Consider the following 72,089-nt stretch of genomic DNA (forward strand, 5'->3'; position numbering starts at 1 on the left):
ACTGAAAGCTTGAAACCTGTCCTCAACATTCTCAAACTCATTTAAAAATGCCCAAGACTCGCGCTCCAGCAATTTATTCAGTCGGCAAATGTTTTGAAAATTGACAGATCTTGCAATTTTATATTTTGGGTTTTGATTTTCCAGCTTGCATCCATGAACCAGGACCTCCTGCGCAAAGTGGTCAGAGATCGCAGTGTTTAAAACAGAGACCGTGGTGCCATGAATGTTGGTGATCACATTGTCGATGGCTGTGCTCGTCGTAGCGGTCACCCGTGTTGGTGAATTCACAGACCAATTTAGGTTGAAGGAGTTCAGAATATCGCGCAGCCGCTGGGTGAGGGGGTCGGTGAGGTCCATTAGATTAATGTTGAGGTCGCCGATTATGAGAAACTTCATTGAGGTTGGAAAAATAAAATTCATGAGCTGTTCTAGTTTTTCAAAAAAGGAGTTAATACAGCCATTGGGGGATCTGTACATCCCAATGACTGTTATTTTACCGAAATAATTGGAATTGATTTTGATGCCATCGGCTTCAAAATCCATGTCAGCACTGCAGTTAATTTTGAAAGGTTCAAATTTGGAAAATTCTTTCAAAAAGATTGCCACACCACCCCCTTTGAAGCTTGTTCGACAGAAATATTTTGCCAAAAAATAATTTGGAATTTTGAAAAGGTGGATTGTTTCAGGGGAAAATCCGTGCTCAGAGACTATAAACACATCTGGTGTTTGCTCTACGCACATTAAAGCCAATTCATCAATTTTGTTTGTTGCAATCTGAGCGTTTTGGTGAACCAATTTAATCTTTTGGGTTGAATTTGAATTTTTTGAGGTTTTTGAAAATTTTGATTTCGGTCATTTTTTTGCTGCAAGACTGGATCCGAAGTCATGCCTAGGTCTGCTTCGTACAGTGTGACATTGTCAAGTTTTTTGAAGCCGGAGAGCGTCCCTTTTGCACATCACTGCCTAACGTGGGCGATCCCCTAGCTGCTTCCGCGTAGGTGATGTGCTGATGGACTGATAGTCCATAAGATACAGACACTTTTAGATTTGTAGTACTTTACAAAAAGGGTGGTAGTCACTTGCCTTTGATACAAGAAAGATGATAGTCAACAATGCAATATATTTATGTTGTTTACACATGTGACTGTTGTGCCTGCAACATAACCTCACTTTGCCCTTTTGTGTTGGTTAAATGAATACAATTTATGTTAGTGTTTTTCTTTTACATATTGTATTATATCTTTAAGTGTCATAATGAGTGATAGTGATGAACTTCAAATTAATGACAGTGAATTCAACATTGAAAAGAAAACTAAAAAGAGGAAATGTTATGGAAAGATGGAAGATGTGATAAGAAAATGAGGTTACTCAGTCATGAGATTGGTAATGATTGTAGATGTAAGCGCCTTAAATATTTTGAGAGAATTGGTGAAAACCAAAGAAAGATCGTAATAACAGATTTTAATAACTTAGAATCTCACAATGAGCAATCGCTTTATTTGGCAGGCCTTTTCTCCTTACATGAAATAAAACGGCGCCGATCTAGGAAGCCAGAAATTGATGCTAAATTCAATGACAAAAGCTATACTTACAAGGTAAGAATCAGAGAAGGGGATAGAGTAAATGATATACCAATTTGCTTCAAAGCAATGTGTTCAATGCACGGAATCAGTGGAAAGAGATTGCAAAACATTCAAAAGGCGCTTAAGGACACTGGCAAAGCTCCCACTGATAACAGAGGTAAATATGACCACAAAGAACTTCTGAAGATACAAAACAGAGTGTAATAGACCATATTAAGTCTTTTAAAAGTCGGTCTAGCCACTACAGCCTTTCTAAAACAAAAAAGCTTAGGCCTAATGATAAAAGTGTTTCATATGGAATGCATTGCCATGGATTTCAAAGACGACGGGGAAATCATTGTTCGAGGACTAAGAAGTACTAATATGGAGGCAACCGAGTTTGCATTTAAAGAAAATGATAGATTCGTAATAGATTTTATGGACAGTCAGGCTGTTTTGCCATTTCCCAGTGCCTGTTACAAGAATAGAAAAATTACTTATGCCTGTCCTGGTCAGGTGAATGTGAAAGAGTTTTGAAATTTCATACAAAATCAAAATAAAATACAAAGGGATAGTTGATATTAATTTTTAATTTTATATTACCCACTTAATGAATCATTCTACATATTTTACAACAAGTTATATCAATAGTCTTTTTTTGTGGGTTTTGAGGTGGATATATGAAAATGTCTATAACTTAGGTTCTAATCAAGATGCCAAGTTTTTTTTGAAAATACTGGGCGATTTATTAACCCCTTGGCTATCTCTTTATAGCCCCATCCAAATTTTACTAGTGTTACTTACCTAAATAATACAGTGTACCACAAAAGGCCCAGGCCTGTATCACAATAGCCCCCTTTGCTGGGGCTAATGTGATACAGTTTTATTTTATTTATTTTTTTATTTATTTGGTGAACTACTAAATATTAATATCAAATAATAAAGCGTTCAAAAATACATACTATAGTATTTTTTTCGTGTCTGTAGCGTTCAATGGTTTGAAAACTAGGTGCAAAAGTTTACTTTTTTGTATCATATTAGCCCCGACTGACCCTACGTTTTATTGAAATAGTTTTCCTGATCTGATATTAAATTAATTTTGTTGTCTTTTTTATAGGAAAAAATTAAATTCATAGAAAGTACAGAGCAATTTGCATAATTAATTCTTTATGAACAATAGGGCATAATGGAATCATACAAGTTGCATTTGGTTCATACTTGCAGGAAAAGTGAATTAAAATTGAACTTTGTTAATAACTTTAATTGAGATTTGGAAAAGTAGTAATTTATAAATATTTAATTGGATCTGTTGTATTGTGAATTATTAATTGGAAATTAATTGAACATTAATAATTGTTTGAGAGAGTTGTAATCTGAATTGCAGAGACTTGAAAGTTAAGGTTCAACTAGTGGAAAGAGCAGTTTAAATTTTTATTGTTTGAATTGTGAGTGTACTTAGAAGTGAACATTTTTATTCTAGTTATTTCCAAGTGGTATTATATTTATTATTTTATTATAGAAGAGAGCTCTGATTTTTAGTTTGATATATTTGACTAAAATTTTTATTTCTTGCCAAAGGATCTATTAAATTTACTAAACGGTTTGTTAATTTTTTGTGGAAAAGAGAGTGATGAACATTCTGAAACGTTGAACTTATTAATTTGCCAGTTAAAAATAAATGCATTGTTTTTATTTAGAACTGTGATTTTTATTTTAGACAAACCAGGTAATATTTAATAGTTAACCAATTTAGTAATAAATTGTACTGAATATTCACTAGGAGCTTACTAATAAAAAATATGTTATATCGTCTTGGATGTCTTATTGATAATTTAAATATTAATACTCTGGAATATTAATATCTATAATCCAAGTCGTTATAAATATTTTTTGTAAATTTGTTTGATACTAGAAGAATATTTGCTTTACTTACTACCTTGACTTAAACATCATGAATATTCAAAACTAAACTTACCAAAAGAATTAAATATTAGTATAATAGCGTAATGTGTAAAGTAGGCATTTATTACTTACTGACGGAATAAACTGTCAACCAGCATAAAATGTCACATATATGATTTATTAAAATTCCTTTTTAATTTTTAGAATCAAGATAACAGACGATCATCTGAATATAATTCTGAAAATGAAAAAGACATGGTGGAATGGATACGGAGTCCAGAGGGAACAACAATTAACGAAAATTTAAGTGAAATGGCAAGAGCATTTCTAGATGAAATGAAGAAACAAAAATTAATCAGGAAATACGATAAGCAAATAAAGAAAAAAGGTAATAACTAACAATAATTTGTTAAAATTACTACTATAGTAATTATAATAGGATTTATCTTTATTAAACGGCACAATCACTCATCTTGATAACACAGAGAACAAGAAAAGCACGACCACACTGCTCGGCTGCCAGCGACCAACTGTACACAAGGCGGAGTGTTGGGTCCAGTTGCATTCCTTATTTGTATAAATGATATGTTAAATATGGATCTTAATTCTTCGGTTTTTGCATACGCAGACGACACTGCTCTTGTATGTGGGGCTTACAATAGACATTCATTATTTCAAAGATTTGAAAGACGAACACTCCAACACAACATTTTGAGGGGACCACTTCCCGGTCCGACAAGAAGAGCTCGAGACTTAGGACAAGCCCCAAATAAATTACAGGTATGGGAAAGTTATTTTACTCCTGAAATGTTGAATGAAATTTTAGTACAAACTAATAAAAAAAATACAGCCAATATTGCTGGAGGTGCAAACAAAAGTTAGTACAAAGACACTGACATGTTGGAATTGAGGGCTCTGTTAGGCCTAATTATACTGCATTCAGTTACAAGATCTTCTCATGAAAATGTAAAATCTATATTCAACAAAGACATCACAAGCAGGCCAGTATATATAACAACGATAACGGGAAATAGGTTTGAAGTGTTGCTGGCATGTTTACGTTTTGATAATGAAGAAACTAGGGAAATAAGGAAAAGAACTGACCCTGCTGCCCCCATAGGTGAAATATTTCAGCAATTTATAAATAATTGTAAAGATTTGTATGTACCTGGAACTAATGTCACTGTTGATGAGATGCTGGTCCCTTTCCGACGCCAATGCAAGTTCCGAGTTTACATGCCTGAAAAGCCTAAAAAATACGGAATCAAAATAATGTACTTGACAGATTCTTTATCTTCGTATTTAGTAAATGCCTACATTTACAGAGGAAAAGATACCGATGGAATCGGACTGAGTGCTGAAGAAAGACAACTTGGAAAACCAACACAATCGGTTATTCGATTGTGCAAGGGGATTGAAAATAGTAACAGAAACGTTACAGGAGACAACTATTTTACCTCTATTGAGTGTGTTGATGCCCTTGGCGACCGATCATTGACATATGTAGGTACTATGAAGAAAAACAAAAGAGAAATCCCTCCTGAATTTTTACAATCCCAAGTGACAAACTGGAAAAAAGGAAAACCTGCTCCACCAGTAAAGGAGAGGAAGACAAACTATAAATGCATCAAATGTGACCAACCAATCTCCCTGGAATGTAGCAGGAAAGTATGCATTTCTTGCGCCACAAAGATATGACTTTAGGACCATATAAGTGTTGTTGAGTTGAAACAAATTTTCCTTTTTACTGATGTAAAGTTATTACTAATATTGATATTCAATAGTATTTGTTTTGGAAATAAATAAAGAAGTGGTTTTTTTTTGTTGAAAACGTTATTTCAATTTCCATTTCCATATACATACATACAAATTATTTTAAAAACTGTACAAGTTAAAAAATGTTAAAGCAATTTTAATGATCAATTCTAATTCACAGATACATGTATTATATGCTACATTGAAGTAAATCTTGAGATTTAAGTCAAAACTAAAACTTAAGTGTATAAAAGTATTTCCGGTCTGAGAGCCCGGATGATACTGTTAGTGAATGAAAAATCATGATACTGTTAAAGTGTCCTTTTAAATATGAAAATAATTCAAAACGACGTTAAAATTAATCCAGACAGAGATTTAAACAAAGTCTGTTTAGAAATTGAAAACAACAAACCTAGATTACTCGACATGAAATCAGATCTAGAAGTGATTACAGGTAACACTTAATTTTAAGATTGAAAAAGAGGAGGATATAAAACTAAGCAAATCACTTCCAAAAACAAGACGAATCTTTAAAAACCGTAACAGGCTAATTGGAAGTTTCTTGATAGATTCTCAGACTTGGTCAGCCATGAAGGAAGACAAAGGAAGATTAATATCAACAGCATATCCTAGCGTTATATCAAAAAAGATTTTACATAATTAGTAAGGGCTGTTTAGTACAAATGCGTAATGTTAACTATTCTAAAAGAGAAAACGACACCATTTTATCTATATATGCTTATTGTGGTCACAATAATAACAACATTAAAGTTAATGTGCCTGAAAGTTGTAAATTCAGACGATGTTAAATTTAAGATTTTTACATCTGTAGCTTCTTGTATTCACAATCAGAAGAAAACTAGAGAGCATAGTGGAATTAATAGAGACAAAATAACAAATAATGAAAAACCCAAAATATTATCGTTTAGATTGTATACAGAATGCAGATGTTGTTATAGATGGATTTTTATTAAACAACATACAGACGCCAAGCTTTGTTATCTATTTAGAAAAGGAAAGTCAGAGCTCTAGCCACCAACGATCTAGACAATGATCCACTGATTGATCTCATGAAAATGGCAATGTTGCAAGCTGGGGATCAAGATCAGTATGTTCAGTTTGTTGGTAATCCTTTACATGTCATAATTTAAAGTAAACAATTAGCCTACTAAATTTACGAGGGCAATGAGACTAAGGGAGGGCAAAAAAATGTGTAATGAATGCTTTTAGATGCTACTCGTACAGTAGTGCGTTATGAGCCCACAAAAGGTGAAAAGAAAAGAGAATTGTACTATGCACTGGTTTTCAGAAATTTAGACAATGTTCTCCTATGCTAGTTCCTCTCAATGCTAGTTAATTTATAAGTAGTTCCCACACAGCAGCAAGTATTGGTTTTTGACTATTGCACTACAAACAGTTCCTTATTAACAATAATCAGTGGCCAATATTTAGTCGTGTAGTAACAGATTTTAGTTGGGCTATAGTAAATACATTTCTAATACAGTGGAATTGCATGAGTATGGTACCATATTTATTGGTTTGTCATGAGATAGTCAATAGTAAAACTGTTAAAACCGGTACATTGCACCCATATGTGTGTCACATTTTGTTAAAATAGTTGTTAAGAACATTCATCTTGCTTTATTCACAGTCATCCCTTCTGAGAAAAAACATTCCTCGTATTAAGGAATTAGTAATGCAATTTATGTGCTCAATTATAAATTGTTCTTGTTACAAAATTATAAAATCAAATAAAACACGTACTTATTGTATTACTAAGCAAAAATATGACACTCGAAGTTAAGAAATCGTTATTTGGTTTGTGTAAAGTATGTGACCTCTTTACCATATGTCGGAGACAATGACTTTGAAGAAACTGATATACATGAGTCTACTTCGGATGTAATATATCAACAGAGTCCATTTTACAAAGACATGAAAGCAATTGAAACTGAAGTTCATACATTGCTGAACATCAAAGAGCCACCAAAAGAAGATGATCCTAATACTAAAGTTTTTGAAAACTTAGACAGCTCAGATTCCAATAAAAATAAGAATAGTGATGATTCTACTACTCATGACAGTGCATCTAGGATAGAAAACATATATTACAATTCTAAAATGGGAAATTTAATTATTAATAAATAATCACCATACTTGCGTTATGGTCTGGTTTGTTACTTCAAACACCAACAGAGAATATTTGTTCAGAAAGAATGCGTAACGGATTTTGTAGAGAATTGGTTTTTTCAATTAAAGCACATTATTCTTGCAGGGAACGAACAAACTGCTGAGACTAAATAGATTTATTCGCATGGTTAGGGAACATGTTATGTCAATTAGAAATAATTATGAACGAACCCAAAGAAGGACGTGCACATAGTAAACGGAAACATAAGTGGCAAGAGAGACTCAGAATTGAAAAAGAAACAAAAATTGAAAATCGAATCTGATCTTTTACCAGAGACTAATTCAAACCTCTTAGATTGTCCTAAGAACATGGATATTATTGAGGAAACATAGCAAAGACGAGAAAGAAGGCCAAAAACATTCTTTAACTCACGATATATTCAGCGTAAGGACCAGCATGGGGTTGTCATGTCTCAGTCACAAATATACATAATTAAGAACAAAGTTCTGCCAAATGGTTTAATTGATGATCTTAATTTCTATGTGTCTTTGAGTAATGGAGTCAACTACACTGTTTGTATCTTGAAATACAATAAGTAAACATTTTGTACACTTAAGAGATAAGCTAATATTGAACTCAAACAAATGGATTACTTCAGATCTGATTGTAGGTGTTAGTTTTATGCTCCAGATGGCTTGCCCGCATACAAATAGCACAATGTTTTATGATAATGTTAGTACTAATGTTCTTGAGAAAGGCAAAAATTCGTTTGTCAGCTTACGTTTGTTGTCGTTTACAGTCATTGTTAGTGTGATGGTTATGTTCTACTGACATATTTTTGTGTGTTTTATGTTCCTTTGTTTAGTTATTATTATTAGTTATGCTTATTATTAGTTTTACAAGCTAACTATATTGTTTTGAAGAAGGAAATCCCGTTTTGACAGGAACAATTTGTTGTGTTTTATAAACATGAGTTGGGAATGGTTTGTAGGTTAGCTAGCTTTTAGGGAAATATTTTAGCATATTTTAGGGAATTTATTTTAAAACCGTTATCGTTTTTGTAAAATGTTTTAAAATCAATTGAAAATGAGTAATCTTGAAGGACACCTAGTGGAAAGAGACAGTGAAATTGACAGACTTTTGAACCATGAATCAGATGAAGATTTCGACGACGATGGATATGACAATGACTTTGCTCAAGCTGAGTTTGAAGTATTAGACTTTGGACAAAATAGTGATGATGATATTGAAAATAGGCTAGGTGAAAACATTGTAGTACAAAATGAGTTCAATGATGTTGAAAGAGGAGGAGGTGATGCAGACCTAAATGTAGGCCTAGACCTACCTGGTTTTTCTTCTGGTTCTGAAATGGTTTGGGAACACTTGTTCAACTATAATCCTGTAAGGGAGGAGTTTGTTGTGGATTCTGGTCCAAAAATAAACCCAGTAAGTATTTTGGATACTTTTCTTTTCTTTTTCGATGACAAATTAGTTGACAATATTGTATTGGAGACCAACAAATATGCTGATGCTGAAATGGCCAAACAAGGCATGATTTTTAGGCAACATTCTAGGTTATGGAAATGGACCCCTTGCACAAAAAAATGAAATTTATGTTTTCCTTGCTCTCTACATGAATATGAGCCTTGTAGTGAAACCTTCAATTAGGTCATACTAAGAACCCGATATTGGACTCTAATTTATTTTCATCTGTCATGTCTTGTGACCGCTTTGAGCTTTTGTCTAAGTTTTTGCATTTTAGTGATTCAGGTAATAAGGGAATCAGTAAAATTTCCCCAATAATCTCACATCTGAACAAAAAATTTCAAGAGGCCTACATACCATCACAAAACATATCAATAGATCAATCCCTACTTTTATGGAAAGGACGCTTATCGTTCAAGCAGTACATCCCGCTAAAAGCGGCCAAGTTTGGGGTCAAAACCTATGAGTTGTGTGAATCTAAAACAGGCTATACATGGAATCTTATGCTATATACTGGCTCAGGTATGGTTTTGGAGTCTCCTATTGTCCCCAATAATTGTAAAAAAACCATAGCTATTGTTCTATGCCTAGCTGAAAAATTACTGGACAAAGGCTACACATTATGGATGGATAACTTTTACAATGACCCAGAACTAGCAAAATTAAAAAAAAAAGAAAAACAGACTGTGTTGGAACATTGCGACTGAACAGAAAAAACAGTTCCAACTGAAATAAAAAAGCAGAAACTTTCTAAGGGAGAGTTGTGTGTAATGCCCTCAGATCATGTTACCATTACAAAGTGGTGTGACAGCGGGTTGTAAGTATGATCTCAACCTACCACAAATTAAGAGATGGTACCATGTAAAACAAAACAAAATGAAGAAATACTAAAACCACTTTGTGTAGTTGAGTATAATAACAACATGGGTGGGGTAGACATGAGACATCAACCGCTACAAAGCTATCTGATGGAACGAAAAAGGGGTACAAAGTGGTATATAAATGTTTTCAAGCGATTATTGAATGTCACTGTTTTGAATTGCTATGTAATCTGGAAAGTGGCAAATCCCAATTCAGAGCACTTACATTTTAGATTGACTTTAGTAAAAGAAACTGCTAGAGAGGTTTCAAGTTGGTGTACCAAGAAAAACTTCTGGAACACCTTCAACTGAACCACCACTAAGGCGCCTTACTGAACGCCACTTCATCGACAGAATACCTGCTATTGGAAGATGATACCAAAAAAAGATGTGTTGTGTGTTACAAGCATGGACAGAGGAAAGACACTGTGTTTTGGTGCCCTGATTGTGAAGCAGGACTTTGTGTTGGAGAATGTTTGAAAAACTACCACACAAAATCAGACTTCTAATGTAAGTTATTCAGTTTGAATCATTGTAAAGTTAATAAACTGCCCTAAAGTAGGTTAATTTTGTTTAATTTGGCTAATTTTAAACACTAACAACATAGAAGTATAATAAAATAATTATAAACTTGGGTAATTTGATTATATTATTTATAAAACACACAATCTCTAAAAAACCGCCAGAAAAATCAACACAGGAGGGGGTATGACCATGAAAAAAAAAATAAATCAAATCAATTTTTGTGCATTTCATATCGGTTTATAATGTAATCACAATAACAAAAATTGTATAAATATATTTAACTTCTTGCCTAGTATACCTAACCTAAATTACCTAAAACAAATGTATCTATCTTACCCAAACAGTCCTAATCTATTTTACTCTAACCTTACTGTAATTATCTAATTTATGTTTTTCTTTTTATTGTTTCAGATCACACTTGACAGTGGCAGAAATACTTGAAGTATTGGAGGAAGAAGGCGAAGTAGGTGGGACCTCAACAATATTTATTACTCCACCTGAAGACGCAAATAGTGCTGATACAGACTGTGACTGGGGAGACGAGAATTGTAATGATCCTAATAAACTGAGCGGTTCACAGCTTCGAGCGCATGCAGAACCGGTCACTGAGGGAAATGACGTTAGTAATACTAGCACTGACATTGTATCCAACATTGATTTGCCGTCCACCAGCCAGATTGGCCCACTCCCTCCGAAAGTTCGCAAGGTAGGAAAGGCCAAGAAACCCGATTGGAAGTGGAAGAGATGTGACTTAGACAGTCCAAAAGTTGTTATTACAAAACATTCTGAAACACTGCCCCTGACATTCTCAGAGGAATCCCATCCCGTTCATTTTTTTACATCTGTATTGAAAGAGGAAATTGTTGATTCCATTGCACGGCAGTCTGTTCTTTATGCAGCTTCCAAAGGTATATTTAACTTATGCATTTCAGTTGATGAATTATACAGTTTTTTTGGTATTTTGTATTTGAGCGGCTATGTACCGTTGCCACGTCGGAGGATGTTTTGGGAGGAAAGTGATGATTCCCACAACATTCTTATTTCAAAATCCATGAGAAGAAACCGATTTGAAGAAATATTTCGATTTCTTCATGTAGCAGACAATAGCGATCTTCAAGAAGGTGACAAAATGGCCAAACTTCGACCCCTTAACGAGTACTTGAGAAGAGACATATTTCCGAAGATGCAAAAGGACTCCCAGACCGCTGTCGCCCAGAGTGACAGTCTGATCTGCAAGTTCGGATCCGAGTTCAGATTCTCGCACCATACAACAAAACAAGTCAGTTACTGTGCCAGCAAAATGCGTTCTCTCGCCCAGCTGTTTATCACCAAGAAAACGCTGAAACCGACAATCGGAGATTTCCGCGAATGTCTTTATCCGAAGAACTTTGACGTTCTGGTAGAATCTGTCCGGCGGATGAGTAAGTTCGACCCCATCACGGGTGAAACTATAGCGTCGAGTGTGCCGCCCAGACTCTGCAATTCACCGAAAAGATGTGCTTCCATATTGAAGTCCGAGGCCATCAAGTCGGAAGGAAGCAGACAAGAGAAGACCGAAGTGCTGTGCGAGTTAAACGATTTCTTACACCTCATGCAGAAAGATTGGGCAACCGCGGTGGGCACTATAAGCGAAAAAAGCAGCAGACTGAAGAAAGTGACGAAAGCGGACCTCCTACCGGATCCGGACGATATCAGAACATTTGGCTGCTACATCCACGAATTGTGCCCGCAGTATATGCGTGATCTGCAACAGGTGCCGACGATAAAAAAACTACGACAGACTGGCTAAACTGACTATAGCTCACATCATAACTCTGAACCGTCGCAGGCCCAATGAAACAGTGGAGATTATCATCGAAGCTTACAGGTCGACACTGGACGAGCGAACCGACTTCGGCCTCGACGTACAGAACGTTCTAACAGAAGAGGAGATGGAATCGGCTAGACAGATGGTGATATTCTATGCCGCCGCAAACAAGAAACTGAAGAAAGTTCCCGTTCTGTTGACCACAGTGTTTCACGAAGCTGTTGATACTCTGTTAGACTCGCACGAGAAGATTGGCATAAAGAGTAAATACGTTTTCGGTCGTGTCGGCAGTGTACGATTTTACGACGGTTTTGTCATTTTGAAAGAATTGACGATGAAAGCCGGCCTGAAAATCCCTTCCACCTTTACGCCGAACGCGTTGAGGGATCATGCGACGACCTCCTCTCAGTTGCAGACGCGAAACGATCTGTACGCCAAACGTTTATCAAAATACATGGGACATGACCTGAAGACACACGAGCATTTCTACGAGATGCCTCTTCCGCTTGTGCAGAAGGCTATAGTCGGCCACAAACTACAGCACACTTGGTCACGAGACACAACGACCAGAACGATGTCAGAGAATACATCGCGCTGCACGACAAATCATCCAAGACCAGTAAAAACTTCGAACAGCGATAACACAGAGGATTCGACACTTGGGTAACAGGATGTTTAACAAGGAAATCGTCGAAGGTAAATGAAACGATCCGTTCCTCCCCGCAAGACGGTCGTCTGGAAACATAAGAACGGTTGACAATCTTAAACACGTTTGTTGTACGCACTGCTCGGGATTCTTTCGAAAGGAATTTTTGTACACACAGCTGAAAAACTGCAACCAGTGTAAAGGCAGGGGTGATTTATCGAGCAAAGGAACACGCGTCCTGGCGGACAACGCAACACTGGTTGTAAAAGACAACGTGTACGCAAACGAGTACTTGAGAAGAGACATATTTCCGAAGATGCAAAAGGACTCCCAGACCGCTGTCGCCCAGAGTGACAGTCTGATCTGCAAGTTCGGATCCGAGTTCAGATTCTCGCACCATACAACAAAACAAGTCAGTTACTGTGCCAGCAAAATGCGTTCTCTCGCCCAGCTGTTTATCACCAAGAAAACGCTGAAACCGACAATCGGAGATTTCCGCGAATGTCTTTATCCGAAGAACTTTGACGTTCTGGTAGAATCTGTCCGGCGGATGAGTAAGTTCGACCCCATCACGGGTGAAACTATAGCGTCGAGTGTGCCGCCCAGACTCTGCAATTCACCGAAAAGATGTGCTTCCATATTGAAGTCCGAGGCCATCAAGTCGGAAGGAAGCAGACAAGAGAAGACCGAAGTGCTGTGCGAGTTAAACGATTTCTTACACCTCATGCAGAAAGATTGGGCAACCGCGGTGGGCACTATAAGCGAAAAAAGCAGCAGACTGAAGAAAGTGACGAAAGCGGACCTCCTACCGGATCCGGACGATATCAGAACATTTGGCTGCTACATCCACGAATTGTGCCCGCAGTATATGCGTGATCTGCAACAGGTGCCGACGATAAAAAAAACTACGACAGACTGGCTAAACTGACTATAGCTCACATCATAACTCTGAACCGTCGCAGGCCCAATGAAACAGTGGAGATTATCATCGAAGCTTACAGGTCGACACTGGACGAGCGAACCGACTTCGGCCTCGACGTACAGAACGTTCTAACAGAAGAGGAGATGGAATCGGCTAGACAGATGGTGATATTCTATGCCGCCGCAAACAAGAAACTGAAGAAAGTTCCCGTTCTGTTGACCACAGTGTTTCACGAAGCTGTTGATACTCTGTTAGACTCGCACGAGAAGATTGGCATAAAGAGTAAATACGTTTTCGGTCGTGTCGGCAGTGTACGATTTTACGACGGTTTTGTCATTTTGAAAGAATTGACGATGAAAGCCGGCCTGAAAATCCCTTCCACCTTTACGCCGAACGCGTTGAGGGATCATGCGACGACCTCCTCTCAGTTGCAGACGCGAAACGATCTGTACGCCAAACGTTTATCAAAATACATGGGACATGACCTGAAGACACACGAGCATTTCTACGAGATGCCTCTTCCGCTTGTGCAGAAGGCTATAGTCGGCCACAAACTACAGCACACTTGGTCACGAGACACAACGACCAGAACGATGTCAGAGAATACATCGCGCTGCACGACAAATCATCCAAGACCAGAAAAAACTTCGAACAGCGATAACACAGAGGATTCGACACTTGGGTAACAGGATGTTTAACAAGGAAATCGTCGAAGGTAAATGAAACGATCCGTTCCTCCCCGCAAGACGGTCGTCTGGAAACATAAGAACGGTTGACAATCTTAAACACGTTTGTTGTACGCACTGCTCGGGATTCTTTCGAAAGGAATTTTTGTACACACAGCTGAAAAACTGCAAGCAGTGTAAAGGCAGGGGTGATTTATCGAGCAAAGGAACACGCGTCCTGGCGGACAACGCAACACTGGTTGTAAAAGACAACGTGTACGCAAACGAGTACTTGAGAAGAGACATATTTCCGAAGATGCAAAAGGACTCCCAGACCGCTGTCGCCCAGAGTGACAGTCTGATCTGCAAGTTCGGATCCGAGTTCAGATTCTCGCACCATACAACAAAACAAGTCAGTTACTGTGCCAGCAAAATGCGTTCTCTCGCCCAGCTGTTTATCACCAAGAAAACGCTGAAACCGACAATCGGAGATTTCCGCGAATGTCTTTATCCGAAGAACTTTGACGTTCTGGTAGAATCTGTCCGGCGGATGAGTAAGTTCGACCCCATCACGGGTGAAACTATAGCGTCGAGTGTGCCGCCCAGACTCTGCAATTCACCGAAAAGATGTGCTTCCATATTGAAGTCCGAGGCCATCAAGTCGGAAGGAAGCAGACAAGAGAAGACCGAAGTGCTGTGCGAGTTAAACGATTTCTTACACCTCATGCAGAAAGATTGGGCAACCGCGGTGGGCACTATAAGCGAAAAAAGCAGCAGACTGAAGAAAGTGACGAAAGCGGACCTCCTACCGGATCCGGACGATATCAGAACATTTGGCTGCTACATCCACGAATTGTGCCCGCAGTATATGCGTGATCTGCAACAGGTGCCGACGATAAAAAAAACTACGACAGACTGGCTAAACTGACTATAGCTCACATCATAACTCTGAACCGTCGCAGGCCCAATGAAACAGTGGAGATTATCATCGAAGCTTACAGGTCGACACTGGACGAGCGAACCGACTTCGGCCTCGACGTACAGAACGTTCTAACAGAAGAGGAGATGGAATCGGCTAGACAGATGGTGATATTCTATGCCGCCGCAAACAAGAAACTGAAGAAAGTTCCCGTTCTGTTGACCACAGTGTTTCACGAAGCTGTTGATACTCTGTTAGACTCGCACGAGAAGATTGGCATAAAGAGTAAATACGTTTTCGGTCGTGTCGGCAGTGTACGATTTTACGACGGTTTTGTCATTTTGAAAGAATTGACGATGAAAGCCGGCCTGAAAATCCCTTCCACCTTTACGCCGAACGCGTTGAGGGATCATGCGACGACCTCCTCTCAGTTGCAGACGCGAAACGATCTGTACGCCAAACGTTTATCAAAATACATGGGACATGACCTGAAGACACACGAGCATTTCTACGAGATGCCTCTTCCGCTTGTGCAGAAGGCTATAGTCGGCCACAAACTACAGCACACTTGGTCACGAGACACAACGACCAGAACGATGTCAGAGAATACATCGCGCTGCACGACAAATCATCCAAGACCAGTAAAAACTTCGAACAGCGATAACACAGAGGATTCGACACTTGGGTAACAGGATGTTTAACAAGGAAATCGTCGAAGGTAAATGAAACGATCCGTTCCTCCCCGCAAGACGGTCGTCTGGAAACAAAAGAACGGTTGACAATCTTAAACACGTTTGTTGTACGCACTGCTCGGGATTCTTTCGAAAGGAATTTTTGTACACACAGCTGAAAAACTGCAAGCAGTGTAAAGGCAGGGGTGATTTATCGAGCAAAGGAACACGCGTCCTGGCGGACAACGCAACACTGGTTGTAAAAGACAACGTGTACGCAAACGAGTACTTGAGAAGAGACATATTTCCGAAGATGCAAAAGGACTCCCAGACCGCTGTCGCCCAGAGTGACAGTCTGATCTGCAAGTTCGGATCCGAGTTCAGATTCTCGCACCATACAACAAAACAAGTCAGTTACTGTGCCAGCAAAATGCGTTCTCTCGCCCAGCTGTTTATCACCAAGAAAACGCTGAAACCGACAATCGGAGATTTCCGCGAATGTCTTTATCCGAAGAACTTTGACGTTCTGGTAGAATCTGTCCGGCGGATGAGTAAGTTCGACCCCATCACGGGTGAAACTATAGCGTCGAGTGTGCCGCCCAGACTCTGCAATTCACCGAAAAGATGTGCTTCCATATTGAAGTCCGAGGCCATCAAGTCGGAAGGAAGCAGACAAGAGAAGACCGAAGTGCTGTGCGAGTTAAACGATTTCTTACACCTCATGCAGAAAGATTGGGCAACCGCGGTGGGCACTATAAGCGAAAAAAGCAGCAGACTGAAGAAAGTGACGAAAGCGGACCTCCTACCGGATCCGGACGATATCAGAACATTTGGCTGCTACATCCACGAATTGTGCCCGCAGTATATGCGTGATCTGCAACAGGTGCCGACGATAAAAAAACTACGACAGACTGGCTAAACTGACTATAGCTCACATCATAACTCTGAACCGTCGCAGGCCCAATGAAACAGTGGAGATTATCATCGAAGCTTACAGGTCGACACTGGACGAGCGAACCGACTTCGGCCTCGACGTACAGAACGTTCTAACAGAAGAGGAGATGGAATCGGCTAGACAGATGGTGATATTCTATGCCGCCGCAAACAAGAAACTGAAGAAAGTTCCCGTTCTGTTGACCACAGTGTTTCACGAAGCTGTTGATACTCTGTTAGACTCGCACGAGAAGATTGGCATAAAGAGTAAATACGTTTTCGGTCGTGTCGGCAGTGTACGATTTTACGACGGTTTTGTCATTTTGAAAGAATTGACGATGAAAGCCGGCCTGAAAATCCCTTCCACCTTTACGCCGAACGCGTTGAGGGATCATGCGACGACCTCCTCTCAGTTGCAGACGCGAAACGATCTGTACGCCAAACGTTTATCAAAATACATGGGACATGACCTGAAGACACACGAGCATTTCTACGAGATGCCTCTTCCGCTTGTGCAGAAGGCTATAGTCGGCCACAAACTACAGCACACTTGGTCACGAGACACAACGACCAGAACGATGTCAGAGAATACATCGCGCTGCACGACAAATCATCCAAGACCAGAAAAAACTTCGAACAGCGATAACACAGAGGATTCGACACTTGGGTAACAGGATGTTTAACAAGGAAATCGTCGAAGGTAAATGAAACGATCCGTTCCTCCCCGCAAGACGGTCGTCTGGAAACAAAAGAACGGTTGACAATCTTAAACACGTTTGTTGTACGCACTGCTCGGGATTCTTTCGAAAGGAATTTTTGTACACACAGCTGAAAAACTGCAAGCAGTGTAAAGGCAGGGGTGATTTATCGAGCAAAGGAACACGCGTCCTGGCGGACAACGCAACACTGGTTGTAAAAGACAACGTGTACGCAAACGAGTACTTGAGAAGAGACATATTTCCGAAGATGCAAAAGGACTCCCAGACCGCTGTCGCCCAGAGTGACAGTCTGATCTGCAAGTTCGGATCCGAGTTCAGATTCTCGCACCATACAACAAAACAAGTCAGTTACTGTGCCAGCAAAATGCGTTCTCTCGCCCAGCTGTTTATCACGCTGCACCAAGAAAACGCTGAAACCGACAATCGGAGATTTCCGCGAATGTCTTTATCCGAAGAACTTTGACGTTCTGGTAGAATCTGTCCGGCGGATGAGTAAGTTCGACCCCATCACGGGTGAAACTATAGCGTCGAGTGTGCCGCCCAGACTCTGCAATTCACCGAAAAGATGTGCTTCCATATTGAAGTCCGAGGCCATCAAGTCGGAAGGAAGCAGACAAGAGAAGACCGAAGTGCTGTGCGAGTTAAACGATTTCTTACACCTCATGCAGAAAGATTGGGCAACCGCGGTGGGCACTATAAGCGAAAAAAGCAGCAGACTGAAGAAAGTGACGAAAGCGGACCTCCTACCGGATCCGGACGATATCAGAACATTTGGCTGCTACATCCACGAATTGTGCCCGCAGTATATGCGTGATCTGCAACAGGTGCCGACGATAAAAAAAACTACGACAGACTGGCTAAACTGACTATAGCTCACATCATAACTCTGAACCGTCGCAGGCCCAATGAAACAGTGGAGATTATCATCGAAGCTTACAGGTCGACACTGGACGAGCGAACCGACTTCGGCCTCGACGTACAGAACGTTCTAACAGAAGAGGAGATGGAATCGGCTAGACAGATGGTGATATTCTATGCCGCCGCAAACAAGAAACTGAAGAAAGTTCCCGTTCTGTTGACCACAGTGTTTCACGAAGCTGTTGATACTCTGTTAGACTCGCACGAGAAGATTGGCATAAAGAGTAAATACGTTTTCGGTCGTGTCGGCAGTGTACGATTTTACGACGGTTTTGTCATTTTGAAAGAATTGACGATGAAAGCCGGCCTGAAAATCCCTTCCACCTTTACGCCGAACGCGTTGAGGGATCATGCGACGACCTCCTCTCAGTTGCAGACGCGAAACGATCTGTACGCCAAACGTTTATCAAAATACATGGGACATGACCTGAAGACACACGAGCATTTCTACGAGATGCCTCTTCCGCTTGTGCAGAAGGCTATAGTCGGCCACAAACTACAGCACACTTGGTCACGAGACACAACGACCAGAACGATGTCAGAGAATACATCGCGCTGCACGACAAATCATCCAAGACCAGTAAAAACTTCGAACAGCGATAACACAGAGGATTCGACACTTGGGTAACAGGATGTTTAACAAGGAAATCGTCGAAGGTAAATGAAACGATCCGTTCCTCCCCGCAAGACGGTCGTCTGGAAACAAAAGAACGGTTGACAATCTTAAACACGTTTGTTGTACGCACTGCTCGGGATTCTTTCGAAAGGAATTTTTGTACACACAGCTGAAAAACTGCAAGCAGTGTAAAGGCAGGGGTGATTTATCGAGCAAAGGAACACGCGTCCTGGCGGACAACGCAACACTGGTTGTAAAAGACAACGTGTACGCAAACGAGTACTTGAGAAGAGACATATTTCCGAAGATGCAAAAGGACTCCCAGACCGCTGTCGCCCAGAGTGACAGTCTGATCTGCAAGTTCGGATCCGAGTTCAGATTCTCGCACCATACAACAAAACAAGTCAGTTACTGTGCCAGCAAAATGCGTTCTCTCGCCCAGCTGTTTATCACCAAGAAAACGCTGAAACCGACAATCGGAGATTTCCGCGAATGTCTTTATCCGAAGAACTTTGACGTTCTGGTAGAATCTGTCCGGCGGATGAGTAAGTTCGACCCCATCACGGGTGAAACTATAGCGTCGAGTGTGCCGCCCAGACTCTGCAATTCACCGAAAAGATGTGCTTCCATATTGAAGTCCGAGGCCATCAAGTCGGAAGGAAGCAGACAAGAGAAGACCGAAGTGCTGTGCGAGTTAAACGATTTCTTACACCTCATGCAGAAAGATTGGGCAACCGCGGTGGGCACTATAAGCGAAAAAAGCAGCAGACTGAAGAAAGTGACGAAAGCGGACCTCCTACCGGATCCGGACGATATCAGAACATTTGGCTGCTACATCCACGAATTGTGCCCGCAGTATATGCGTGATCTGCAACAGGTGCCGACGATAAAAAAAACTACGACAGAATGGCTAAACTGACTATAGCTCACATCATAACTCTGAACCGTCGCAGGCCCAATGAAACAGTGGAGATTATCATCGAAGCTTACAGGTCGACACTGGACGAGCGAACCGACTTCGGCCTCGACGTACAGAACGTTCTAACAGAAGAGGAGATGGAATCGGCTAGACAGATGGTGATATTCTATGCCGCCGCAAACAAGAAACTGAAGAAAGTTCCCGTTCTGTTGACCACAGTGTTTCACGAAGCTGTTGATACTCTGTTAGACTCGCACGAGAAGATTGGCATAAAGAGTAAATACGTTTTCGGTCGTGTCGGCAGTGTACGATTTTACGACGGTTTTGTCATTTTGAAAGAATTGACGATGAAAGCCGGCCTGAAAATCCCTTCCACCTTTACGCCGAACGCGTTGAGGGATCATGCGACGACCTCCTCTCAGTTGCAGACGCGAAACGATCTGTACGCCAAACGTTTATCAAAATACATGGGACATGACCTGAAGACACACGAGCATTTCTACGAGATGCCTCTTCCGCTTGTGCAGAAGGCTATAGTCGGCCACAAACTACAGCACACTTGGTCACGAGACACAACGACCAGAACGATGTCAGAGAATACATCGCGCTGCACGACAAATCATCCAAGACCAGAAAAAACTTCGAACAGCGATAACACAGAGGATTCGACACTTGGGTAACAGGATGTTTAACAAGGAAATCGTCGAAGGTAAATGAAACGATCCGTTCCTCCCCGCAAGACGGTCGTCTGGAAACAAAAGAACGGTTGACAATCTTAAACACGTTTGTTGTACGCACTGCTCGGGATTCTTTCGAAAGGAATTTTTGTACACACAGCTGAAAAACTGCAAGCAGTGTAAAGGCAGGGGTGATTTATCGAGCAAAGGAACACGCGTCCTGGCGGACAACGCAACACTGGTTGTAAAAGACAACGTGTACGCAAACGAGTACTTGAGAAGAGACATATTTCCGAAGATGCAAAAGGACTCCCAGACCGCTGTCGCCCAGAGTGACAGTCTGATCTGCAAGTTCGGATCCGAGTTCAGATTCTCGCACCATACAACAAAACAAGTCAGTTACTGTGCCAGCAAAATGCGTTCTCTCGCCCAGCTGTTTATCACCAAGAAAACGCTGAAACCGACAATCGGAGATTTCCGCGAATGTCTTTATCCGAAGAACTTTGACGTTCTGGTAGAATCTGTCCGGCGGATGAGTAAGTTCGACCCCATCACGGGTGAAACTATAGCGTCGAGTGTGCCGCCCAGACTCTGCAATTCACCGAAAAGATGTGCTTCCATATTGAAGTCCGAGGCCATCAAGTCGGAAGGAAGCAGACAAGAGAAGACCGAAGTGCTGTGCGAGTTAAAACGATTTCTTACAACCTCATGCAGAAAGATTGGGCAACCGCGGTGGGCACTATAAGCGAAAAAAGCAGCAGACTGAAGAAAGTGACGAAAGCGGACCTCCTACCGGATCCGGACGATATCAGAACATTTGGCTGCTACATCCACGAATTGTGCCCGCAGTATATGCGTGATCTGCAACAGGTGCCGACGATAAAAAAAACTACGACAGACTGGCTAAACTGACTATAGCTCACATCATAACTCTGAACCGTCGCAGGCCCAATGAAACAGTGGAGATTATCATCGAAGCTTACAGGTCGACACTGGACGAGCGAACCGACTTCGGCCTCGACGTACAGAACGTTCTAACAGAAGAGGAGATGGAATCGGCTAGACAGATGGTGATATTCTATGCCGCCGCAAACAAGAAACTGAAGAAAGTTCCCGTTCTGTTGACCACAGTGTTTCACGAAGCTGTTGATACTCTGTTAGACTCGCACGAGAAGATTGGCATAAAGAGTAAATACGTTTTCGGTCGTGTCGGCAGTGTACGATTTTACGACGGTTTTGTCATTTTGAAAGAATTGACGATGAAAGCCGGCCTGAAAATCCCTTCCACCTTTACGCCGAACGCGTTGAGGGATCATGCGACGACCTCCTCTCAGTTGCAGACGCGAAACGATCTGTACGCCAAACGTTTATCAAAATACATGGGACATGACCTGAAGACACACGAGCATTTCTACGAGATGCCTCTTCCGCTTGTGCAGAAGGCTATAGTCGGCCACAAACTACAGCACACTTGGTCACGAGACACAACGACCAGAACGATGTCAGAGAATACATCGCGCTGCACGACAAATCATCCAAGACCAGAAAAAACTTCGAACAGCGATAACACAGAGGATTCGACACTTGGGTAACAGGATGTTTAACAAGGAAATCGTCGAAGGTAAATGAAACGATCCGTTCCTCCCCGCAAGACGGTCGTCTGGAAACAAAAGAACGGTTGACAATCTTAAACACGTTTGTTGTACGCACTGCTCGGGATTCTTTCGAAAGGAATTTTTGTACACACAGCTGAAAAACTGCAAGCAGTGTAAAGGCAGGGGTGATTTATCGAGCAAAGGAACACGCGTCCTGGCGGACAACGCAACACTGGTTGTAAAAGACAACGTGTACGCAAACGAGTACTTGAGAAGAGACATATTTCCGAAGATGCAAAAGGACTCCCAGACCGCTGTCGCCCAGAGTGACAGTCTGATCTGCAAGTTCGGATCCGAGTTCAGATTCTCGCACCATACAACAAAACAAGTCAGTTACTGTGCCAGCAAAATGCGTTCTCTCGCCCAGCTGTTTATCACCAAGAAAACGCTGAAACCGACAATCGGAGATTTCCGCGAATGTCTTTATCCGAAGAACTTTGACGTTCTGGTAGAATCTGTCCGGCGGATGAGTAAGTTCGACCCCATCACGGGTGAAACTATAGCGTCGAGTGTGCCGCCCAGACTCTGCAATTCACCGAAAAGATGTGCTTCCATATTGAAGTCCGAGGCCATCAAGTCGGAAGGAAGCAGACAAGAGAAGACCGAAGTGCTGTGCGAGTTAAACGATTTCTTACACCTCATGCAGAAAGATTGGGCAACCGCGGTGGGCACTATAAGCGAAAAAAGCAGCAGACTGAAGAAAGTGACGAAAGCGGACCTCCTACCGGATCCGGACGATATCAGAACATTTGGCTGCTACATCCACGAATTGTGCCCGCAGTATATGCGTGATCTGCAACAGGTGCCGACGATAAAAAAAACTACGACAGACTGGCTAAACTGACTATAGCTCACATCATAACTCTGAACCGTCGCAGGCCCAATGAAACAGTGGAGATTATCATCGAAGCTTACAGGTCGACACTGGACGAGCGAACCGACTTCGGCCTCGACGTACAGAACGTTCTAACAGAAGAGGAGATGGAATCGGCTAGACAGATGGTGATATTCTATGCCGCCGCAAACAAGAAACTGAAGAAAGTTCCCGTTCTGTTGACCACAGTGTTTCACGAAGCTGTTGATACTCTGTTAGACTCGCACGAGAAGATTGGCATAAAGAGTAAATACGTTTTCGGTCGTGTCGGCAGTGTACGATTTTACGACGGTTTTGTCATTTTGAAAGAATTGACGATGAAAGCCGGCCTGAAAATCCCTTCCACCTTTACGCCGAACGCGTTGAGGGATCATGCGACGACCTCCTCTCAGTTGCAGACGCGAAACGATCTGTACGCCAAACGTTTATCAAAATACATGGGACATGACCTGAAGACACACGAGCATTTCTACGAGATGCCTCTTCCGCTTGTGCAGAAGGCTATAGTCGGCCACAAACTACAGCACACTTGGTCACGAGACACAACGACCAGAACGATGTCAGAGAATACATCGCGCTGCACGACAAATCATCCAAGACCAGAAAAAACTTCTAACAGCGATAACACAGAGGATTCGACACTTGGGTAACAGGATGTTTAACAAGGAAATCGTCGAAGGTAAATGAAACGATCCGTTCCTCCCCGCAAGACGGTCGTCTGGAAACAAAAGAACGGTTGACAATCTTAAACACGTTTGTTGTACGCACTGCTCGGGATTCTTTCGAAAGGAATTTTTGTACACACAGCTGAAAAACTGCAAGCAGTGTAAAGGCAGGGGTGATTTATCGAGCAAAGGAACACGCGTCCTGGCGGACAACGCAACACTGGTTGTAAAAGACAACGTGTACGCAAACGAGTACTTGAGAAGAGACATATTTCCGAAGATGCAAAAGGACTCCCAGACCGCTGTCGCCCAGAGTGACAGTCTGATCTGCAAGTTCGGATCCGAGTTCAGATTCTCGCACCATACAACAAAACAAGTCAGTTACTGTGCCAGCAAAATGCGTTCTCTCGCCCAGCTGTTTATCACCAAGAAAACGCTGAAACCGACAATCGGAGATTTCCGCGAATGTCTTTATCCGAAGAACTTTGACGTTCTGGTAGAATCTGTCCGGCGGATGAGTAAGTTCGACCCCATCACGGGTGAAACTATAGCGTCGAGTGTGCCGCCCAGACTCTGCAATTCACCGAAAAGATGTGCTTCCATATTGAAGTCCGAGGCCATCAAGTCGGAAGGAAGCAGACAAGAGAAGACCGAAGTGCTGTGCGAGTTAAACGATTTCTTACACCTCATGCAGAAAGATTGGGCAACCGCGGTGGGCACTATAAGCGAAAAAAGCAGCAGACTGAAGAAAGTGACGAAAGCGGACCTCCTACCGGATCCGGACGATATCAGAACATTTGGCTGCTACATCCACGAATTGTGCCCGCAGTATATGCGTGATCTGCAACAGGTGCCGACGATAAAAAAAACTACGACAGAATGGCTAAACTGACTATAGCTCACATCATAACTCTGAACCGTCGCAGGCCCAATGAAACAGTGGAGATTATCATCGAAGCTTACAGGTCGACACTGGACGAGCGAACCGACTTCGGCCTCGACGTACAGAACGTTCTAACAGAAGAGGAGATGGAATCGGCTAGACAGATGGTGATATTCTATGCCGCCGCAAACAAGAAACTGAAGAAAGTTCCCGTTCTGTTGACCACAGTGTTTCACGAAGCTGTTGATACTCTGTTAGACTCGCACGAGAAGATTGGCATAAAGAGTAAATACGTTTTCGGTCGTGTCGGCAGTGTACGATTTTACGACGGTTTTGTCATTTTGAAAGAATTGACGATGAAAGCCGGCCTGAAAATCCCTTCCACCTTTACGCCGAACGCGTTGAGGGATCATGCGACGACCTCCTCTCAGTTGCAGACGCGAAACGATCTGTACGCCAAACGTTTATCAAAATACATGGGACATGACCTGAAGACACACGAGCATTTCTACGAGATGCCTCTTCCGCTTGTGCAGAAGGCTATAGTCGGCCACAAACTACAGCACACTTGGTCACGAGACACAACGACCAGAACGATGTCAGAGAATACATCGCGCTGCACGACAAATCATCCAAGACCAGAAAAAACTTCTAACAGCGATAACAGAGAGGATTCGACACTTGGGTAACAGGATGTTTAACAAGGAAATCGTCGAAGGTAAATGAAACGATCCGTTCCTCCCCGCAAGACGGTCGTCTGGAAACAAAAGAACGGTTGACAATCTTAAACACGTTTGTTGTACGCACTGCTCGGGATTCTTTCGAAAGGAATTTTTGTACACACAGCTGAAAAACTGCAAGCAGTGTAAAGGCAGGGGTGATTTATCGAGCAAAGGAACACGCGTCCTGGCGGACAACGCAACACTGGTTGTAAAAGACAACGTGTACGCAAACGAGTACTTGAGAAGAGACATATTTCCGAAGATGCAAAAGGACTCCCAGACCGCTGTCGCCCAGAGTGACAGTCTGATCTGCAAGTTCGGATCCGAGTTCAGATTCTCGCACCATACAACAAAACAAGTCAGTTACTGTGCCAGCAAAATGCGTTCTCTCGCCCAGCTGTTTATCACCAAGAAAACGCTGAAACCGACAATCGGAGATTTCCGCGAATGTCTTTATCCGAAGAACTTTGACGTTCTGGTAGAATCTGTCCGGCGGATGAGTAAGTTCGACCCCATCACGGGTGAAACTATAGCGTCGAGTGTGCCGCCCAGACTCTGCAATTCACCGAAAAGATGTGCTTCCATATTGAAGTCCGAGGCCATCAAGTCGGAAGGAAGCAGACAAGAGAAGACCGAAGTGCTGTGCGAGTTAAACGATTTCTTACACCTCATGCAGAAAGATTGGGCAACCGCGGTGGGCACTATAAGCGAAAAAAGCAGCAGACTGAAGAAAGTGACGAAAGCGGACCTCCTACCGGATCCGGACGATATCAGAACATTTGGCTGCTACATCCACGAATTGTGCCCGCAGTATATGCGTGATCTGCAACAGGTGCCGACGATAAAAAAAAACTACGACAGACTGGCTAAACTGACTATAGCTCACATCATAACTCTGAACCGTCGCAGGCCCAATGAAACAGTGGAGATTATCATCGAAGCTTACAGGTCGACACTGGACGAGCGAACCGACTTCGGCCTCGACGTACAGAACGTTCTAACAGAAGAGGAGATGGAATCGGCTAGACAGATGGTGATATTCTATGCCGCCGCAAACAAGAAACTGAAGAAAGTTCCCGTTCTGTTGACCACAGTGTTTCACGAAGCTGTTGATACTCTGTTAGACTCGCACGAGAAGATTGGCATAAAGAGTAAATACGTTTTCGGTCGTGTCGGCAGTGTACGATTTTACGACGGTTTTGTCATTTTGAAAGAATTGACGATGAAAGCCGGCCTGAAAATCCCTTCCACCTTTACGCCGAACGCGTTGAGGGATCATGCGACGACCTCCTCTCAGTTGCAGACGCGAAACGATCTGTACGCCAAACGTTTATCAAAATACATGGGACATGACCTGAAGACACACGAGCATTTCTACGAGATGCCTCTTCCGCTTGTGCAGAAGGCTATAGTCGGCCACAAACTACAGCACACTTGGTCACGAGACACAACGACCAGAACGATGTCAGAGAATACATCGCGCTGCACGACAAATCATCCAAGACCAGAAAAAACTTCTAACAGCGATAACAGAGAGGATTCGACACTTGGGTAACAGGATGTTTAACAAGGAAATCGTCGAAGGTAAATGAAACGATCCGTTCCTCCCCGCAAGACGGTCGTCTGGAAACAAAAGAACGGTTGACAATCTTAAACACGTTTGTTGTACGCACTGCTCGGGATTCTTTCGAAAGGAATTTTTGTACACACAGCTGAAAAACTGCAAGCAGTGTAAAGGCAGGGGTGATTTATCGAGCAAAGGAACACGCGTCCTGGCGGACAACGCAACACTGGTTGTAAAAGACAACGTGTACGCAAACGAGTACTTGAGAAGAGACATATTTCCGAAGATGCAAAAGGACTCCCAGACCGCTGTCGCCCAGAGTGACAGTCTGATCTGCAAGTTCGGATCCGAGTTCAGATTCTCGCACCATACAACAAAACAAGTCAGTTACTGTGCCAGCAAAATGCGTTCTCTCGCCCAGCTGTTTATCACCAAGAAAACGCTGAAACCGACAATCGGAGATTTCCGCGAATGTCTTTATCCGAAGAACTTTGACGTTCTGGTAGAATCTGTCCGGCGGATGAGTAAGTTCGACCCCATCACGGGTGAAACTATAGCGTCGAGTGTGCCGCCCAGACTCTGCAATTCACCGAAAAGATGTGCTTCCATATTGAAGTCCGAGGCCATCAAGTCGGAAGGAAGCAGACAAGAGAAGACCGAAGTGCTGTGCGAGTTAAACGATTTCTTACACCTCATGCAGAAAGATTGGGCAACCGCGGTGGGCACTATAAGCGAAAAAAGCAGCAGACTGAAGAAAGTGACGAAAGCGGACCTCCTACCGGATCCGGACGATATCAGAACATTTGGCTGCTACATCCACGAATTGTGCCCGCAGTATATGCGTGATCTGCAACAGGTGCCGACGATAAAAAAAACTACGACAGACTGGCTAAACTGACTATAGCTCACATCATAACTCTGAACCGTCGCAGGCCCAATGAAACAGTGGAGATTATCATCGAAGCTTACAGGTCGACACTGGACGAGCGAACCGACTTCGGCCTCGACGTACAGAACGTTCTAACAGAAGAGGAGATGGAATCGGCTAGACAGATGGTGATATTCTATGCCGCCGCAAACAAGAAACTGAAGAAAGTTCCCGTTCTGTTGACCACAGTGTTTCACGAAGCTGTTGATACTCTGTTAGACTCGCACGAGAAGATTGGCATAAAGAGTAAATACGTTTTCGGTCGTGTCGGCAGTGTACGATTTTACGACGGTTTTGTCATTTTGAAAGAATTGACGATGAAAGCCGGCCTGAAAATCCCTTCCACCTTTACGCCGAACGCGTTGAGGGATCATGCGACGACCTCCTCTCAGTTGCAGACGCGAAACGATCTGTACGCCAAACGTTTATCAAAATACATGGGACATGACCTGAAGACACACGAGCATTTCTACGAGATGCCTCTTCCGCTTGTGCAGAAGGCTATAGTCGGCCACAAACTACAGCACACTTGGTCACGAGACACAACGACCAGAACGATGTCAGAGAATACATCGCGCTGCACGACAAATCATCCAAGACCAGAAAAAACTTCTAACAGCGATAACAGAGAGGATTCGACACTTGGGTAACAGGATGTTTAACAAGGAAATCGTCGAAGGTAAATGAAACGATCCGTTCCTCCCCGCAAGACGGTCGTCTGGAAACAAAAGAACGGTTGACAATCTTAAACACGTTTGTTGTACGCACTGCTCGGGATTCTTTCGAAAGGAATTTTTGTACACACAGCTGAAAAACTGCAAGCAGTGTAAAGGCAGGGGTGATTTATCGAGCAAAGGAACACGCGTCCTGGCGGACAACGCAACACTGGTTGTAAAAGACAACGTGTACGCAAACGAGTACTTGAGAAGAGACATATTTCCGAAGATGCAAAAGGACTCCCAGACCGCTGTCGCCCAGAGTGACAGTCTGATCTGCAAGTTCGGATCCGAGTTCAGATTCTCGCACCATACAACAAAACAAGTCAGTTACTGTGCCAGCAAAATGCGTTCTCTCGCCCAGCTGTTTATCACCAAGAAAACGCTGAAACCGACAATCGGAGATTTCCGCGAATGTCTTTATCCGAAGAACTTTGACGTTCTGGTAGAATCTGTCCGGCGGATGAGTAAGTTCGACCCCATCACGGGTGAAACTATAGCGTCGAGTGTGCCGCCCAGACTCTGCAATTCACCGAAAAGATGTGCTTCCATATTGAAGTCCGAGGCCATCAAGTCGGAAGGAAGCAGACAAGAGAAGACCGAAGTGCTGTGCGAGTTAAACGATTTCTTACACCTCATGCAGAAAGATTGGGCAACCGCGGTGGGCACTATAAGCGAAAAAAGCAGCAGACTGAAGAAAGTGACGAAAGCGGACCTCCTACCGGATCCGGACGATATCAGAACATTTGGCTGCTACATCCACGAATTGTGCCCGCAGTATATGCGTGATCTGCAACAGGTGCCGACGATAAAAAAAACTACGACAGACTGGCTAAACTGACTATAGCTCACATCATAACTCTGAACCGTCGCAGGCCCAATGAAACAGTGGAGATTATCATCGAAGCTTACAGGTCGACACTGGACGAGCGAACCGACTTCGGCCTCGACGTACAGAACGTTCTAACAGAAGAGGAGATGGAATCGGCTAGACAGATGGTGATATTCTATGCCGCCGCAAACAAGAAACTGAAGAAAGTTCCCGTTCTGTTGACCACAGTGTTTCACGAAGCTGTTGATACTCTGTTAGACTCGCACGAGAAGATTGGCATAAAGAGTAAATACGTTTTCGGTCGTGTCGGCAGTGTACGATTTTACGACGGTTTTGTCATTTTGAAAGAATTGACGATGAAAGCCGGCCTGAAAATCCCTTCCACCTTTACGCCGAACGCGTTGAGGGATCATGCGACGACCTCCTCTCAGTTGCAGACGCGAAACGATCTGTACGCCAAACGTTTATCAAAATACATGGGACATGACCTGAAGACACACGAGCATTTCTACGAGATGCCTCTTCCGCTTGTGCAGAAGGCTATAGTCGGCCACAAACTACAGCACACTTGGTCACGAGACACAACGACCAGAACGATGTCAGAGAATACATCGCGCTGCACGACAAATCATCCAAGACCAGAAAAAACTTCTAACAGCGATAACAGAGAGGATTCGACACTTGGGTAACAGGATGTTTAACAAGGAAATCGTCGAAGGTAAATGAAACGATCCGTTCCTCCCCGCAAGACGGTCGTCTGGAAACAAAAGAACGGTTGACAATCTTAAACACGTTTGTTGTACGCACTGCTCGGGATTCTTTCGAAAGGAATTTTTGTACACACAGCTGAAAAACTGCAAGCAGTGTAAAGGCAGGGGTGATTTATCGAGCAAAGGAACACGCGTCCTGGCGGACAACGCAACACTGGTTGTAAAAGACAACGTGTACGCAAACGAGTACTTGAGAAGAGACATATTTCCGAAGATGCAAAAGGACTCCCAGACCGCTGTCGCCCAGAGTGACAGTCTGATCTGCAAGTTCGGATCCGAGTTCAGATTCTCGCACCATACAACAAAACAAGTCAGTTACTGTGCCAGCAAAATGCGTTCTCTCGCCCAGCTGTTTATCACCAAGAAAACGCTGAAACCGACAATCGGAGATTTCCGCGAATGTCTTTATCCGAAGAACTTTGACGTTCTGGTAGAATCTGTCCGGCGGATGAGTAAGTTCGACCCCATCACGGGTGAAACTATAGCGTCGAGTGTGCCGCCCAGACTCTGCAATTCACCGAAAAGATGTGCTTCCATATTGAAGTCCGAGGCCATCAAGTCGGAAGGAAGCAGACAAGAGAAGACCGAAGTGCTGTGCGAGTTAAACGATTTCTTACACCTCATGCAGAAAGATTGGGCAACCGCGGTGGGCACTATAAGCGAAAAAAGCAGCAGACTGAAGAAAGTGACGAAAGCGGACCTCCTACCGGATCCGGACGATATCAGAACATTTGGCTGCTACATCCACGAATTGTGCCCGCAGTATATGCGTGATCTGCAACAGGTGCCGACGATAAAAAAAACTACGACAGACTGGCTAAACTGACTATAGCTCACATCATAACTCTGAACCGTCGCAGGCCCAATGAAACAGTGGAGATTATCATCGAAGCTTACAGGTCGACACTGGACGAGCGAACCGACTTCGGCCTCGACGTACAGAACGTTCTAACAGAAGAGGAGATGGAATCGGCTAGACAGATGGTGATATTCTATGCCGCCGCAAACAAGAAACTGAAGAAAGTTCCCGTTCTGTTGACCACAGTGTTTCACGAAGCTGTTGATACTCTGTTAGACTCGCACGAGAAGATTGGCATAAAGAGTAAATACGTTTTCGGTCGTGTCGGCAGTGTACGATTTTACGACGGTTTTGTCATTTTGAAAGAATTGACGATGAAAGCCGGCCTGAAAATCCCTTCCACCTTTACGCCGAACGCGTTGAGGGATCATGCGACGACCTCCTCTCAGTTGCAGACGCGAAACGATCTGTACGCCAAACGTTTATCAAAATACATGGGACATGACCTGAAGACACACGAGCATTTCTACGAGATGCCTCTTCCGCTTGTGCAGAAGGCTATAGTCGGCCACAAACTACAGCACACTTGGTCACGAGACACAACGACCAGAACGATGTCAGAGAATACATCGCGCTGCACGACAAATCATCCAAGACCAGAAAAAACTTCTAACAGCGATAACAGAGAGGATTCGACACTTGGGTAACAGGATGTTTAACAAGGAAATCGTCGAAGGTAAATGAAACGATCCGTTCCTCCCCGCAAGACGGTCGTCTGGAAACAAAAGAACGGTTGACAATCTTAAACACGTTTGTTGTACGCACTGCTCGGGATTCTTTCGAAAGGAATTTTTGTACACACAGCTGAAAAACTGCAAGCAGTGTAAAGGCAGGGGTGATTTATCGAGCAAAGGAACACGCGTCCTGGCGGACAACGCAACACTGGTTGTAAAAGACAACGTGTACGCAAACGAGTACTTGAGAAGAGACATATTTCCGAAGATGCAAAAGGACTCCCAGACCGCTGTCGCCCAGAGTGACAGTCTGATCTGCAAGTTCGGATCCGAGTTCAGATTCTCGCACCATACAACAAAACAAGTCAGTTACTGTGCCAGCAAAATGCGTTCTCTCGCCCAGCTGTTTATCACCAAGAAAACGCTGAAACCGACAATCGGAGATTTCCGCGAATGTCTTTATCCGAAGAACTTTGACGTTCTGGTAGAATCTGTCCGGCGGATGAGTAAGTTCGACCCCATCACGGGTGAAACTATAGCGTCGAGTGTGCCGCCCAGACTCTGCAATTCACCGAAAAGATGTGCTTCCATATTGAAGTCCGAGGCCATCAAGTCGGAAGGAAGCAGACAAGAGAAGACCGAAGTGCTGTGCGAGTTAAACGATTTCTTACACCTCATGCAGAAAGATTGGGCAACCGCGGTGGGCACTATAAGCGAAAAAAGCAGCAGACTGAAGAAAGTGACGAAAGCGGACCTCCTACCGGATCCGGACGATATCAGAACATTTGGCTGCTACATCCACGAATTGTGCCCGCAGTATATGCGTGATCTGCAACAGGTGCCGACGATAAAAAAACTACGACAGACTGGCTAAACTGACTATAGCTCACATCATAACTCTGAACCGTCGCAGGCCCAATGAAACAGTGGAGATTATCATCGAAGCTTACAGGTCGACACTGGACGAGCGAACCGACTTCGGCCTCGACGTACAGAACGTTCTAACAGAAGAGGAGATGGAATCGGCTAGACAGATGGTGATATTCTATGCCGCCGCAAACAAGAAACTGAAGAAAGTTCCCGTTCTGTTGACCACAGTGTTTCACGAAGCTGTTGATACTCTGTTAGACTCGCACGAGAAGATTGGCATAAAGAGTAAATACGTTTTCGGTCGTGTCGGCAGTGTACGATTTTACGACGGTTTTGTCATTTTGAAAGAATTGACGATGAAAGCCGGCCTGAAAATCCCTTCCACCTTTACGCCGAACGCGTTGAGGGATCATGCGACGACCTCCTCTCAGTTGCAGACGCGAAACGATCTGTACGCCAAACGTTTATCAAAATACATGGGACATGACCTGAAGACACACGAGCATTTCTACGAGATGCCTCTTCCGCTTGTGCAGAAGGCTATAGTCGGCCACAAACTACAGCACACTTGGTCACGAGACACAACGACCAGAACGATGTCAGAGAATACATCGCGCTGCACGACAAATCATCCAAGACCAGAAAAAACTTCTAACAGCGATAACAGAGAGGATTCGACACTCGGGTAACAGGATGTTTATTAAGGAAATCGTCGAAGGTAAATGAAACGATCCGTTCCTCCCCGCAAGACGGTCGTCTGGAAACAAAAGAACGGTTGACAATCTTAAACACGTTTGTTGTACGCACTGCTCGGGATTCTTTCGAAAGGAATTTTTGTACACACAGCTGAAAAACTGCAAGCAGTGTAAAGGCAGGGGTGGTTTATCGAGCAAAGGAACACGCGTCCTGGCGGACAACGCAACACTGGTTGTAAAAGACAACGTGTACGCAAACGAGTACTTGAGAAGAGACATATTTCCGAAGATGCAAAAGGACTCCCAGACCGCTGTCGCCCAGAGTGACAGTCTGATCTGCAAGTTCGGATCCGAGTTCAGATTCTCGCACCATACAACAAAACAAGTCAGTTACTGTGCCAGCAAAATGCGTTCTCTCTCGCCCAGCTGTTTATCACCAAGAAAACGCTGAAACCGACAATCGGAGATTTCCGCGAATGTCTTTATCCGAAGAACTTTGACGTTCTGGTAGAATCTGTCCGGCGGATGAGTAAGTTCGACCCCATCACGGGTGAAACTATAGCGTCGAGTGTGCCGCCCAGACTCTGCAATTCACCGAAAAGATGTGCTTCCATATTGAAGTCCGAGGCCATCAAGTCGGAAGGAAGCAGACAAGAGAAGACCGAAGTGCTGTGCGAGTTAAACGATTTCTTACACCTCATGCAGAAAGATTGGGCAACCGCGGTGGGCACTATAAGCGAAAAAAGCAGCAGACTGAAGAAAGTGACGAAAGCGGACCTCCTACCGGATCCGGACGATATCAGAACATTTGGCTGCTACATCCACGAATTGTGCCCGCAGTATATGCGTGATCTGCAACAGGTGCCGACGATAAAAAAAACTACGACAGAATGGCTAAACTGACTATAGCTCACATCATAACTCTGAACCGTCGCAGGCCCAATGAAACAGTGGAGATTATCATCGAAGCTTACAGGTCGACACTGGACGAGCGAACCGACTTCGGCCTCGACGTACAGAACGTTCTAACAGAAGAGGAGATGGAATCGGCTAGACAGATGGTGATATTCTATGCCGCCGCAAACAAGAAACTGAAGAAAGTTCCCGTTCTGTTGACCACAGTGTTTCACGAAGCTGTTGATACTCTGTTAGACTCGCACGAGAAGATTGGCATAAAGAGTAAATACGTTTTCGGTCGTGTCGGCAGTGTACGATTTTACGACGGTTTTGTCATTTTGAAAGAATTGACGATGAAAGCCGGCCTGAAAATCCCTTCCACCTTTACGCCGAACGCGTTGAGGGATCATGCGACGACCTCCTCTCAGTTGCAGACGCGAAACGATCTGTACGCCAAACGTTTATCAAAATACATGGGACATGACCTGAAGACACACGAGCATTTCTACGAGATGCCTCTTCCGCTTGTGCAGAAGGCTATAGTCGGCCACAAACTACAGCACACTTGGTCACGAGACACAACGACCAGAACGATGTCAGAGAATACATCGCGCTGCACGACAAATCATCCAAGACCAGAAAAAACTTCTAACAGCGATAACAGAGAGGATTCGACACTCGGGTAACAGGATGTTTATTAAGGAAATCGTCGAAGGTAAATGAAACGATCCGTTCCTCCCCGCAAGACGGTCGTCTGGAAACAAAAGAACGGTTGACAATCTTAAACACGTTTGTTGTACGCACTGCTCGGGATTCTTTCGAAAGGAATTTTTGTACACACAGCTGAAAAACTGCAAGCAGTGTAAAGGCAGGGGTGATTTATCGAGCAAAGGAACACGCGTCCTGGCGGACAACGCAACACTGGTTGTAAAAGACAACGTGTACGCAAACGAGTACTTGAGAAGAGACATATTTCCGAAGATGCAAAAGGACTCCCAGACCGCTGTCGCCCAGAGTGACAGTCTGATCTGCAAGTTCGGATCCGAGTTCAGATTCTCGCACCATACAACAAAACAAGTCAGTTACTGTGCCAGCAAAATGCGTTCTCTCGCCCAGCTGTTTATCACCAAGAAAACGCTGAAACCGACAATCGGAGATTTCCGCGAATGTCTTTATCCGAAGAACTTTGACGTTCTGGTAGAATCTGTCCGGCGGATGAGTAAGTTCGACCCCATCACGGGTGAAACTATAGCGTCGAGTGTGCCGCCCAGACTCTGCAATTCACCGAAAAGATGTGCTTCCATATTGAAGTCCGAGGCCATCAAGTCGGAAGGAAGCAGACAAGAGAAGACCGAAGTGCTGTGCGAGTTAAACGATTTCTTACACCTCATGCAGAAAGATTGGGCAACCGCGGTGGGCACTATAAGCGAAAAAAGCAGCAGACTGAAGAAAGTGACGAAAGCGGACCTCCTACCGGATCCGGACGATTTCAGAACATTTGGCTGCTACATCCACGAATTGTGCCCGCAGTATATGCGTGATCTGCAACAGGTGCCGACGATAAAAAAACTACGACAGAATGGCTAAACTTACTATAGCTCACATCATAACTCTGAACCGTCGCAGGCCCAATGAAACAGTGGAGATTATCATCGAAGCTTACAGGTCGACACTGGACGAGCGAACCGACTTCGGCCTCGACGTACAGAACGTTCTAACAGAAGAGGAGATGGAATCGGCTAGACAGATGGTGATATTCTATGCCGCCGCAAACAAGAAACTGAAGAAAGTTCCCGTTCTGTTGACCACAGTGTTTCACGAAGCTGTTGATACTCTGTTAGACTCGCACGAGAAGATTGGCATAAAGAGTAAATACGTTTTCGGTCGTGTCGGCAGTGTACGATTTTACGACGGTTTTGTCATTTTGAAAGAATTGACGATGAAAGCCGGCCTGAAAATCCCTTCCACCTTTACGCCGAACGCGTTGAGGGATCATGCGACGACCTCCTCTCAGTTGCAGACGCGAAACGATCTGTACGCCAAACGTTTATCAAAATACATGGGACATGACCTGAAGACACACGAGCATTTCTACGAGATGCCTCTTCCGCTTGTGCAGAAGGCTATAGTCGGCCACAAACTACAGCACACTTGGTCACGAGACACAACGACCAGAACGATGTCAGAGAATACATCGCGCTGCACGACAAATCATCCAAGACCAGAAAAAACTTCTAACAGCGATAACAGAGAGGATTCGACACTTGGGTAACAGGATGTTTAACAAGGAAATCGTCGAAGGTAAATGAAACGATCCGTTCCTCCCCGCAAGACGGTCGTCTGGAAACAAAAGAACGGTTGACAATCTTAAACACGTTTGTTGTACGCACTGCTCGGGATTCTTTCGAAAGGAATTTTTGTACACACAGCTGAAAAACTGCAAGCAGTGTAAAGGCAGGGGTGATTTATCGAGCAAAGGAACACGCGTCCTGGCGGACAACGCAACACTGGTTGTAAAAGACAACGTGTACGCAAACGAGTACTTGAGAAGAGACATATTTCCGAAGATGCAAAAGGACTCCCAGACCGCTGTCGCCCAGAGTGACAGTCTCATCTGCAAGTTCGGATCCGAGTTCAGATTCTTGCACCATACAACAAAACAAGTCAGTTACTGCGCCAGCAAAATGCGTTCTCTCGCCCAGCTGTTTATCACCAAGAAAACGCTGAAACCGACAATCGGAGATTTCCGCGAATGTCTTTATCCGAAGAAATTTGACGTTCTGGTAGAATCTGTCCGGCGGATGAGTAAGTTTGACCCCGTCACGAGTGAAACTATAGCGTCGAGTGTGCTGCCCAGACTCTGCAATTCACCGAAAAGATGTGCTTCCATATTGAAATCCAAGGCCATCAAGTCGGAAGCAAGCAGACAAGAGAAGAGAGAAGTGCTGTGCGAGTTAAACGATTTCTTACACTTAATGGAGAAAGATTGGGCAACCGCGGTGGGCACTATCAGCGAAAAAAGCCGCAGACTGAAGAAAGTGACGAAAGTGGACCTCCTGCCGGATCCGGACGATATCAGAACATTTAGCCGCTTCATCCACGAATTGTGCCCGCAGTATATGCGCGATCTGCAACAGGTTCTGACGATAAAAAACTACGACAGACTGGCTAAACTGACTATAGCTCACATCATGACTGAACCGTCGCAGGCCCAATGAAACAGTGGAGATTACCATCGAAGCTTACAGGTCGACACTGGACGTGCGAACCGACTGCGGCCTTGACGTACAGAACGTTCTAACAGAAGAGGCGATAGAATCGGGTAGACAGATGGTGATATTCTATGCCGCCGCTAACAAGACATGACATTAGTCATTAGTCATGTAATATGTTATTAGAAACATGACATACAAATTTTTTTTAAATATCATAACTAAACTGTTAACTTAGATAGGAGAGAGGCAGTTTTTCTACCAAAAAATATATTTTTTAAAAACATTTTTATTCGATTGTCCATTTAATTCTGTTTAAGAAAATATATACTTTATATGGTTTTCATTTGATATAGTTCAGTGAAAATAAAATACATAGGTGTGTCACCCTTTGGTGTAGCGTCTAGTGTCAAGTTCTGCGCGCTGGATTCAACTACGGTACTTTATATACTAATTTAAAGTCATATACTAATGTTATCTTTTAGTTTTTTTTTGTTGGTCACACTGTCTATTAGTTCAATTCTGTTTTCTGTAATATTTGTCAGTAACTTTTTTTGTGACAGCTGATGTTGACAAATGACAGTTTGTGATTGTTACATATTGTTCAGTGGTGTGTTTACAAACAAGTGACAAACTAAGTTGTTTAGAACTAAGTTTTTACAGCATAATTCTATTATTATAAGTGATTTACCTTGATATACTATATATCATGCCTAGGATAAATAAATTTACCATTAAGAGGTACCAGGGTAATCAGTTTATAGAACCTAGCCTAGGCCAGACTCCAGAAACTCAGCCTAAGGTAACTTCCTTTAGTTCTGGAAAACTGTCTGGCCCAAAACTACCCAAGGATTATGAGTATGAAGATGATGACATAAATGTAATCATTAACCTTCAACTGTTATCTCAGGCTATAAACAGTTTTACTAAGTGTATTAGTTGTAGTGCATCAAACTGTTTTAGCGTTCAGATTGATTCTGGTTACACTAATGGCATAGCCCATAAATTAGTGTTGGACTGTAATATTTGTAAGTTTAGTAGTGCATTTATGAACACAAAGACAATCCACAATAAGCATGAACTAAATAATAGGTATGCTTATGCCCTAAGATCAATCGGCAAAGGGCTTGAGGCTGGTAAAATTCTTTCTGCGGTCATGAATCTAGCTCCGCCAAACTCCAGGATGCAGGCACTATACAAGACCATATTGCCTAGGGTTACAGAAGTATGTGATACTTCTCTCAGAAATGCTGCTACAGAGGCTGTAGAAGAGAATAATGGAAGTTCTGACATAGCTGCGGCTTTTGATGGCGCTTGGCAAAAGCGCGGCTACAAATCCTTGAACGGAATTATTACGGTTACGTCGCTTGATACCGGTAAGGTATTAGACTTTGAATGTATGTCTAAATTTTGTATAAACTGTGCCAGAGATTTATACAAAAATGATGAAAAAGAGCTGGAAGAGCACAAGAAAGTTTGCAAAGCAAATTACTCCGGGTCGAGTGGAGGCATGGAGGTGGTCGGAGCCAACATCGTTTGCAGTCGGTCAGAAGAGAAGCTTCGAGTGCGGTATACTAAATATTTAGGGGATGGGGACTCTAAAGGCTTTCAGTCAGAAGCTAAGCCTTATGGGGAAGATGTGGATATTGTCAAACTGGAGTGTGTAGGCCATATCCAAAAGCGCCTTGGCACAAGACTTCGAAAGTTAAAGTCTACAATGAAAGGAAAACAACTCAGTGATGGGAAAGTTTTGGGCGGCAAGGGCAGGATAACCGATGTTGAAATCGACAACTTGCAAACCTTCTATGGGCTGGCAATCCGAAGAAATACAACTGATGTTCAAAAAATGCAAGACGCTGTGTGGGCAACCTTCTACCATAGGCTATCTACTAACACGAACCCACAACACGACCGATGTCCTTCCGATGAAGACACATGGTGTAAGTTTCCAAAAGCCAAGTTCACTGACACCCCATTTACTCATAAACACTCCTTGCCTGAAGCTGTAATGTTTCTTATAAAACCAATTTATGAAGATCTGTCAAAACCTGAACTCCTCAAGCGCTGCCTACACGGAAAGACACAAAACCCCAACGAAAGTGTGAACAGCTGCATATGGAAAAGATTGCCAAAGACTGAATTTGTCAGCCTACCAACCCTCCAACTAGGTGCAACAGATGCAGTGCTGTGCTATAATGAAGGTTCAGTGGCAAAAGTGAATGTGCTTCAAAGACTAGGAATGAAACCGGGTCGTTACACTGTCACAGGTCTTCAAACGATTGATCGGTGCAGAATTCTTAAAGCCGACATGGAGACAAGGGACCAGAATAAAAAGACAAGAATCAAAAGAAGGCTACGGAGAAAGGATAAGGAGGAGCAAGAAGATGGGGAAAAGGACTATTCTGCTGGTGCCTTTTAGAAATGTGAGCAATAAAACCATACTTTTATCTTTAAATGCGATTTTCCAAAACCTTGTTTTTTTTATACTTAGGTACACTTTTCTCAAGAACCAAAGTAAATAGAAGCCTGAAATTGTTTGTGGATATCAACTAATACATTGTTTCTGTAGTATACCTAATTGTTTGCTTGTATCTAAGCAAATTATTTACAAAAAAATTTTAACTAAAAATGTATTTTTTAAGTTGCAAATATTAATTACTAGAAAACAAACATTTTTATGAGTAAAACCTATTATAAATAGGTATAAGATACTCCATATACATGTAGCTCACTTATACCAGTGCTAAAGTTTCAGGTTTGTAGGATTAGTGGTTAGGGAGATAAGTGTACCTACCTATGTGTATGTTTCACCATTTAAATAGCATGGGAGCGAGAAAACTGCCTATCTCCCCTTAAAAAGTCAAGCATTTTACACAACTGATGAATACTTTAGTCTTAGCTTCTAAGTCCCACATGTAAATCTGTATGTTGATTCAGTTATTTCTATTAAGTACCACCTTTGTCTCTTAAATACTTCTTGTGTCTTGTTCATATTAATCTGTATTTTGATTAAGTAATTTCTGTCAAGTACCACTTTTATCCATCACTGTCAACCAGATATCTCAGTTTGCACTTGAGTTAGGCCTTTTTGTCTCTTTCATTTTGCATTTTCTTCTGTTTCACAAAACTGCTTAAAACAACTTCCTATATTAAGGCACCTTAATCCTAAGCTTTTAACTAATTTTACTCATACAATGTACAATTTTTAAATACATTTTTTGTGTATAAAGTTATGATGTTACCATAACAGTTTTATATTATAACATAGAAATGACGTGTCCTATTGCATTTTTAATATGCCTAAGGGTAATAAATATAATTGTTTATTGTCTATTGTCTAAACATTTGTTGCAAAAGAAACAGACAGTGGCGAATCAGACTTATCTGATTGTGACGAGTAAACAAGATTTGACAAATAATGGTTTTGGACTCTGATCGTTATTCTCCCGCTTAAGTTGGACTCTGATCGTTATTCTCCTGTTTAAGTTGGACTCTGATCGTTATTCTCCTGCTTAAGTTGGACTCTGATTTTTATTCTAATGTTTAAGTTGGACTCTGATCGTTACTCTCCTGCTTAAGTTGGACTCTGATCGTTATTCTCCTGCTTAAGTTGGACTCTGATCGTTATTCTAGTGTTTAAATTGGACTCTAATCGTTACTCTCCTGCTTAAGTTGGACTCTGATCGCTTATCCATTGTTAAGTTTGTACTTAACCTAAAACTTTTACGTATTTCATGTTTCCTTAGTAATATTTTTTTTTAAATTTAATCTACTACCTTTATATCATTGACGTATATAAATAAATATGTTTTAAGCTCATAAAAAATTATTACTATCCCATTATTGTTTACCATAAACTTAGTTTTTAGTTTTTCTTAAAAGTTTATAGTAAAAACAAAATAGAAACTAGACCGTTCAGTAAGTGCGACCACTGCCAGGTTTACCTGTGCTGCAACGAAAAAAACTGTTCTTACATATTTCACCATGACCAGTGATGTGATTTCCAACTGAAAGACATGAATACTATGTAAACCGTCACAACTGAGATAGTATTTACTAAATTTGACGTGATTTGTACAATTTCAATTATTTTTAGTAATTGTATTACTATTTCTGAGTTTTAATTAGTTACATTTGTAATTGTTATAAATAAATGTAAATATTCTTTTCAGTTCTTAATTTTTATAATTTGGAATAATAATTACTACAATGTTAATTTTGCTCAATTTATCATGTTAATTTTGTATAGTTGTCAACATTCCTTTGTTAGACCTTTAGTTTGATGTTCAAATAAATATGATTGTTGTAATTTGTTTGGCTTTTTCCTTACCTAGAAATTACTATATAAATGTGTAGCTACAATAACAATACTTAACCCTTTAACGACCATCGGGAGTCCCGTTACAAAAAAGTCTTCATACTATATTTAATTACGAGAAGAAAATATATCTTCAACGCCCAGTGGGACTTGTAGGCCCCAGTTTAGTGAGTATTTTAGTACAACTACTTTCCGCAGGTGGCAACACTGTGCTTCCCAGCATTCCTAGATTTGTTGTTGTGTTTGTCTGTTGGACACATCTGTTTTTGGCGATTGTCAACTTCAAACTACAACTCTATTACACTTGGTAAGTGACTTTCTATATTATATTCAACATGTGATAGCATTCCCATTGCTATTTCTTGATAGCAGTTTACTATTTGTTGCATAGCAACACAATAATGTTATAAATAGTAAGTGGGACTTTTATGTCCCGTTGGGCTTATAGGCTAAACCTGCTGACACTTCATACATCACTTTCATTATGCTTGTATTGTTACTTTTTGCTATCAAAGTAGTTTTCAATAACAATTTCCTTGTGTTTTAGTGGAGATGAGCCGTTATAATCTAACTGAGGAAGAAATACAGAAATGTATATTCCTAGAATATGAGGATATACCAGATGAAATTACAGATGTTGAGAGCAATGATGATGAGCCTAATTTTGACAATAATTTTGATGACATATTTCAAAAGAGGAATTTTCCAGTCAGGTAGGCCTATGTGTAAAAATGAGTATTTTAAAAATGTGATGTATAATATTATACTCTCCCCCAACAACTCTCGCCCATTTCAGCCTAAGTGTACTGATGTATAGGGAGCAGTACTACGATAAGCGTCCTGAAAACTGCCACATATCCATAACATTTATTAGCAAGCTGAAGCAAAACCAAATATGTTTAACTGCTAGCTAACATATATGTATTTTTCAGTACTACCTAAAGAGACAAAAAAAAAACAAGAACAAAACCTAATGAATCACAGAATATGGTTGATGTAAATGTCCCTTCAACATCAATGACAACTAATCAACCCACACCTTGTGATAACAGTGAACGTTCAACATCGACGAATGATCATGTACATGTTGTCAGCCAACATCCTGCAATAACCATAACTGATCCTAAAAATACAAAAAACTATAAAGGAGACGAATAAAAGAACCTCAAATGGGAAAACTTCTACAAGGACAAGAAAAGTTGCTACTAAGAAAAAAGGGTACAAAGAAAATGGTTGTACAAAGAAATTGGGAAAATAAAGGATTTGACACTGTAATCCCACCATTTTCAGGAAGACAACCTGGTAAGTCTACAATAAATCTATATTTGTGTTGAGCTATGTTTCCACTACATGTTATACAGAGCACTGTTTTATTTTTTTTATTAAAATATAGTACTTACAGTCTGTTTATACTGGATTGGAATGCAAATAACAATAAAATAGCCTACACACCACGATGATGTTATTTATTTGATACTTATATCGTTTACAAGTTATAAATTCTTAGTTTTCTTTTCCAGATCCAGTCCAAGGAGTTTTTGACAATTGCAAAACACCTACAAGCATCTTTGTAGAAACAATCAAACCCATCCTAGACAACATCGTTTACCAAAGTAATTTATATGTAGTCAAACAAGGTAAAATCCTAAACACAAATAAAAATTAGCTTCTATCCTTCATTGGCATAAATTTTTTCATGGGTTGAAAAAACTTGCCCAGTTGGAGACATTATTGGTCAACCAGTTCAGATTTAGGATCAACACTGGTGTCAAATACGATGTCCCGTAATAGGTTTGACTCCATACTAAGTAACATACACATCAACGACAATGATCTAAGATCCAGAGACTGTAAAGATAAACTGTACAAAATAAGACCTAAGATTGATAGCCTAAATGATCATTTCGTACAGATTTATAATGTTACCAGAACTGTTGCAGTTGACGAGTCAAGTATACTTTTCAACGGTAGGTCCACACTAAAACAATACAACCCCATGAAGCCAATAAAAAGAGGGTACAAAATATGGTGTCTTGGTGATAGTAAAGGATTTATTCCGCAATTTGAAGTATACCAAGGAAAGTATGGCAAGATACAAGTGCAGATTGATAATGATGCTGCGAACATTGTCTCTATAAAGATTATGGCTCAAATGGAGAGGTGGTCTTGCGCCTTACCAAACCTTATTGGGGCACTAATATACAAGTTTATTTTGAGAACTTCTACACCTCTCTACCATTACTGGAAAAGTTGAAAGTGGAAAGTGTTTTGGCATGTGGGACAATTAGGTCGGACAGAGTTGGTCTACCAACTTTTGTGGAAAGCACGATCCTGAGAGGATCATTACAGTACTTTACGTCATCATTGAAATGTTTATAAATGGCAAGACAACCGTCCAGTTTTCTTTGCTTCCAATTATCATGGAACTGAAAAGACTACAGTGAAGAGGACCAGCTGTAAGAGAGAAAAACTCAACATTAACTGCCCAGAAGTTGTGAAGGACTACAATTGTCACATGGGAGGAGTTGATCTGGCTGACCAAATGCGCCAGTATTATTGTGTCAACCGGCGGTCAAGAAAGTGGTGGCACAGGCTCTTTTGGGGCATTGTAGACATTGCATTTGTGAACTCCTATGTAATTTACAACTCATTAAATCCAAAAATAACTCTTTTAGAGTACCGCCGAGCTGTAGCCCAGGGTCTACTGGCTAAACATTAAAAAATCTCTGGTTCAAAAAGGCGTAGTTCGTTGGATGAAGCACCAAAAAGACCAAAAGGTTCTGATTCGTCTGTACCAAACGATGTCCGTCTGGAAAACAAAGGTTTTTTTTTGTTGTTTTCAAAGAAAAAAGAACCCGGTGTGAAGTATGTTCGAAGAAAAAAATTGAATCTCGGCCATTTTCCATTTGCAATATGTGCAAAGTGCATTTATGTATCAATGAAAAAAAAACTGTTTCAAGGATTTTCACGAGTTTTAATAATGTTCAAAAAGTTTTACTTTTGACCTGAATAAATCATTATTCATGATGTAACATTTTGTCTAATTGAATTATTACCTAACTGACCAAAGGGACAGTCAAGTCCCACTGGAAAATGTTTAAAGATACCTTCAAATGCCCAACGGGACTTTCAAGTCCCGTTAACATTTTTTCAAATAAATAAGCACAGAATTTTTCTCACCATACTTTGTATAACAAGAAATGTTCAACTAAGTGTAATAAACAAAAAACAACAACAAATATAATGATATTAAAAAACATGGGCGTTAAATGGTTAAATAAAATCGAAATGTTACGCTAAAAACAACATATTTGCATTTAAAAACGATATGTTGATAAAGGCAAAAAAGCCTAACAATTCTATTATTTGTTTGTTGGTTTTGAACAAAATCACTAAACCGGTTGTATCTCTGAATCACCCCAAGTGCAGTTACTGTTTTTTAGCTTAGCAGGGCAGTACAGACCACGAGGATGGAAGTCGAGGGATCTACTCCGGCAGTCCCTGACGGCGGAACCGGTTTACCGGAACCGCTGGCGACACTACTGGGGTCCTGCGCGGCTTCCCAAGCGGGTCCCAGCGCTGTCGCCCAAAAAGGCTTTTTAAAAGGCCACTCCACCGCTGATCGACCCAACAACACCATTCCACCCGGGACGGGAGATCAGGGTGAAGTCGGGACTACCCCCGAGAGCTGCCATGGTGCAGCGACCAAGTGACAGGGGAAACTGCGCCGGTCTGAGGCCCAAAAAGGCCTTTCTAAAGGTCACTCTACAGCAACGGGGACTTCCACTCCGGTTGCCCAGCTGATGGTTCCAGCTATTTCTGGGGCCCACTCTAAACCATCAGGCCGTCCCGCCGTGAGTTTTCGGAAGCGACAAGCGGCTCTAGCTCCGACACTTCCGCCGCAGAGCCGAAAAAGGGACATCGTGGACGGCCAGGAAATGGAGGTCGAGCGAGGCCCCCGCATTCCTCCCATTATCCTAGACGTCTCTAAAGGATGGGCCAGCCATGCTGTGACCATCAAACAGCTGGTTGAGGGCGACCTGGAGGCGGTCTGCACCGCTCGGACGCTGCGGCTGAAGATCAGCACCGTTGCCCACTTCCGAGCACTCCAGCGATACCTACAGGAACAGAGGCTTAAGTTCCACACATTCGCCATGACCACCGAGCGCCTCCTCAAGGTGGTCATCAAAGGTCTTCCAGCCACCCTATCGCCTGAGGAGGACATTGAGGCCTTCCAAGGAGATGGCTATGGCATCGTAAAGGCCAAGCTCCTGAAGACAAGGAGAGGACAACCAACCAGCCTGTGGCTCGTCACCCTCCGTGGAGGCGATGGGCTCCGGCCTCCAACCATCCAGCCTCTGCCCGAAGGAAGCTTCAACTCCGGCCAGATGTTGCCACTGCGGAGAGGCCCACTCTGCTAACTACCGCGGGTGTGCCAGCTTCAAAAACGAGAGGCAGCTTTCCTATGCTGCCGTTGCCAAGAAGGCTCAGAAGCCTGCACCTTCCAGGGTTGAGCCTCCTAAGCTTCGGGAAGCTCCTGCCCCTGCTGCCTCTGTAGATGACACCGCGGAGCCATCCACCGACGACCGAGAGGAAGACTACTTCGACGTCACCATCACCGCCCAACCCGGAAACCAGAAAATCGGAGTGCTCGTTTCACTCCGAAAATCTCACCCCCCGAGCCACGTCATCCCCCTGCCTCCAAGCAATCGGAAACCCCAAGGAGTGAGGACACACCAACCCCTTTCGAGACCTGCCAGACCAACACTACCCAGGCCCACACCAAGACCTCGTACTGAACCACCAAAGCCTGCATCTAGTCCTGAACCACAAGCCCAGCCGCCCACACAGAACATCATGTCGACTTCTCAGCCTGCTGCCGCCCTCCCACCTGAGGACCTCAAGGCTGGAATAGCGGAGATTCTCTCCCAGCTGACCAGCATGGTGGCGATGATGTCACGCCTTATGGACTTGCTGTCCACCACCATGCATGGGTACGCTGAGAGATGTCAGTTGGAACGCCGACGGGCTGGCAAACAAGCGACTGGAACTCGGCCAGCTACTAAACAAAATGGTAGCCGGCCAGATTCCAGATCTACAATATAAAAAAAATTAAAACAAATCCGAACTCTATATATCTCTCTGAAATTACCAAATTAGAAATTGAGAACAAAATTAAACTTTTGAAGAATGACAAAGCAAGTGGATCAGATTAAATTCCAATCAAACTAATCAAAAACATTATTTGTCTATTAAGTTAACCGTTAGCATATATTTTTAATTTAGGGGAAAGTTCTGTACCTTGGGACAAACCAGTTAGTGCAGTTATCGGTTAAACTAACAATGATCTAAGAAAGAGTTCATCGTTCTTTCTTTCACCACCAGAGTAGGTTGTGGTAGATATCAATCTGTTTGCTGGCTATGTTCTCCTTCTAAAGTTGAATTTATGAATTTGCTTATGGTAAGTAAATATTTTGTATCTTGATTAGTTATTTTTCAAGGTTTCAATTATGAAACCTATTTATTTTCTGTTGTTAATTTGGTACTAAAGATTTCTGATGCTTGTTTTGCAACTGCTACATTTGAGTAAACATAACCTATAATAGAGTTGTGGTTCTGTTGTTTCTTGTGTTATATTCTATATAATTTATGTTTTTATACTTTAACATGGCATTAAATGTGTTTTAAGCTACCTGCAATATTTAAAACAATTAACCTACATGTGTGAGCTATCTACAATAGCATTTACATTTTATTATTATTTTTAAAAGATATTAAAAGTATATGCCTTCTTTTAGATTAAAAATTTAATTATTTACAAATTGTCTATGAATAATGAGTAAATAGTTACTTCCCTTCCAGTTGTAATACTGTAATTAGTTTTTTTTATTTACATAGATGCCTAGAAGCAAGTCAGGTGTAAAACGTAGAAGATTGACAAGACAGCCTTGGAGCAGGCAGTCAACGATGTGATCGAAGGAAACTGGCAGTTAATAAAGCGGCTGATAAGTATGGTTTGAGCAACTCAACAGTAGGCACTACCAAAATTTCTTAAAGAACAAAGGAAAAGAAGAAAGTGGTTCTTTTGAATATGATACAACAAAAAATGCTGTGAAACAGGTATTTATAACTATTGAGGACCTACATCTTGTTGAATATTTAAAAAGGCAGCAACTTTGCATCATGCCTTGTCAGCTAAAGACACGTTGCGTTTAGCTTGGCAGTAAGCCAATAACCTTATTGAGCAACCAAACAGTACCACCATTCTCCCTCAAGAATGGCGTAACAACGAATGTGCAGGGAAAAACTTGCTTCGAGGCTTTCGTAAACGACATCCTACACTTAGCTTGCGAAAACCCGAGGCCACTAGTTTTAGGAGAGCTACTGGTTTTAACCCTTTATAGGTTATGGTTGAAATATCAACCACCAAGAACTTTCCAGTAACGCACACCTGATTATATGGAATGTTTGATGGAACGGACATGGTTGAAATTTCAACCACCTGATAATAAGGTTCATTTTTGAGTGACCTGCTGAAGGAAAATGGGTTCTATGTCCACAGTATCATTGTATTAGGTAAGGAACATCGGTGCCATTGGTTGAAAGGTCCAGGTTTGAACGTAAACCCATATTATCTCATTGGCCTGTTAAAAGTGGTTGAAATTTCGACCAGTGAGCGTTTGAGCCTGCAGCTTCTATCGAGATAAGGGCAGTTCATCAGGAAATTTTCATGTGGATTATAACAGGTAATTACTTATAACATAATATATTTTGATACTTGTTTATGGTTAAATTATCTGCCTTTTAACATGTATATCTAGAGTTTTATCTGAAACTGTCAGTATGAAAATTAAGCTTATATATTAAAATTACTCTAACCTCAAATACATCAAGAATTTCAGTGATTTATAAATTAAGTTTCTTGATATATTTTGGCAATAAATATACCAATGAACATAGAAACATGTGTATTTACAAAATATAATAGTAATACATGTTAAATTTTTTTTGCTTGCGAGTTATTTCCCCCTAAAATAAAATTTGGATTAATTTATTTCTAGTTACAGTCCCGTAATACTTAAATATTTAATTAAATGTTTATTACAACGTTTCAAGTTAATATTCTGGTTTAATTATTATTTTTTCTGTTTTTTGTAGAATGGAGTCTGAAGAGGAAGTGCCATGTAAGCGACGAAAAGGTAACTCTTACACTGCAGATGACTTTACAAAGCTTCGTGGAAGTGAACAAGATGCATTTATTTTTGACGTCACTGATGAAATGGTTAATAATTCAGAGTGCGGCGGTGACAGTGAAGCGGATGATATTTGGGATAGTCGACAACCCTCTTCATTCACATCATCTACCCCTGTAAGTCGTGAAAGAACTACAGAGTCCCAGCCAGGTCCATCTACTGCTCAACAAAAATGTAAGTTTCAATCGACGGCTGTTTTTCGAAAATGAAGATGAAAGTGATTACATGGACGACAGTGATGCCGATCCAACGTACAATCCAGATGATCACTTAGGAAATTTGAGCCGTTGGTCGGTTATTGACTCTTTACTTAGTAGTAGTAGTAGTAGTGAATCAGATTCAGACATTGAGTCTAACCTGGGTGATAGTACGAATCCTCAGTTAAGTAATGAAGAAGATCTGCAAATACCAACTCAAGGTGAAAATGTAAGCAACAGAAAATCTCCTTTCGAATTTTCAAAATTAGCTGCCCAACCAAAAACCTACATTGATTTTGATTTTACTCAGCCAATAGAACCAAAAACACAGATTGATATTTCCTCCCCACTAACTGAATTTACGTGTCTAATAGGACCATTTCTGGGAACAATAGTTCATGAATCAAACTTATTTGCTTCTCAAAATACTGTTGACCTTCAATTGACTGAAAAAGAGCAGCTGGCATTTGTTGGTATATTAGTGGTAATGGAAATCCATTCACTCCCAAGTACGCGCCTGTATTGGTCAACTCATCCCATGTTTCGGCTTGAATTAGTAGCTCAAGTTATGTCATTGCGCAGATTTTTAAAAATACTACGTTATTTACACTTGAATGATAATGAAAAGATGCCAAAAAAGGGAGATCCTAAATATGACAAAATGTACAAAGTGAGGCCTTTAACTGATTATCTTTGTAAGAAGTATAGGGAAGTTTTCAATCCAAGCAGATACTTGAGCATAGATGAAAGTATGGTTGGTTTTAAGGTACGTACTTCTTTGAAAGAATACCTCCCAAATAAGCCTACCAAGCGGGGTTTCAAAATATGGGTTTTGGCTTGTAGTGTAACAGGGTTTATGCTCTGTTTTGAAGTTTATGAAGGGAAATCAACCACAAGAGGAAGTGAGGAAACTTTAGGAGAAAGTGTTATACTGAGATTATCAAAGGCTTTTGAGGGCCTGGGATACTGCCTATTTTTTGACAGATTCTTCTCAACCATCCCATTGTTACAAAAACTGCTAGCTAAACTCTCGTTTGGATGTGGTACCATTAGAAATGATAGAAAATTCTTCCCAGTAAATTTATTGAAGAAAGATAAAGATTTAAAAGTAGGGCAGAGTGATTTTGCATCTGCAGGAGAAATATCTGTTATTAAATGGAAATATAGAGGCGTTAAATCTGTAAAACTTATTTCAAATATGCATGTAACAGATGATATAACTGAGGTACAAAGAAGAAACAAAAAGGGAAAGAAAGTGGCAGTTACGTGCCCAACAGTATTGAAAGACTATAACCAGTATATGGGTGGAGCTGACCATTTTTACCATCTTCTGTCAAGTTACAGCATAAGCCAAAAATCCAGAAAATGGTGGCTAAAACTCTTTTACTTTTAGGTTGATTCAGTCATAGTCAATTCATTCATCCTACACACATACATTTCAAAAGAACAAAAATTGCAGCCAATGAAACATTTAAACTTCCGGAAGAAACTGGCTGAAGACTTGGTTGGAAATTTCTCTAGTCGAATTATAAGAGTACCTTCTTGTAAAAAAAATAAAAAAAATAGTGGAAAACATGTAAATGAGGTATCATTGGCAGATGTTGGCCTTCATTTTCCTATACCTACGTCAAGTCGCCGTTGTGCTCGATGTAGTACTAAAGAAAAGCCTAAGAGGTGCCAAATTGAATGCGAGAAGTGTAAAATTGCTTTGTGCATTAATTGTTTTGCGCCCTTCCATAAAGACCAATGAATCTGTCAGAATAATTAATTACAAAAGTGTAAAATATTACAGAACAAGTCAAAGTTTTTTAGTTTTATAAAGAAGTCAAAACATGTTAATTTTCTCAATTTTCAACCTTATAAAGTTGGTTAGGGCTTTCTGTTTTAGTTTCTCTTTTAGTACATAAATAATTACTATTAATCCTTCTATCATTAAAATAGGATTTATTTTGAAAAGAATACAAGAACTACTTATCTAACCATATTTTTTTGTATTATTATAAAACACAACTAGGGGAACCCGGGGCGGAATGGGGTAGCGGGGCAGAATGAAGATTTTGAGGTCAAGCACGTGCTTCTACCTAGCGGCAATCACTGTAACTAGATCACGCCACTTCGGCTCGACACCGGCAGCCATGTTTAGTTAGTTTCGTTGATGTTTGCGGAGTGTGAGTGTGCTGATGATAGTTTTCGTGTTTCTGCGTTGCAAATTTGATTTGACCTTGGGTATTGGAACCAAGGTAAGGTCAATTTACAGCTTTTAAGCTCAACTATCATTAGTGGATACTTGAAGTACATTTAATTAGCTTATGTTACGTGTAGTAGAATGTTTCTTTACACATCGTTTTTGAGTCACCATACCTCCATAACCTAAAACATATCACTGGGGCGGAACGGGGTGGGGCAGAACGGGGAAGTACCCCGTTCTGCCCCATACTCATTTTTATTGGTGACCATATTACTTAGGCTATTTTTTATATTTCAGATGGTTCGAGACTATAAAAGAAAAACGGATAGACAATCATGGTCCTACGAGTCTATGAATAACGCAGTTGATGCAGTTATTTCCGGCCAATTCGGTTACAAAAAGTCGTCTCAACAGTTCAATGTGCCCCAATCAACTTTGGAAAGATATGTAAAAAAAAGAAAGAAAACCCTGACTATAAAATTAATAAATCAGCAGGAAAATTTCAAAAAGTATTTTTCTCCAAAGAGATGAGCAGGAACAAGAGCTAGTAACCTACTTAAAATCTATGGAGGCTAGGTTATTTGGTTTGTCAATGAAAGACTTGCGGGAATTAGCTTATCAATTAGCTGTAAGGAATGGCATTGGCCATAGATTTAATAATCAAACCGCAGGACAAGATTGGGTCTCAGGCTTCCTTAAGAGACATCCTACTTTAACTCTTCGGACACCTGAGTCAACATCTGGTGCACGAGCTATGGGGTTCAACAAAGTGTCTGTTGACAAATTTTTTTTGTTACTCACAAAAGTAGTGGACAAGCACAAACTAACTGCCTCCCAAATATATAACTGCGACGAAACTGGAATTACAGTTAACCCAAAGAGCAATTCAAAAATCATTGCCCTAAAAGGAAAGCGTCAGGTTGGGTTGTTAACTTCGGCAGACAGAGGAGAAACTGTAACTGCCCTCCTTTGCATGTCAGCAAGTGGAGCGTACATGCCTCCTATGCTGATATTTCCTAGGAAAAGAATGCAGCAGGAGTTTGAGATGGGATTGCCTCCTGGGGGTTGGGCAGAGGTACACAGCTCGGGGTGGATTACATTAGATACTTTTTTTGCATGGTTCAAGAAGTTTGTTACATTCTCTAATGCATCTAAAACATCGCCTGTTCTTCTTATCCTTGACGGCCACTCGACACACACTAAAAACCTGAACGTTATTGACTATGCTAGGGACAATGGAGTTTCCATGCTATGTATTCCACCGCATTGCTCCCAGAGGCTTCAGCCTCTTGATGTTGCATTTATGAACCCCTTAAGTCGATACTACAGCGAGGAGCTCCGAAAATGGCTTCGGAGCAATCCAGGAAAAGTGGTAACTTTATTCCAGATATCGACTATTTTTGGGGCAGCCTATATTCAATGCGCCAATATGAGAACTGCCATAAGTGCGTTTAAAGCTACAGGAATATGGCCTACTGATCCCTCCATCTTCAAAGAGGAAGATTTTCTCCCAGCAGACGTAACCGACATTCCTGTTGAAATACCTCCTTCCCAAGAGGCTGTCTTATCACCAGGAGAAGAACTGATCCAAGGAGGCGAAGAACTTATCCAAGGAGGTGAAGATCTTAACCAAGGAGGTGAAGATCTTAACCAAGGAGGTGAAGAACTTATCCAAGAGCCTTCTCCGAACATTCCAGTTAAAAAATGCCAATCAGCAAGCTCAAATGATGTTGATGAAGTTTTTTGCACTGATAAGGAGCAAACACCGGCAAAGAAACCCCGGCTCAATGATGGATTGAGTGTCCCTGGATGCTCTCATTGGGTAGATGGTAACCAGGCCTCTCAATTAGGGGAAACATCCAAATTTGTAGTCTCACCCGAAGTTGTGATGCCAATTCCCAAAGTTAAGGCCACCACAAAGAGGTCAAATCGGAAAAAAGGGAAGACTGCGATCTTAACAGAATCGCCATACAAAAGAGAACTTATGGAGGCTATAAATGAAAGGGAAGAAAAAAATCGTATCAAGCAAGAAAAAGCAAGAATGAGGTTGTTTAAGAAGGAGAACAAATCGAAGAGTAAGGAAACTAAAGAAAAAAACCTGAAGAAACTTGAAAAAAAGAAGGAGCAGAAAAATGAAGACAATGATGACAGTGATGATGATGATGATGCAGACTGTGCCTGTTTGTATTGTGGAGAGTTCTATTCAAAATCAGTAGAAGGGTGGGTATCGTGCTGTAGGTGCAAAAAGTGGGCTCACAATTCATGCGCAGGCATAGACAGTGAGGACGATGAAGCTGTATTGTTATGTGAATTATGTGACGATGAGGACTGAGAATAGGATTTGAAAACAATTGATGTTAGTTTAAGTAGCCTTAGGAAAAAAAGCTATGACAAAACACGTTTTAGTAGTTATAATTAACAATATACGTTTGGAGGGAAGTTTTTCAAAAATGTTGACATGTATTTAATGACCACCCCATTCTGCCCCGATACCCGGGGCAGAACGGGAAATTGTAATAGGTGTAATTTTCAAAATATAAAAAAATTATTGATGTTTAGTTAAGATATGAATATTTTCTTGTTGTGTGCTAATGTTCAATAAACATGTATAAAATATTTCAGCCTTTTTAATCAACCCTTTTTACATGAAAAAATATATATTTACTAAGTACCCCATTCCGCCCCGGGTTCCCCTACTTTTAGTTAATCTTTATTATATTGTATTAATATACCATCATAAGGCAATTATTATTACAGTATATCATAATAAATTATGTATTTTATAAACTTCATATGTGTCCCAATATAGTTATATGTACAAATAAACAAATCATCTAACTCAAATAATTTGTTTTTTACCCACAAAAATGTGGTCGATATTTCAACCAGCGAATACGGAGGTAAAACTATTCCCTTGCTCACTGGTTGAAAAATCAACCATAGTGTTAAAGAAAAGTGAAATATATAAACATTTTTCTAACATTTTTAAGAGTATGTGTCTATGCCACTAACCACAAAAAAAGTTTCAGTTCAATATTCCAAACTTTTTTAGGCGTGCGCACACTATCCTCTTTCAGGTGGTCGATTTTCCAACCATGTGCGTTTCCGGTCAAAATGAGTGACCTATAAAGGGTAACAAGGAAAAAGTCAAACAGTCTTTTTGATAATATTACGCTTGTTATGGAGCGCCATAGCTTTACGCCTGCCAAAACATATAACCTGGATGAGACAGGTAATTCAACTGTTCATGTTCCTCCTAAAGTAATTTGTGCTAAGGGGAGTAAACAAGTTGGATCAGTAACATCAGGTGAAAGGGGTTTGAATGTAACATCCTGTGTAAATGCTATAGGGAACAGCGTACCCCCAATGATCATCTTCCCTAGGGTAAATTTTAAACAGCATATGTTGATAGGTGCTCCAAATGGATCAATTGTAGGAGCAAACTCTAGTGGTTGGTGTAACGTGTCTATAGTAAGGTTATCTTCTATAAACCAATTACAACTATTTTTGTTTTAGTATAAGAGCGATCAATTGTGTTCTGAACTAATAACCCTTTATTTTAAGAATGCACAAGTTCCAATGGAATTCAATAATAAGCTCAGTATGAAATAATAGTAATTTTAATAAAATTTAAAATCAATAATACAGCAACGCCAAGCTATCTTTTTTACTTTAATTTTATTCTCTATTCTTTTCATATTTTTAACCCATCAAATGTTCACAAGTTCAGTCTTAAAACTAACAATCAATCAATCATTCAATAATTGTGTCCTTCAAGTTCTCAGTGGGGCAATTCTCATAGCGGTGGTTTTTTACTGTCCTTTTTAGTTTTAAAGCATTTTTTTAAATATAAAAACCCAATTTTTTGGTGAATGCGTAGTAAAATATGTTTTTTAATAGATATTATTTTTAAAGGTCATAATTTATGTTTATTTCCACATTTCCTTTCCTTAAAACTATGGTTGAACTCACGACCGTCCTTTGTCCCCAGCTAAGAATGCCGTTTTGAACTACATTTTTTTCAGCCTTTTTTCGGAATAAAAATTATTTGTTGTCTTGATTCAATAAAGAATGCATTTTGTATTATTATTATTTCATTCGATGTATTTTTTTAAAGTAAAAGTTGGTAAAAAGCAGCATTTTTAATCTGTCCTCAAGTTTAAACTCACGACAGTCACAGTAACTTTTAGTTTTCATAACTGATGCCAGATGTCACTAGTAGTTTTATATCCAAGCTGGATGGAATAGTGGAAGTGTTTGAACGACGCATGGTCTGTAATTGTGGTGATTTTGTTTGAAGTTCTCCAGTATTTCCATCATTTATGTAAGTATTCATGCCTACGTAACCTTTATTACTCACGACCGTCATGCTATTTTTAAGTGTCAATAAAGAATTACAAAGTTTTAACTTTAATAAACTGTGTGTGCATTGCTTCACACAAGTGGTTGTTGGAATGGCGATTGAGGTTATGTTTCGGTGTGCCTACAAAAAATAATAAACCATGCGGTCCTCACAACCGTCACACTCACGACCGTCACAAGACCGTCACACCCAGAAAGTGACGGTCGTGAGCAGATCTAGCCGGTCGTGAGTGATAAAGAGTTTATGATAATATATGTTGCTTGTATAATATGTTTTATGATAAATTACATTTCCTTATTAAATATTAGGAATTAAAAAATATATCTAAAACTTAATTATACTATAATACATAATTTTTACAAAAATTAAAATACAAATTTGAGATTTCAACACGTAGAGAATAGTTAAATTATTTTCATTTATTATTAGATTTAGAGCAATTTCTTTTATTTAATTGGTTTTACAGAACATAACTATTATACTTGAAAGAAATGAATACACCACCAAGTAATGGAAATAAAAAAAAGATGGCACCCCCTAGTGACAAAAGAAAAAGCTGCAGCTGAGAGAAAAAGAAAACAACGAGAGAGGCTTCGTGAAGATCCTGAAAAATACGCTATGATGAAAGAAAAAGAAAAAGAACGCAGTAGGAAAAGAAGAGAAGAAAAGAAGATTCCTAGTATTAATGACTTGAGTGAACGTGGAAAGAGAAAACAAAGAGCTGAATGGAGAAAGCGTTACCATAAACACGCAAAAAATAAACTTCAGCAGCAACGAATTGAGAACTTTGTTGATGAACAATCTCCACCAAATTCACCGTCTGCAGCTACAGACTTACACATTGAACCTGTTTTTGAAAACCAAAGAGACAATGAAAATGATAGCAGAAAAAAAAGACTTCGAAAAAGTAGAGACAAATACAGGAAAAAGATAAAGCAATTGGAAAAACAATTGAAACATCAAAAGAAAAAGGCTGAAAAGTGGAAGAAAAAACATTCTAGAGTCGTATTCAAACAAGAATCAAAAGTCATCAGTGAAAATGTAGGTAACGATATGGCAGTTAAGAGTACTCAGTTACAAGAGCCTGGAAATAAAAAACGTATTGCAAATTCACATAACATCAAGGTTTTAGTGCAAACATTCTTTATTGATGATGAACATTCTTTATCTACTCCTGGACGCAAAGATACCATTACTAGAAAAAAAATTAAAAAGCAATTAAGATACCTAACGGATTCCATGTTGGCTCTTCACAAAAAGTTTGTTTCTACCCAGGGCGCCAAGATTTCATATCCACATTTTTGCAGACTAAAACCTTTTTGGGTAGTTAATAGACCTACTAACAAGCGAGATACCTGCATGTGCAAATACCATAAAAACTTCTCATTCATATTTCAAAAATGTAAACAATATAAAGTTATAGAACATGTTAATTTGAACGATTTAGTGAGTAGCCTTTGCTGTGATGTGACCAAGAAAACTTGCATGTATAGGGAATGTACGATGTGCAAGTCGAGCAAGATTTTATTCAATGAAAGCTGTGATGTACCATTGGATTCAATTACATACCACTATGAATGGAAAACAATTCCAGAGGAACGAGTTAAAAATGGACAGACAAGACTTGTGAAAGTTACTAAGAAAGTCAAAGTCGTATGTACATTACAAACTTTGAAAGACAAGTTATGTTCTCAGATAGTATTTTTCATGAAACATAAGTTTAGAGTGCATAACCAAAGCAAGTTTTCAAAGTACGTGAGAACTAATTTGAATGATGATGAAGTATTCATCGTGGTATATTTTTCTGAAAACTACCAGCTGAAATACTCAAGTGAAATTCAAAGTCGTCATTTCGGAGCTTCGAATGAACAGCTTGCCCTTCATACAGGTGCTTACCTAGCTAAAACCATGTGTGAAGATAGCTCTGTAATCAAAATCAGGACATTTTGCACAGTCTCTTTATGTAATCGTCATGATGCAGCTGCAATTTGGGCTCATCTTCTCCCTATATTTAGGAAGATAAAAGAAGATCACGAGAACGTTACTAGGGTACACATCATGAGCGATGGACCTACAAAACAGTACAGGAATAAGAGTAACATTTTCCTGTTTTGTCACTTTATGAAAATGTTTGGGTTCCAAATAGCTTCTTACAATTTCAGTGAGGCTGGACACGGAAAAAGCATTGCTGACGGTGTTGGCGGTACTGTAAAAAGAACAGCTGACTCTGCAGTTCGTCTGGGAAAAGATGTAGCAAACATTGAGCAGTTCTTGGCCTCTGTAGGCAACATGAGACCACTTATTTTACAAGTTGAAGGAGCCAGTATGATAGAAGTCGATGATATTTAAAAAAAAAACACTTAAATTTGCTGCTGGTCAAGAATACAATGATGCTTCACCAGGTTGTCTGGAATTCTTAAGATGGTCCAAAAAAGCTGAACTGTAGATTTTTGTCGTGCATAAACTGCAGAAACAAGACAATGTGTACCCATCAAACAACATATGACCACAACTTATTGAATGCTGATATCAACTCTTCTACGCCGTCTACTAGTATCCTTTTAAACTATTTATTTAATATCTTCATTCATAAATATTTCACATGTCTTGTTTTTTTGGAAATATATTTTAAACTGATATTTTTCTTATAACTAATATTGTTTGTTACAGTTTAATTTCATCTTAATATCTCAGTGTAATGAAATAAAAATATTTTTCAGCTAAACAGAAAATGATAATATATGTACTCTTTGCTTTAATACTATGATTAAATTAAAAAAAAATATTTCTTACGTTTATTAAGGTTTAATCGTAAATAAACAATAAATTTTATTTTATTCCTTAACTAAAGATTTAGGTGGTCTACAATCCAAAAAATACAGTCTCGAATGAATATATATATCATCAAGTATATAGCTCGGATGAAGATGAAACGTTGGACAATTCTACTAGCCCTACTTCTCCTAATCAACCAGAAAGTGTTGTCAACGATCTTTCCGATGGTGACTTTGTTCTAGTGAGATTTTGTAACAAAAAGACTGTTACCCATTATATTGGACAAGTGATGAAAATGTATGCTGATGGTGACTGCGAGGTGACATTTTTGAGAAAAACAACTGGTGGAAAATTTATTTTCCCTGATGCCGAGGACATCGCCTCAGTCCTACTCAAAGATATAATTCAAGTTTTAACAGAGGTCACATCACACAGAGGAATCTTTTCCTTTAAAGACCTTGATATAACTTTAAACGTGAAATAAATAGTCTATCAACATAGGTTGTGCTCCAGTAAAGTTTCACAGTTTGATCGTATTCTCAAATTCTGTTTCATTTTAATTTTGTTTTGTTCTATAACTATGTTTTAAATTTTTTTCTTTAGGTTTATTATGTTATAAAAAAACTACTGTAGGTTTTGTTTCAGTACAATTTTTGCATTAATTTATAATAAACTAATAAATCCAAATCTGGGTGTAATTTTCCTTTTCTGTAAAAAACTGGGAAAAATATAATTAAACTAATAACAAAAAATTATAAATAATACAGAAAATTGAGTACCATCGATGATATTATAGTTCAAAGGTTAGTTTTAACGAAAAATTGCATTTTTTTCACAAACATCAGGAAACACTCACAACCGTCACACTTACCTCACAACCGTCACACTAAACTCACAACCGTCACACGCCAAATAAAAATTTAAATCATGACCAGTCCATTTTTTTTATTGAAAAACCTCTATATTTGAATAGTACTCATTATGGGTTGTCTTAAAAAAAATTTTAGGTTTGAAGTTAGTCATCGAATACTATGGAAATACTCAAAATTGTACTTTTTTCTGGGAATGATACTATGTTTGCAACAACATCACCTAAAAAAGTTACTTTAATATAAATCTATGAATGTATTTTCATGATTTTGAAATTTTTATAGGTAGGTTTTATGAATCATTAAACAATAATTGTAATTAGAGTATTTTTACATATGAAAAAATCATTTTAAAAGCACTGTGACGGTCGTGAGATTTGTTACTCTCCTTGAGGAAAAAATCTCTTTAAACAAGCACTTAATACAACACAATGTTGGAACCTTGTGTACAAAAATAAAGTAAAAGATACAATAAACAAAAATAAATAAAAATCAAAAAATTAAAAACAACTTTTTTGTCAAAGATATATTTGGTAAAAATCAGCAAGGCTTTGAGAATGGCCCAGTGCTAATGTTTCAACACAAACTCAAAATAAAAATCTTCATTAAACTTCAAAATAAAATAATCTTCTTCAAATATAAAATGAAACAAATAATAAAATAAGACTTCTTCTCAAAATAAAAATAAAAAAAAATTAAGGTAATATTAATATTCAATTTATGAACAAAGACAATGTCCAACCAGTTAAACTCAAAATTGTATCAAGTTCAAACTACTTATTTTCTGTAAATTTCCAATATACAAATTATTAAATTATCCAGAATTGTCCGCTTGGCTTTGAATGTTAAATTTAGGAACTTGTTAAAATGTATATAGAATCTCAGAACGTTAAATAAATTTTCTTTTTTAGTAGGCTATTCCTGATTAAACCAAATTGAACAGGAAAATATCATCAAGTAATTTTCTATTTCAATATTAAATTCTAACTTTCACAGTACCTCACACATCTCCTGAAGACTTCACCAAGTAACCAAAATGACTATTATAGATTAATTAATTTAAACTTGAGACTTTAAATTTTGAAAAGAAATTTTAATCTTAAACTCAACCTTCTTCCCGAAAAATCAATACGGCAAGAGTAGGCTATCACTTTACACGACTTCTCTCTCTGAGCACACAGCATGGAATCTCCCGAAAACGTGGTTGAAGCCACCGGAAGGATCTAGAAGTCCCTCCCACCATCTAATCAACTTAACATTGGCCAATCAAATTTGAGCAAACACAATGTCTGAATTGGATGGTACCTTTCCAACCCAGACCTGTAACCTATGCTCAATACCTAGATACAAAAGGAAGCTTCTAGCATTCCTCGAACCCGAATTGACAAGAAATTCAGCACTGCTGGAAGGCTCACAATCTTACAATTCAATTATTATATTAATTCACAATTCTCTTAATAAAATATAAAGATTCCTATGAATAATTAAATAATATAGGAAGCATCCTATAGTTGGTCTACTGAATCCTTATTTGTAGAATACCTAAGTCATTTCATCAAGAATGTCAAACCAAGTAAGAATGATCCTGTACTCCTTGTATTTGACAGCCATGATGTCACATTTCAATTGAGTCACTGAACTTGGCAAAAGAAAATGGAGTGGTGATGGTAACGTTTCCTCCACATACCACCACTTGACAGAACCGTGTATGGCCCCTATAAAACATTTTACAATCTACTGTAAATGGCGGGATGCTGTCTAATCCAGGGAAGCCTGTAACTATTTATGACATGGGGAAACAGACATGAATTTTCAGCAAAAATATAAATTTTATGTTTTTATTTTTTTATTTTTTTTCTGACCAATTCTGAAGAGTTCGATATATAACACATAGCAGTAAAAAAATCAATATGAACTAAAGTAAATTTTGGAAAGTTACTCAACACTAACCATTTTTGATTGATCAAACGCACAAACTATATTTCATTGGATATAATAACACTATACTTGTATAGATGTTTTTCTTGTTCTATGTTGGCAACCCTACTAACTCTGAATCAGACAGCTGTAAACAACACAATATTAAACAAATGACTTGTAAACTAACCTCTTTATTGTTACATACAGTTTTGTTTAGTTGTGTTTAGTTTCTTAGTTTGTTTATTACAATGGCAAAACCAAAAGGAGTTTTCAGAAGGAGGAATTTCAAAGGTAATCCGCATGCAGCCCTAAATGTAAGAAGAGGATTATTACATACAAACCCTGTTAGAACTGGGCCTAATAAAATACCCAATGATACTGTTCAGGTAGGCCTAGGACTCAGTGAAACTGTTCAGTCTACAATACCTGATGTTCAATGTAGGGCTAAGCCAACTTCAGCTTCCAAAAGAAAGATAAGTGTTGAAAGTGCAGACCTATACAATGAAAATAGTCCAGTAAATTGTATTATTAACTCTGAAATTCTAGGCAATGCCTTATTATCATCGTGTGTGTGTGTATGTGTGTGTGTGTGTGTAAGTTTTGTAAACAGGAAGATACTTTAGAAGTAACTAAAAATGTTGAAAGTCGTAAAGGACTTGCAAGTTACGTGACTATTTCTTGTAAATATTGTAAATATGTAAATAGCTTTTGAACATCCTTTTTCATTGAGAGTTGTTATGATATAAATATAAGATGTGTTTATACTCTCCGAGCAATTGGCAAGGGAATGGTTGCTGCTAAGACATTTTTTGGTATTTTGAATCTCCCAAACCCACCAGCCAAATTCGAGCGGTATAATGATATTTTAATAGAATCTTTAGAAAACATAGCAAATGAGACTATGACAAGGGCAGCTGATGAAGCTGTACAACTAAATGTGGATGATGAAGGTAAAACATCAACTGACATCATGATTGCGATTGACGGTACCTAGCAGAATAGGGGCCATACCTCGCTAAATGGGGTTGTATCTGTATCAAGTATTGACACTGGGAAAATATTGGATGCAGAGGTCCTTTCTAAACTCTGCCATGGTTGTTTGGTATAAGGAAGTCCTCGTCATGATTGGGTAAAGCATTTTACCGGATCTAGTGGGGGAATGGAAACAGCTGGAGCCCTAGCAGTGTTTGCTTGTTCAGAGTCAACAAGAGGAGTTCGATATAAGTATTATTTGGATGACGGGGATTCAAAGGGGGTTCAAAAGTGGTGGAATCTAAGCCCTATGGTGAGAATTTTATTATTGAAAAACTTGAGTGTGTTGGACATGTCCAAAAAAGGATAGGAGGCTGGTTGAGAAAATTACGGCGGAAACAGGGACATCAGGGGGAAAAAGTTGAGTGACGGCTAGAGTATTGGGGGGGGGGGGGAAAGGTAGGCTTACGGGTAGTGTTATTAATTCTCTGCAAAATTACTACGGACAAACCATTAGGAGAAACAAGAATGACTTACAAAACATGAAGAAAGATGTCTGGGCCTCATTCTTTTAAGGTCTCAACAGACGACAATCCTCAACACGGTCTATGCAGCGATTTCTGGTGCAAGTATAAACAAGCCTTAAAAAACCATGAAACTTACCACCATAAAAACGCACGTGATCAAGCTGTTATAGAAGCTATGAAACCCACATTCCAGCACTTAGCTCAACCAGAGTTGTTGAATAAATGCCTGCATGGAAACACTCAGAACCTAAATGAGAGTTTCAACTATGTGTTATGGTCTCGAATACCAAAGACAAATTTTATTTGCCTGAATAAATTGAAATGTGGAATGCTATCTTGGATGCTATCTTAACATACAATGATGGCAATGCAGGCAGGCTGAAAGTTTTGCTTTATTGCTTTATTAAAAATGTTGAAGAGGAAACATTTGAAATCGCTCCAAATGATGAAAATTCCCTAGATATACCTGTGCCAATAAAACGAAGGAACAAAAATCCAGTACCTGTGATAGAAAGAGCTGAGATAAAACGGAAAAACCAAAAACTTAAACATCCTGTTTTAACCCTTTAGGGAGTAATATAAAATATTACAAAATGAGTATGGCCGTTCTGGAACGGCCTATGGTGTATAGTGTAAATTGAGTATGGACGTTCCAGAACGTCCTAAGAATAAATAAATGTAATATAGCCTATAGTCTTCTAAACATGGAACATAACTATAATAACAATTAGATTATTGTTACAAGTCTTACTGGGATATATAGAGTGACCGTTTGGGATCGATTTTTAGACAGCTGTATATGAACTAAGACGCTAAATAGGCACTGCGCGCGCATTTGCCAAGTTTCCCTCGCAACAGCTGTTTAACAGCAACAGCTGTCTTGTTGATCGGTCACCTGACTTGGCGCGTAAACGCTTGGCGCCAATATCATCTATATTTACAACAACAGTCGTCCGTCACTACATTGAACTAGTTGTCTGTCAAGTAGTGTGAGAAGTTGTCTTTTGTTGTGTTTTAGTTATAATGTAACAATTTGTTTTTAGTGACAGTTATATATAGTTACAGTTATTTATACTCTAGTTAGTTGAATCTACATTTATTTGTTACTCAGAAAAATGGATCCTGATAGGCTACTCAGGAGTGAACAAATAAGAAACTGTGTTTATAACATTAGTGAAGGTGACCAACTAACAAGTGACGAAAATGAAGTTCTACAGTCTGATGAGGAATTTTCTGATGATTCTGATGGTGAGTTTGACTCATTTCAACTTAGTTCACCTCCTGAAGATGTCGAAATGTCAATTGATGATAATATTACTTCTCATAACACAAGTTCACTGTCTAATGATCCCCTTTCGACGACTAACGCTGTTTTTTGTCAAACTTGTGGATGGAGACGCAATGATGATGATTTTCAGCCAACAAACTGCAATTTTGATAATTCTATGACAGGCCTAAGTATTGATTTAGATAGATTTAGAGGTAATGAAATTGAATTTTTTCATTACATACTTGATTGGGACTTGTTGTCGCACATATCTTGTGAAACAAACAAATACTATCAGCAAACAGTTACCGGAAATGGCGACATGTCTGAATGTTCTAAACTGAACCGTTGGACGGATACAAGTCCTGAAGAAATATATTGTTTATTTAGAGTAATTCTCCTAATGCCACATGTAAAAAAAATAGTTTAAATAATGGATCCTGAGAACCTTAGATCAAGTGAGGTGGACAGAGAACTTGGTGATTTATCTGATGGTAATTTATTAACCTCAGAAGACGATCTTAGTGATTTATTTAGTGATGTTTTTTTTTTTTTTATAAGGGGCAAAAAACGCTGAGGTTATCATTGCCCTCAAGAAAGAATTGACACCTACTCGTATCTGGTAGTGTCAATTAGGTACATACAGATTACATTGTATATAACAAAATAGGAATTACAACAAGTAGGTGAGTAAATAATTTATACTTAAAACTAGATAACAATAAATATAACAAGGGAAAGACTGTAGAGAGGTCTTAACCTATATAAGGACTAAAAGATAAATCTATATATATATAAAAATGAATGTTTGTATGTTTGTCCTTTATGGAATCGTGAACTATTGGACCGATCATGATGAAAATTTGTACGTATATGTATTTTTCCACGGAGAAGGTTTATAAGCTATGCCCATCCCTTTCCCGATTCAGGATTCCGCCCCACTGGTTACAGAAATACCCATAAGAAATGCATTGCAGCAAACATATGTTAACGTCTTTTCAAATTTTTAATCAGCTGTTCTTTGTAAACATATATTACACTTATAGTTTTAAAGCATAGAGTAAGCTTAAGAGAAACGACAAATTTTGTTTAAACTGTTTCTGCAATCACTGTTAAACATAGACTTTACTATCCAGATAATACAATTCAAATTTGACGTAAAAATTCACCTTTAACTGCAATATTTATTTAATATAAACCATGCTCATGCTTGATCAGAAGAGCAATGCAGATATCATAATTACTATCTTACGTTGGCTACAAATATAAAGAATGTTATAAAATCAACCTTAGTTGTTTTTTTTTGACAGAAGTATGGTTCTCAAAACTCCGTGTGTACATATTCTCTCGATCGAGACAACAAAGCAAGCTCAATCGTGGCATCGGAGATATAACTAATTTAATCTAAAATTTATTATAGTAAAAAAAAAAATTTACTAAGTAATATAAGGACTTCGGTTCTTAAGATTTGCGTGCGAAGCCGTGGGTAACAGCTAGATAGAGGCAGGAATATGGTACATACCTTCATAATACGCCCAAGAGGCTCACGATGGAACGACTATCAATTATCTCAGCAATGTTTAGAATGTGATAGAAAAAGAATAAGTGAATATAGTGTACTGTTTTCAACGGGAAATTGCGTGCGAAGCCGCGGGCAACTTTTGCAAAAAATTATTGAAATGCGCAGCAAAGCGCGCCGGGCCCGCTACTAGAACATAAATAAGGACAAGGTACATAACAGTGTTAAATAAGCTGTAAAAACTTAACACAATTTTCTGCTACCAAGTTAGCTGTAAAGGGGCTAATTTGGCAGCTGTCAAGATAATGATACATAAATAAATAATAAAATTTATAAACATTAACAATAATAGATAATCTGAATAAATAAGTTTAACATTAAATTATATTTTATTAATCAACGACGTTGCATTCAGAAAACACAGCAATCTTTGAGTTGCCGTCTCGTCATCACACAGAATATCGTTCAACGAAGCCGGCAGATTCGAGTTGCGCCTATGTACCGAATAGCGAGGGCAGTCAACAAGCACATGTTTGACAGTAATGACAGTGTCACATGTGTCGCAGACCGGAGGATCATCTCTACTCATGAGGAAGCCATGTGTGAGAAGCGTGTGGCCTAGCCGCAGGCGACACAACACAACCTCCTCACGACGACTCAGGCGGTTCGCTGTTTCCCAGAGTCCAACGCAGTCTTTAATAAGCCGTAACTTATTGTTGACGACTGCCCGCCAATCGCTATTCCATTTGGCTTTCAGTTTGCCCTTCACTACCGGGGTAATGTCGGAAGAAATCATCCGTGTGGTGTAAGGCTGGAGTTGTAATGCTTCCTTAGCTCCTCTATCTGCCAACTCGTTTCCGGATACTCCAATGTGTCCAGGTACCCAGACAAGGAAGACGGCAACACCTTCGGACTGGAGGGAAGACAAAGAGTGCCATATTTCGCGGATGATTATGTGTTTAGAATACATATCGCTGATGGCTTGTATACCACTAAGGGAGTCGCTGCAGATAACCAATTTTTTAGTCATAGGAAACGTTATATTTAGGGCCTTTTGGATGGCTGTTAATTCGGCCGTGAAAATGGAAGAGTCGTCGGGGAGACGAAAACCGTATCGTCTAACTCCAGTGACGAAAGCACATCCAGTTCTACAACGTTCCTTTGACCCGTCAGTATAGATAACATCGCAAGGTGCGATGCTGCCTAGTATTTGACGGAATTCTTGTTGGTAGACTGTTTCTGGAGTGGAGACTTTTTTTAAACCTAGAGAGATTTAAAATAACTTTTGGCATTGGGACACTCCAGGGTGGGATATCACATTGATGAAAGACTTTAAACTCGTAATCGTTTAGGCCTATTTCATAAGCGTAGGATTTGGCCCTAACGCCTAAGGGTGAAGGATGATTTGGTTTAGCTAGGAAAGAATTATAGAGTGGATTTCGCAGGACCGGTTCAAACGCAGGGTTTTCTGGCTTCCCTGAAAGGGCGTGAACATAGTTTAGGGACAGCTGCTGTCGTCTATGCGAAAGAGGGGGTTCTCCCGTTTCTGCGAGAAGACTGTTAATAGGAGAAGATCGAAAAGCTCCAGTGGCCAGTCTTAAAGCAGAATTATGGACTGGGTCAAGCATTTTGAGAGCACTGGGTCTTGCGGACCCATATGCTTGACATCCATAATCTAGACAGGAACGGATGGTGGCTTTGTAGAATCTGAGCATGCATGTCCTGTCAGCCCCCCATTTTGTTCCGCTTAAAGCTCTCAGGATGTTCAAGCGCTTCACGCAACGATCTTTTAGGTCTTTCAGGTGAGGCACCCAAGTTAGCCGGGTATCAAATGTGAGACCCAGGAATCTAATATTGTCACAAGTAGTGATTCTCTGACCCAGCAAGGAGAGCGTTGGCTGCTCAACAGTACGCATTCTGGAGAAAACGATGGCTTTTGTTTTAGGTGGCGAGAAAGAAAAACCCGTAACTCCGCACCACTGCTCAAGCCTGTTGATGGTAAGCTGTAAAGCTCTCTCCCCCACCGCTAGCTTCTTTGTAGAAATGTAAATAGAGAAATCATCTACAAACAAAGAACAGCGCACAGGAGAGGTAACGCAGGACGATATGTTATTGATTGCAATGGCAAACAGAGTACAACTTAGAACGCTACCTTGTGGAATACCATTTTCAAGCGTGAATGAATCGGAAATGGTTGTCCCAAGTTTGACCTGTATGGTTCTTTCCGACAAGAAGCCCTGTATGAAAGAAACCATGTGGCCCCCTACACCCCAAGATATTAAAGCGTTTAATATCCCCCTTCTCCAAGCTTTGTCATAAGCCTTCGAAATGTCGAAGAATACCGCGATCAACTGTTTTCTTTCAATAAAGGAATTCAGGATTGCCGATTCCAAGGCAAGTAGATGGTCACTTGTAGACCGGCCTTGTCGGAATCCGCACTGGGAAGGTGAAAGAAGATTATTTTTCTCCAGAAACCAAACAAGACGTCTGTTGACCATCCTTTCGAGTACTTTGCAGAGACTGCTAGTAAGCGAAATTGGTCTATAGCTTCCTGGAGAAGTTCTATCTTGGCCCGGTTTTTTGAGAGCGATAATGTGTGAGCGACGCCAAGAATTAGGGAATGTGTTTTCTAAATATATTCTATTATATAATTTTAGAAGATCTTGTTTTCCATCCTCCGTCAGGTTCCGCAACATGGCATAATGTATGTTATCAGGACCAGGAGCAGAATTTGATGTCGCCTTTAGTGATGAATCAAGTTCATCAATGGTAAAGGGAAGGTTTAAAGGAGAGTTGTTATTAATATTTAAATTTAGAGGATGTCTTTCTGTATTTGTTTTAAAATTTTGAAACTCCCTATTGTAGGATGACGTTTTTGAAATTTCCGCAAAATGTGAGCCGAGTAGATTGGAAACTGTCAAGGGATCAGTTACCACATCGGTACCATTTTTCAGAGCAATAAGAGAAGGTGGAGGGGTCTTACAGCAAACAGATCGAAGCTTCCTCCAAACATCAGATGCAGGAGTTGTTCGTTTTATTAGATCTGTGTAGTCCAGCCAGGACTGCCGCCGTCTGTGTCTAAATACCTGTCTTGCTTTTGCCCGTGCTCTTCTGTACCTACTTAAATTTTCTTCAGTCGGTGATCTGTTGAACTGTCTTAAACATTTTCGACGTTCCTTTAGAGCCGCCGAACATTCTTCAGACCACCAAGATACGTGGCGTTTGTTTGCTGAACCCGAGGATTTTGGAATGCTCCGCTCTGCGGATGTTATAATATTGGATGTAAATAATATAGTGGCTGTATTTATGTCGTTTGATTGGATATTAATAGTTTGAGAAATTATGTTCTTTTTGTACTCGTTCCAGTCAGCCCTCTTAATTTTCCACCTGGGACACCTGCCTGTCGAAGACGGAAAGGATTGAAAAGCTACGGCAATAGGCGAATGGTCACTCCCTGACAGGTCGGGAAGTACGGACCAATGCACTCGAGTTGCCACGACCGGACTGCAGATTGACAGGTCGATTGCCGACCATATGCCAGTCCTAGGGCACATGTAAGTGGCCGACTCGTCATTGAGAACGACCGCTGCCACTTCATCCCACAATCCCGCAATCATGTTACCCCTCCGATCAGAATGGCTGGAACCCCAAGAGCGATGGTGTGCATTAAAATCACCAACCATCAAGAAAGGAGACGGGACCTGGCTGTAGAGATCACGTAGATCATCAAGAGATAAATCAAAAGGGGGAGGTGGAATATATATGGAGCAGATGGTTAATTTAAAAGGAACATCGATTGATACTGCTACTGCCTGGAGGTTTGTGACGATGTTCAAAGCTCTAGCATTAACAGAAGAATCTGCTAGAATAGCCACACCTCCACAGGCAATTTGTTGGTGATGATCTAGGCGAAAGATGTCATAACCATTTTGTTTGAAATGAGTATGAGGAGACAATTTAGTCTCTTGTAGGCAAATAAATTTAGGTTTTCTTGTCTTTATAAGTAGTTTTAAGTCTTCAAAGTGGCTTCTCAAACCATTAATATTCCATTGTAACAGCATTTTATATTATATTATATATATTTTATTTTGTGCTAGTTCATCGTAATTTTTTTTCTTTGTTTAGATATAGGACGGAAGTTACCATGAACAGTTTGGAACTCCGTCTGCATCTCCAAAGGGTCCTCAACCATATCATCATCAAGTGATAATTGTGAGGATCTGGACGAGGATGAGTTAGTCTTTTTTACTAGGGATTTGCATCTATTTTCTGCTTTTTCTTGGATATTCTTTTTTAGTTTGTCGGCGAGTTTTTTCCTCTCTTCCAAAGATAAGGTGGGTTTCGTACTTTGTTGCACCTTATCCCTGAAAGTAGAAGTAGCTGTTGGGCGAGCTTGAGTCTGTGTGTTGGACTTAATATGGGGCGTGTGGACTGCTTGGGAAGACTTACTGGTGGATGCCAATGGATGTTGTCCGGTACCGGCTGCAAGCTGTTTAACCAAAGCGGCAACCTGCTCTGTTAAATTGAGTACCATACCTTCTAAAGCAGTACATGACGGGCATTGCGCGGATTGGACGGGGGCTGAAGCAGCTTCGGAGTACGAGACTCCCTTTTTAGGGGTTGGAGCGATTCTTCTCCTGTACTCTTTTCGGGCTTCATTAAAGGAGAGTTTGTTAAGAGTGACAATCTTCAATACTTCCTTTTCCTCTATGTAAACTCTTGAAAACCGTACATCGCCGCTCGCACACCCACAGCAAACCATCAGGGAAGCGCGCGCCCATGGTGGCGAACGGGATGCCGGATCAAAACTAAACTAGGTAAAAAAAAAAGAACACCGTGGTCAGCATACTCAGGTTCATTTACTAAGACACAACATAGGCCTATCTAGTCAATATAAATATATAAGTATAGATACTATAAATAAAAAAAAAATAAAAAAGTGCCTGCAGTAGTATATTCCTCAAACAATCCTTATCAGGTGCACCTGCATACAAAAATTAGAAACGCCATAATTTGAAACAAGAAATGCCAATTCCACCCGGTATCCTTCGGCTAAGGGCGGGCTCCTAATGAAATCCAAGAAATAACTAAATAATATCTAAAACTAACTTAAAATTAAATAACAAAATATAAACTATATAAATGGCAACAATAACAATAACAAATAAATAAAGAATATGAGCAGGGTATCACAGATGTTGACTAGTAGCAATGTCCATCATGGTGGCCGTCCTTCAGCAGAGCGCAAAAGCGAAGGTTCTCTGCGACCACGCATGATGGAGAGATGACAGCAGAAAATCAACTCATCTCCTGGACCTCATCAGTGAGGGGCCGTAAACAGCCGCACATGTCAGAAGGAGTATAGCTCAGCAAAACTAACAAACACTTAAATAAACAAAATATATTAAACTGGAGCTACTCCTAACTTGTACACCACGGCTCGGAGTCTCTACCACTCTCCCGGAAAGGCTAAACGCCTTCAAAAGGTCAGTGGGCTCTGCAGCCAATAAACCACACACACATACACTATATAAAACACACATGAGCCGGGGAGATATAGGTATTGAACCGGCTCACTCTACACTCCTTCGAGGTGGCGGCGTGTTTGCCCTTACAGTTCACGCATCTGACGTCGTTCTTGCAACCTTCCTCTTGGTGGCCTTCATCGCCGCAACGGGAACAAGTCTCAGGGCCCGAGCACGTCTTAGTAGAGTGCCCGAATCTCTGACAACGGAAACACCGCTGCGGATTTTTGAAGTATGGCCGTACAGTCAGGGACAAGTACCCAGCCTTAATAGTTTTTGGGGGTTGGGGAAATGCAAAGGTCAGAATTAGACCAGGAGTAGGAACCTTTCTCCCATTCTCCGTCCGAAGCATCCTGACCACATCGGTCACCATTTCACACTGCAGCTCGTCCTTGATCTCCTCCTCACTACACTCCATCAGGTCACGGCAGAAGACGATCCCCTTGGAGGTGTTCAGTGAGGAGTGCGGTTGAACGACGACTTCTACCTGATCAAAAAAGCTTGTCATCTGAAGGAATTTCTTGGCTTGGATGTGGTTGGCAGCCTCCACCAAGATAGTTCCATTCCTTAATTTGCTTACGGATTTAGGCTGACCGCCTGAGGAAACAAAAGCCTTGTTAATAAGGAAAGGACTAACCTTCGTAAGAGTTTTGCCCTCATCCTTATGACTCACGATTAAGTATAGTGGAGTAGGAATGCTCATATTTTCAGCTCTTACTTTTTCTTCCACTTTCCTTTGTTTGATATACGATTCATTTTCAGAATCTGACAACTGTCGCTTTTTCTCTGGATCGTTGTCTCTTCCTCCAAATTCTTGCCCTAAGGGTGGGGTGTTTTGAATATCCATAGATAAGTTCACCAGCGCATCGTGTTTAGTAGTGCGGGCCGATTCACCGGGAGCGGGCATGCCCTCGGGTGTCCCACAAACCGTAGCTTGGGGGACAACCC

General features: G+C 40.6%; 1 protein-coding gene across 1 annotated transcript; it reads left to right on the forward strand.

The window, feature by feature from the left end:
* The first annotated feature begins 25,693 nt into the window (after positions 1-25,693).
* On the forward strand, positions 25,694-26,986 carry LOC124371126. Its single transcript, XM_046829440.1, has one exon. It carries the CDS (start codon positions 25,694-25,696, stop codon positions 26,984-26,986), a length of 1,293 nt encoding a protein of 430 aa, XP_046685396.1.
* The last annotated feature ends 45,103 nt before the right edge of the window (positions 26,987-72,089 follow it).

Source organism: Homalodisca vitripennis, unplaced genomic scaffold (genome assembly GCF_021130785.1).
Source record: "Homalodisca vitripennis isolate AUS2020 unplaced genomic scaffold, UT_GWSS_2.1 ScUCBcl_961;HRSCAF=3960, whole genome shotgun sequence".
NCBI classification, from domain to species: domain Eukaryota; kingdom Metazoa; phylum Arthropoda; class Insecta; order Hemiptera; family Cicadellidae; genus Homalodisca; species Homalodisca vitripennis.

What these genes read in the sequence shown, in the direction of transcription:
- LOC124371126 (XM_046829440.1), top strand. Translation starts at nt 25,694, where the DNA reads ATGCAAAAGGACTCCCAGACCGCTGTCGCCCAGAGTGACAGTCTGATC.